Source organism: Coregonus lavaretus, assembly GCF_964263955.1.
Source record: "Coregonus lavaretus genome assembly, chromosome: 23".
Lineage (NCBI taxonomy): Eukaryota > Metazoa > Chordata > Actinopteri > Salmoniformes > Salmonidae > Coregonus > Coregonus lavaretus.
This window is the reverse complement of record NC_140010.1, coordinates 26,153,835-26,216,133: the sequence shown is the minus strand read 5'-3', so window position 1 is coordinate 26,216,133 and position 62,299 is coordinate 26,153,835. Positions and strand designations below refer to the sequence as shown.

The 62,299-nt window shown below is 44.9% G+C and overlaps 3 protein-coding genes across 3 annotated transcripts; 1 reads left to right on the top strand and 2 right to left on the bottom strand.

Annotated features, from left to right (window-relative positions):
* Positions 1-43,735: 43,735 nt before the first annotated feature.
* LOC311150747 (corticoliberin-1-like) lies at positions 43,736-44,251 on the top strand (the record flags this gene model as incomplete). The annotated part of the gene is made up of 1 exon (XM_084188271.1): positions 43,736-44,251. One exon carries the CDS (start codon positions 43,736-43,738, stop codon positions 44,249-44,251), a length of 516 nt encoding a protein of 171 aa, XP_084044397.1.
* Positions 44,252-44,967: 716 nt separating this feature from the next.
* Positions 44,968-54,218, bottom strand: trim55a (tripartite motif containing 55a; the record flags this gene model as incomplete). Its single annotated transcript, XM_084188202.1, has 9 exons — positions 44,968-45,063; positions 48,267-48,649; positions 49,878-50,002; positions 50,088-50,110; positions 50,506-50,739; positions 50,935-51,030; positions 51,364-51,544; positions 53,510-53,685; positions 54,051-54,218. The coding sequence occupies 9 exons, from the start codon at positions 54,216-54,218 to the stop codon at positions 44,968-44,970; spliced, it is 1,482 nt and encodes a 493-aa protein (XP_084044328.1).
* A 1,187-nt stretch (positions 54,219-55,405) lies between these two features.
* LOC311150672 (dnaJ homolog subfamily C member 5-like) lies at positions 55,406-61,728 on the bottom strand (the record flags this gene model as incomplete). The annotated part of the gene is made up of 4 exons (XM_084188175.1): positions 55,406-55,527; positions 56,289-56,460; positions 56,671-56,884; positions 61,622-61,728. The coding sequence occupies 4 exons, from the start codon at positions 61,726-61,728 to the stop codon at positions 55,442-55,444; spliced, it is 579 nt and encodes a 192-aa protein (XP_084044301.1). The 3' UTR covers positions 55,406-55,441.
* Positions 61,729-62,299: the final 571 nt, after the last annotated feature.

The window sequence follows — 62,299 nt, the reverse complement described above, 5'->3', positions numbered from 1 at the left end:
CCCCTCGCACCAAGCCTGTGGTGCGCGTCGCCAGCCCGGTCCGGCCTGTTCCTGACCCTCGCACCAAGACTGGGGTGCGCGTCGCCAGCCCGGCCCGGCCTGTTCCTGCCCCTCGCACCAAGCCTGTGGTGCGCGTCGCCAGCCCGGCCGGCCTGTTCCTGCTCCTCGCACCAAGCCTGTGGTGCGCGTCGCCAGCCCGGCCCGGCCTGTTCCTGCCCCTCGCACCAAGCCTGTGGTGCGCGTCGCCTGCCCGGCCTGTTCCTGCCCCTCGCACCAAGCCTGTGGTGCGCGTCGCCAGCCCGGCCCGGCCTGTTCCTGCCCCTCGCACCAAGCCTGTGGTGCGCGTCGCCAGCCCGGTCCGGCCTGTTCCTGCTCCCCGCACCAAGCCAGTGGTGCGCGTCGCCAGCCCGGCCCGGCCTGTTCCTGCCCCTCGCACCAAGACTGGGGTGCGCGTCGCCAGCCCGGCCCGGCCTGTTCCTGCCCCTCGCACCAAGCCTGTGGTGCGCGTCGCCAGCCCGGCCGGCCTGTTCCTGCTCCTCGCACCAAGCCTGTGGTGCGCGTCGCCAGCCCGGCCCGGCCTGTTCCTGCCCCTCGCACCAAGCCTGTGGTGCGCGTCGCCTGCCCGGCCTGTTCCTGCCCCTCGCACCAAGCTTGTGGTGTGCGTCGCCAGCCCGGTCCGGCCCATTCCTGCTCCCCGCACCAAACCTGTGGTGCGCGTTGTCAGTCCGGCACAGCCCGTGCCTGTTTCACCGGTGCCCAGTTCAGCTCCGGTCAGCTGCTCCACACCGGAGCCTAAGCAATCCGCTCCACCGATGTCCAGTCCAGCTCCAGCCAGCGGGGCCAGACCAGACCAGGGGCGCTACGGGGGGTTAGTTAGAGGGTGGTGGTCACGCCCGGAGCCGGATCTGCCTCCGAGGTGGAATGCCCACCCGGCCCCTCCCCTGTTGGGTTTAGTTTGCGCGGTCGCAGTCCGCGGGTACTTTCACGCCCTGGCTCTGGGGACTTTTATATGTTGAGCCAGGGTGGTAGTTTCTATGTGTTAGTTTCTGGGTGTTAGGTTCTATGTTTCGTTTTCTATGTTCTTGTTCTAGTTTATGTGTTTCTATGTTGGCCGTTGTGGCTCGTTGTCTCTGATTGGGAACCATACTTAGGCAGCCTGTTGTGCACTTGTCTTTTGTGGGATCTTGTTCCGTGTAGGTTTGTGTTTTATGACCGAGGACTTCACGTTTCGTTTTGTTGTTTTGTATTTGTATCAAGTACTCATTAAAAGATGTACGCATTTCACGCTGCGCCTTGGTCCACTCATTACGACGATCGTGACAGAAGATCCCACCATAACAGGACCAAGCAGCGTGTCCAGGAGCAGACAGCCTGGACTTGGGAGGAGATCTTGGACGGGCAGGGATCCTGAACTTGGGAGGAAATCCAGGCCGGAATGGATCGCCGTCCGTGGGAGGAGACGGTGGAGGCGCGCCCTAGAGAGGAGCAGCGGCGCCAACCGTGCCCGACGTCGGACACGCAAGAGGCAACCCCAATAAAAAAAATGTGGGGGGCATACGGCATTGACGACGGGGCTGCTGGAGGCAGCTACAGGGCGAGTTTGTGGATTAGGAGTGGAGGCCACCGGGTTTGGGGGGCTGGAAGGGAGGTTGGCGGAGCCTAAAGGTAGAGCAGAGCCAACTCCCCGTACTCAGGCTAGGCAGCGTGAGACTGGGCAGGTTCCGAGGTATGCGGAGCTGCGTACTGTGCCGCGAGTGGTCCGGCACAGTCCTGTACGTCCTGTGCTAGCACCACGCACGTGTCGTGCTAAGGTGGGCATGCAGCCAGGACGGAGTGTGCCGGCTCAACGCTCGTGGCCTCCAGTGCCCCTCCTCGGTCCCGGATATCCTGCGCCAGTGCCACGTGCTGTAGTGCCAGTACGAGTACACAGCCCTGTACGTCCTGTGCTGATGCCTCACACAGAGTGTGTAAAAATAGGCATTCAGCCAGGACGGGTTGTGTCAGCTCTTCGCTCCAGACCTCCAGTCCGTCTCCACAGCCCGGTCCGGCCTGTTCCTGTTCCCCGCACCAAGCCTGTGGTGCGCGTCGCCAGCCCGGCCCGGCCTGTTCCTGCTCCCCGCACCAAGCCTGTGGTGCGCGTCGCCAGCCCGGCCCGGCCTGTTCCTGCTCCCCGCACCAAGCCTGTGGTGCGCGTCGCCAGCCCGGCCCGGCCTGTTCCTGCCCCTCGCACCAAGCCTGTGGTGCGCGTCGCCAGCCCGGCCCGGCCTGTTCCTGCCCCTCGCACCAAGCCTGTGGTGTGCGTCGCCAGCCCGGCCCGCCCTGTTCCTGCTCCCCGCACCAAGCCTGTGGTGCGCGTCGCCAGCCCGGCCCGGCCTGTTCCTGCCCCTCGCACCAAGCCTGTGGTGCGCGTCGCCAGCCCGGCCCGGCCTGTTCCTGCTCCCCGCACCAAGCCTGTGGTGCGCGTCGCCAGCCCGGCCCGGCCTGTTCCTGCTCCCCGCACCAAGCCTGTGGTGCGCGTCGTCAGCCCGGTTCGGCCTGTTCCTGCTCCCCGCACCAAGCCAGTGGTGCGCGACGTCAGCCCGGTCCGGCCCGTTCCTGCTCCCCGCACCAAGCCTGTGGTGCGCGTCGTCAGCCCGGTTCGGCCCGTTCCTGCTCCCCGCACCAAGCCAGTGGTGCGCGACGTCAGCCCGGTCCGGCCCGTTCCTGCTCCCCGCACCAAGCCAGTGGTGCGCGTCGTCACCCCGGTCCGGCCCGTTCCTGCTCCCCGCACCAAGCCAGTGGTGCGCGTCGCCAGCCCGGTCCAGCCCATCCCTGCTCCCCGCACCAAGCCTGTGGTGCGCGTCGTCAGTTCGGCACAGCCCGTGCCTGTTTCACCGGTGCCTGGTCAGGTACCGGTCAGCTGCTCCACACCGGAGTCTAAGCAATCCGCTCCACCGATGTCCAGTCCAGCTCCAGCCAGCGGGGCCAGACCAGACCAGGGGCGCTACAGGGGGTAGTTAGAGGGTGGTGGTCACGCCCGGAGCTGGATCCGCCTCCGAGGCGGAATGCCCACCCGGCCCCTCCCCTGTTGGGTTTAGTTGGCGCTGTCGCAGTCCGCGCCTTTGGGGGGGGGTACTGTCACACCCTGGCTCTGGGGACTCTTATATGTTGAGCCATGGTGTTAGTTTATATGTGTAGTGTCTATGTTTTGTTTTCTATGTGTTCTTTTCTAGATCGTGTGTTTCTGTGTTGGCCGGGGTGGTTCCCAATCGGAGGCAGCTGTGTCTTGTTGACTCTGATTGGGGACCATACTTAGGCAGCCTGTTGTGCACTTGTCATTTGTGGGATCTTGTTCCGTGTAGGTTTGTGTTTGTTAACCGAGGACTTCACGTTTCGTTTTGTTGTTTTGTTGTATCGTGTATTAAGTACTATTAAAAGTATGTACGCATATCACGCTGCGCCTTGGTCTGCTTGTTATGACGATCGTGACACAAGGGTTTTGCCACCAAGTACTAAGTCATGTTTTGCAGAGGGGTCAAATACTTATTTCCCTCATTAAAATGCAAATCAATTCATAACATTTTCGACATGCGTTTTTCTGGATTTTTTTGTTGTTATTCTGTCTCTCACTGTTCAAATAAACCTACCATTAAAATTATAGACTGATCATGTCTTTGTCAGTGGGCAAACGTACAAAATCAGCAGGGGATCAAATACTTTTTTCCCTCACTGTAGTGAATAAACTAAAGAATTTGATTAGTCTGACACTCTCATGTTTCCTTATGTAGTGGATGGTCACTCTTGGCGTTGATGGTGGTATTGACGGTAGTCAATTGACAGTGATCTTGATGGTGATTTTTGAGTGCTTCTTGAGTACCTTGTGTTTCAGTGTGGAGGGTTGTGTCCCTGTCGTTGCAAAATTTCCCCTCTGTGTCACAGTGGTGCACATGAGAATCAGGAGGTCAAAGGGAGATGGATGTAGCGGATGAATCTCTACCTAGAAGTAGACCTACAAGACTTCACTCTGGAAATGTTTTCCCATAGAGACTGTTTAGTCCAAAACAGTGTGATGACCACTGGCAACGATGACGCATGCAGGGGCCTTTCTGTGAACGCCGTGAGCAAGGCAGAGCTTTGCCTTTAATAGTCCCTACGTCATGACAACCTCTAACAAGCTGAAATGTGACAAGATTTTCCTGTATGTGAGTTGCAATTACAATAAGATCAGGTCAGCAGGAAGAATTCAGATTAATTTGAGATTGAATTCTGTGTGGCGAATGATGATTCAAAAAGGAAGAGAGGTCCCTACTTGATTTGAGGAGATCAGATGCCTCCATTCCACCACCTGAGACTTAATAGTGTATTACTCAGAGGTTGCATCCCAAATGTCACCCTATTCCCTATTTAGTGCACTACTTTTGACCAGGACCTATATGGCTCTGGTCAAAAGTAGTGCACTTAGGGAATAGTATTCAATTTGGGATGCAGACAGACTCTTCACCAAGTAATCCCACAACAGACACTCATCAACTCATATCATGAACTTCAGAGAGTCCTGATGGTTTTATAAATAGATAACTAAATAAATATATTCACGAATATCACTCTCGAATGAAGAAGTGACCCATGTTTATGTAGGCCTACGTGAGTTCATTTGGGTTTATAGGAATACACGTGTGCCAGTGTGACTGAGTAATCTAGACAAACCAACCTTTTCCTCGCCCCTATGTAACTACCATGTAAATAGGTTTTATCATGGCACTTAATGTAAAGTTGGAGGATCCTGAGGATCCAGAGTGGATTTTATGCAAGACAATAAGAGGTAAAAGCATTTATGTTGATTTGTTTTCTGATAAGCTTTCACTTTCCTTATAACTCATTATGTTAATTCCCAGCTCTTAAAACAAGCCTCTAATGGACAACTGGACACAATAAGTGTTTTCCACTACTCCTTTAATTGAAGAAGAAAGTTATTCACCCACCAGGTAATTGATGCGATATAATTAAAATATTGTGTTTAAATGGAACATTCCATGGGATATACAGTACGTAATAATAAAACAAAATGAGTGTAAGTCCCAAATGGCACCCTATTTGTGATGGGTGATTTGAAGGAGTCAGGCGCAGGAGGGTAAATCACAGAATACAGAGTTTATTCCGGAATACAGAGTTACGCAGAAATGCATCAAACAGTCCGGGGGGGGGGGGGGGGGGTAAATGTTTTTATTTATTTTGCATCTTCAAAGTGGTAGGCATGTTGTGTAAATCAAATGATACAAACCCCCCAAAAATCCATTTTAATTCCAGGTTGTAAGGCAACAAAATAGGAAAAATGCCAAGGGGGGTGAATAGTTTCGCAAGCCACTGTATTTAGCAGTCTTATGGCTTGTGTTTGGAAGCTGTTCAGGTTCCTGTTGTTTACAGACTTGGTGCGTCGATACTGCTTGCTGTACAGTAGCAGAGAGAACAGTCTATGACTTGGGTGGCTGGAGTGTTTGACAATTGTTAGGGCTTTCCTCTGACACTGCCTGGTATACAGGTCCTGGATGGCAGGGAGCTCGGCCCCAGTGATGTACTGGGCCGTACGCACTACCCTCTGTAGCGAATAGGGTGCCATTTGGGACACATACTGAGCCTGTTAGACATGACCCCACGAACAGAGTGACAATGTCAGCGAGGTCAACATCAGCATTCCCACTGATCAATAGAGTGATGCACAACATGTGACCATCCATGTCACTCAGTGTCTGTGTGTGTGTGTGTGTGTGTGTGCGTGCATGCGTGTGTATACCAGAACATCGCCAGGAGGTCAGTGACAGAGAAATGAGCAGTCTTCTCTCACTACTAACCTTAACTGTCAGGGTGCCTCCTGGCTACATCGTTAGCTGGTTCCACACTTAGGATTTGGCCCGGAGGGCACCAATCCCTGGTGATGACGTGCACATCTATTTTTATGGCCCTGGTCAAAAGCAGTGCAGATATAGGGAATAGGGTGCCATTCGGGACTCAACCTATGTTTCCCCTGACATTGCCACCACCACCTTTGGAACTGCAATTATGAGCAACAAATAAATAAGAAAAAAGTATGAAACAAATATGAGCCATAATCACAGCAATGGCTGGGCTTTGCAATTATCTTACATTTTGAGACATGTCACTTGACATAGGTAATATTAAAGAATGTTCAGGATAAATGATTGTTTGTTATTACCCAACGTGTTGATGTGCTGGTGGCGATGTCTTATGAGGGGAACTTGTTAATTGGGTTTTTCCGATGAGGGACCTTAGGAAAACTGTGCATCAATTTACCAACATCATGAACCTGTGGTTGTGTGCATCTGAATTAGACTCCAGACTTAAAGGTCAAAGTAGGTTGTACGACAAGGGGTTTGGTTTAATACACCTTTCTGAGTCCTCATTTATCCATTGAAAAAAATAAACTTGTTTGAATGCAGAAAGAATGAATGTCTTAGATTGTTAAAACATTTAGGATGCTCAGCACAGTACGGTACTGTTTAGCATTATTTTACATATTGCCGTAGCCTACACTGAGAATACCAAACATTAGGAACACCTTCCTAATGTTGAGTTGCACCCCCTTTTGCCCTCAGAACAGCCTCAATTTGTCGAGCCATGGACTCTACAAGGTGTCAAAAGCGTTCCACAGGGTCACTGGCCATGTTGACGCCAATGCTTCCCACAGTTGTGTCACGTTGACTGGATGTCCTTTGGACCATTCTTGATACACACAGGAAACTTATGAGTATGAAAAACCTAGCAGCGTTGCAGTTCTTGACACAAACCGGTGAGCCTGGCACCTACTACCATACCCCATTCAAAGGTACTTCAATATTTTGGCTTGCCCATTCACCCTCTGAATGGCATACATACACAATCCATGTCTCAATTGTCTAAAAGCTTAAAAATCCTTTAACCTGTCTCCTCCCCTTCATTTACACCAGGGATTCCCAAACCTTTTTGGCCCGCAACCCCATTTTGATATCTGAAAATTCTCGCGACCCCAACCATGTGAAAAATAAATAAATAATTAACAGCCAATGCTTACTTTTTTAATTGGGGCTATGGCAGTCAATTGCAAAACATTCTAACAGTATTTCTGATTGTATTCTCAACTCACCATCATATACTTTTAGTGTGGGGCTATGACAGTCAATTGCAAATTAGTCTGACAGATTTTCTCTTATCTCACCACCACTAATGAGATGGGTGTGCTTGATGCATGTCGCATCAGAACTTCTCAAAGTCAGGGGGCATGGTCGACAGCGCGCACCTCATCTCTCCTGTCACATCCAACCTGGATCGATATTTGTTTTTTATGCAGACGAGAGCACTGTATCAGTGTACCATGAGTTTTAATGCTCGGAGGGAGACAGCACAGTATTCCCTTTGAGTCATTATAGCTATATTTGGTAAAAGACCAAGTCCATATTATGGCAAGAACAGCTCAAATAAGCAAAGAGAAACGACAGTCCATCATTACTTTAAGACATGAATGTCAGTCAATACAGAAAATGTCAAGAACTAAAGTTTCTTCAAGTCAGTCGCAAAAACCATCAAGCGCTATGATGAAACTGGCTCTCATGAGGACCGTCACAGGAATGGAAGACCCAGAGTTACCTCTGCTGCAGAGGATAACTTCATTAGAGTTATCAGCCTCAGAAATTGCAGCCCAAATAAATGCTTCACAGAGTTCAAGTAACAGACACATCTCAACATCAACTGTTCAGAGGGGATTGTGTGAATCAGGCCTTCATGGTCGAATTGCTGCAAAGAAACCACTACTAAAGGACACCAATAAGAAGAAGAGACCTGCTTGGGCCAAGAAACACGAGCAATGGACATTAGACCGGTGGAAATTTGTCCTTTGGTCTGGAGACCAAATTGGAGATTTTTGGTTCCAACTGCTGTGTCTTTGTGAGACGCGGTGTGGGTGAACGGATGATCTCTGCATGTGTAGTTCCCACCGTAAAGCATGGAGAAGGAGGTGTTATGGTGTTGGGGTGGTTTACTGGTGACACTGTCTGTGATGTATTTAGAATTTAAGGCACACTTAACCAGCATGGCTACCAAAGCATTCTGCAGCAATACCCCATCCCATCTGTTTTGGGCATACTGGGACTATAATTTGTTTTTCAACAGAACAATAACCCAACACACCTCCAGGCTGTGTAAGGGATGAGTCGGACGGCAGAGTGAAGGAAAAGCAGCCAACAAGTGCTCAGCATACACTTTTTTGGTTACTACATGATTCCATATGTGTTATTTCATAGTTATGATGTCTTCACTATTATTCTACAATGTAGAAAATAGTAAAAATAAAGGAAAAACCCTGGAATGAGTAGGTGTTCCCACACTTTTGACTGGAACTGTATTTACAGTATACAGTTGAAGTCGGAAGTTTACATACACTTAGGTTGGAGTCATTAACATTTGTTTTTCAAACACTCCACAAATTTCTTGTTAACAAACTATAGTTTTAGCAAGTAAGTTAGGACATCTATTTTGTGCATGACACAAGTAATTTTTCCAACAATTGTTTACAGACAGATTATTTCACTTATAATTCACTGTATCACAATTCCAGTGGGTCAGAAGTTTACATACACTAAGTTGACTGTGTCTTTAAACAGCTTGGAAAATTCCAGAAAATGATGTCATGGCTTTAGAAGCTTCTGATAGACTAATTGACATCATTTGAGTCAATTGGAGGTGTACCGTCATGGTCAAAAGTTTTGAGAATGACACAAATACTAATTTTCACAAAGTCTACTGCCTCAGTTTTGAGGATAGCAATTTGCATATATTCCAGAATGTCATGAAGAGTGATCAGATGAATTGCAATTCATTGCAAAGTCCCTCTTTGCCATGAAAATGAGCTCCCCGGGACCACCCATATGTGTAAATGTATGCACACATGACTGTAAGTTGCTTTGGATAAAAGCGTCTGCTAAATGGCATATTATATTATATTATTAATCCCCAAAAAACATTTCCACTGCATTTCAGCCCTGCCACAAAAGGACCAGCTGACATCATGTCAGTGATTCTCTCGTTAACACAGGTGAGAGTGTTGATGAGGACAAGGCTGGAGATCACTCTGTCATGCTGATTGAGTTAGAATAACAGACTGGAAGCTTTAAAAGGAGGGTTGTGCTGGAAATCATTGTTCTTCCTCTGTTAACCATGGTTACCTGCAAGGAAACATGTGCTGTCATCATTGCTTTGCACAAAAAGGACTTCACAGGCAAGGATATTGCTGCTAGTAAGATTGCACCTAAATCAACCATTTATCAGATCATCAAGAACTTCAAGGAGAGAGGTTCAATTGTTGTGAAGAAGGTGTCAGGGCGCCCAAGAAAGTCCAGCAAGTGCCAGGACTGTCTCCTAAAGTTGATTCAGCTGCAGGATTGGGGCACCACCAGTGCAGAGCTTGCTCAGGAATGGCAGCAGGCAGGTGTGAGTGCATCTGCACGCACAGTGAGGCGAAGACTTTTGGAGGATGCCCTGTTGTCAAGAAGGGCAGCAAAGAAGCCACTTCTCTCCAGGAACAACTTCAGGGACAGACTGATATTCTGCAAAAGGTACAGGGATTGAACTGCTGAGGACTGGGGTAAAGTCATTTTCTCTTTGCTTGACATCATGGGAAAATCAAAAGAAATCAGACAAGACCTCAGAAAGAAAATTGTAGACCTCCACAAGTCTGGTTTATCCTTCGGAGCAATTTCCAAACGCATGAAGGTACCACGTTCATCTGTACAAACAATAGTACGCAACTATAAACACCATGGGACCACACAGTCGTCATACCGCTCAAGAAGGAGATGCGTTCTGTCTCTCAGAGATGAACGTACTTTGGTGCGAAAAGCGCAAATCAATCCCAGAACAACAGCAAAGGACCTTGTGAAGATGCTGGAGGAAACAGGTACAAAAGTATCTATATCCACAGTAAAACGAGTCCTACATTGACATAACCTGAAAGGCCGCTCAGCAAGGTAGAAGCCACTGCTCCAAAACCGCCATAAAAAAAGCCAGACTACGGTTTGCAACTTCACATGGGGACAAAGATCGTACATTTTGAAGAAATTTCCTCTGGTCTGATGAAACAGAAATAGAACTGTTTGGCCATAATGACCATTGTTATGTTTGGAGAAAAAAGGGGGGTGCTTGCAAGCCGAAGAACACCATCCAACCGAGAAGCACGGGGTGGCAGCATCATGCTGTGGGGGTGCTTTCCTGCAGGAGGGACTGGAGTACTTCACAAAATAGATGGCATCATGAGGAAGGAAAATTATGTGGGTATATTGAAGCAACATCTCAAGACATCAGTCAGGAAGTTAAAGCTTGGTCGCAAATGGGTCTTCGAAATGGACAAGCATCCTTCCAAAGTTGTGGCAAAATGGCTTAAGGAAAACAAAGTCAAGGTATTGGAGTGGCCATCACAAAGCCCTGACCTTAATCCTATAGAACATTTGTGGGAAGAACTGAATATATACAGTGGGGAGAACAAGTATTTGATACACTGCCGATTTTGCAGGTTTTCCTACTTACAAAGCATGTAGAGGTCTGTCATTTTTATCATAGGTACACTTCAACTGTGAGAGACGGAATCTAAACAAAAATCCAGAAAATCACATTGTATGATTTTTAAGTAATTCATTTGCATTTTATTGCATGACATAAGTATTTGATACATCAGAAAAGCAGAACTTAATATTTGGTACAGAAACCTTTGTTTGCAATTACAGAGATCATACGTTTCCTGTAGGTCTTGACCAGGTTTGCACACACTGCAGCAGGGATTTTGGCCCACTCCTCCATATAGACCTTCTCCAGATCCTTCAGGTTTCGGGGCTGTCGCTGGGCAATACGGACTTTCAGCTTCCTCCAAAGATTTTCTATTGGGTTCAGGTCTGGAGACTGGCTAGGCCACTCCAGGACCTTGAGATGCTTCTTATGGAGCCACTCCTTAGTTGCCCTGTCTCCAGAATGATGTTTCCACCTCCATACTTCACGGTTGGGATGGTGTTCTTGGGGATGTACTCATCCTTCTTCTTCCTCCAAACATGGCGAGTGGAGTTTAGACCAAAAAGCTATATTTTTGTCTCATCAGACCACATGACCTTCTCCCATTCCTCCTCTGGATCATCCAGATGGTCATTGGCAAACTTCAGACGGGCCTGGACATGCGCTGGCTTGAGCAGGGGGACCTTGCGTGCGCTGCAGGATTTTAATCCATGACGGCGTAATGTGTTACTAATGGTTTTCTTTGAGACTGTGGTCCCAGCTCTCTTCAGGTCATTAACCAGGTCCTGCTGTGTAGTTCTGGGCTGATCCCTCACCTTCCTCATGATCATTGATGCCCCACAAAGTGAGATCTTGCATGGAGCCCCAGACCGAGGGTGATTGACCGTCATCTTGAACTTCTTCCATTTTCTAATAATTGCGCCAACAGTTGTTGCCTTCTCACCAAGCTGCTTGCCTATTGTCCTGTAGCCCATCCCAGCCTTGTGCAGGTGTCACGGTTCTCTAAGACCGAACCGAGAAGCAGACCAGGACAAGGTGAGTTGAACGAATGTGAGTGTTTATTTACAGCTTCAAAAGATGCAGAATAATCCAGGAGACGGAGCGGGTGGCGGAGATGAGTAGGTGATGGTGAAGTGGCAGATTAACTGATGGCACGGCAGGGGTTGGGTGAAGGTTCCGGGAGAATGACTGTAGACAGAAAAAACGGAGGTAAGTACAAGGCAGGTCAACAAGTTGCAAAAAAACAACAAAACTAACGCTAGTACTCAGAGGCTGATACGCTGGCAAAACATACTGTTAATGGCTAACGATCCGGCAGGGAATGGATGTCAGGTCAGAGCTTATGAAGGGGTGATGATCAGGACCAGGTGTGCCGAAGCTGATGAGAAGCAGGTGCGGGTAATCGAGAGATCACCCGCCTAGCAACGTCGCCCGGCAACCAGACAGGGTGCATTCAGGCACCTTCGGGAAACAGGAGATTCAGAGCAGAAAAATGGCAACACAGGCAGGAACAGACTCAGGACGCAAGGTTCATGACAGTAACCCCCCTCCGACGAACGCCACCGGGCGGACTACCCGGAGCGCCAGGATGGAGGCGGTAGAAGTCACAAAGAAGGTCAGCATCAAGGATCTGACGCCAAGGAATCCAACTCCTCTCCTCAGGACCATACCCCTCCCAGTCCACGAGATACTGGAAACCCCGGCCCTGCCGTCTGGAATCCATGATGCGGCGCACCGTGTAGACAGGACCTCCTCCGATCATCCGAGGAGGAGGAGGAGGAGGTGGAGGGGGCAACAGAGGGCTGAGGAGAACAGGCTTGAGGCAGGAGACATGGAAGGTGGGATGGACTCTGAGCGTACTAGGCAACTTGAGTTGAACCACAACAGGATTAATCACTCTCTCCACCACAAACGGACCAATGAACCTCGGCGACAGTTTCCTTGACTCAGTCCGCAGAGGAATGTCCCGTCTCCAACCAGACCCTATCTCCGATTGCATAAGCGGGGGCTGGAATACGGCGACGATTCGCCTGGAGCTGATACCGGTCAGAAACTCTAAGGAGGGCCTTTCTGGCCCGATGCCAGGTCCGGTGGCAACGACGAATGTGGGCCTGGACAGAGGGAACCGAGAGATCTTTCTCCTGAGAAGGAAACAAGGGGGGTTGGTAGCCGTATAGGCACTGGAAGGGAGACATCCCAGTGGCAGAAGTAGGGAGAGTATTGTGAGCATACTCAACCCAAGGCAACTGAGAGGCCCAAGAGGTGGGGTTGGAGGAAACAAGGCAGCGCAGCGTGGATTCCATCTTCTGGTTGGCTCTCTCCGCCTGTCCATTAGATTGGGGGTGAAATCCAGATGTGAGACTGACTGTAGCTCCAATGGCCAAACAGAAGGATTTCCAGACAGCAGAGGTGAACTGAGGGCCACGGTCGGAAACTATGTCACTGGGCAATCCGTGGACCCTGAAAACCTCCCTAACCAGGATCTTGGACGTCTCAGAGGCAGAGGGAAGCTTGGAGATGGGCACAAAGTGGGCGAACTTGCTGAATCGGTCCACAATAGTCAGAATGACCGTGTTCCCCTCAGAAGAGGGCAACCCAGTGACAAAGTCCAGGGCCAGATGCGACCATGGTTGCCGGGGGATCGGTAGGGGGTGAAGAAGTCCAGAGCTGGGCCGATTGGCACTCTTGTTCTGCACACAAACTGGACAGGCAGCAACAAACCTCCGAGTATCTTCTCCCATGGCAGGCCACCAAAATCGTCTGCGTAGAAGCGCCATCGTCCGAGCCACGCCAGGGTGACAAGCCATCTTGCTGGCGTGGGACCATTGGAGGACAGCCGAACGAACCGACTCAGGCACAAACAACCGACCGGGTGGACCGTTACCGGGGCTGGGCTGCGTCCGAAGGGCCGCCATAATCTCCTCCTCAATCCTCCACATAACGGCTCCCACGACAAGGTTCCGGGGAAGAATCGTCTCAGTCTTGGCCCCACTCTCCTCCATCTTGGAGAACATCCGGGACAAGGCGTCCGCCTTGCCGTTCTTAGACCCCGGTCGGAACGTCAAGGAAAAATTCAAGCGTCCAAAAAACAACGACCACCTGGCCTGACGGGAGTTGAGACGTTTAGCCGATTGCACGTAAGCAAGATTCTTGTGGTCAGTCCAGACAACAAACGGTTGCTCCGCCCCCTCCAACCAGTGGCGCCACTCCTCCAAGGCAAGTTTCACCGCGAGGAGCTCCCGGTTACCCACATCGTAGTTCCTCTCCGCAGACGAAAGACGACGAGAGTAGTAGGCGCAGGGATGGAGTTTACCGTCAGTGGAGCATCGCTGGGACAGGATGGCGCCAACCCCCACATCAGACGCATCCACTTCAACGACAAACTGACGAGCAGTGTCAGGTTGAGAGAGAATCGGAGCGTTGGTGAATCGCCTCTTCAAATCCAGAAATGCTCGGTCCGCCTCAGGATTCCAACTGAAGGTTCTGGTACTAGAAGTCAGGGCAGTTAAAGGAGCGGCCACACGGCTGTAATCACGGATAAATCTACGATAGAAATTCGCAAACCACAGAAACCTCTGGAGCTGCAATCTCGTACCGGGCTGGGCCCAATCCAGAACTGCCCTAACCTTCTCTTGGTCCATCCTAATCTCTCCCCTGGAGATGATGTACCCGAGGAAGGATGTAGTGTGGGCGTGAAATTCACACTTCTCGGCCTTCACAAACAGGCGATTCTCCAACAATCGCTGCAGAACCTGCTTGACATGCTGGACGTGGCTGGAAAGCTCCTTAGAGAAGATTAGAATGTCATCCAGGTAAACGAACACAAAAAGACCGATCATATCTCTCAGGACGTCATTCACCATACTCTGGAACACTGCTGGGGCATTGGTCAGTCCAAACGGCATCACCTGATACTCGAAATGACCCATCGGTGTATTGAAACCAGTCAACCACTCGTCCCCCTCTCTGATCCGGACCAGATGATACACATTGCGTGGGTCCAGCTTGGTGAACACAGTAGCACCCTGTAAGGAGTCGAAAGCAGAGCTCATCAAGGGCAGGGGATACTTGTTCTTGACCGTGATATCATTCAACCCCCGATAATCAATACAAGGTCGAAGAGAGCCATCCTTTTTACTCACAAAGAAGAATTCTGCCCCCAGGGGTGATGACGAGGGACGAATGAGACCAGCAGCTAGGGACTCCTTTATGTAGGTCTCCAAAGCCTCACGTTCAGGTCGGGAGATGCTGTATAACCATCCCTTGGGATAGGCAGCTCCAGGGAACAGGTTTATGGCACAATCATATGGTCGGTGGGGAGGGAGTGACAGAGCCCTCTGCTTACTGAACACTTCCCCCAAATCGTGATATGTTTCGGGAACCAGGGACAAATCTGGGGGGTTAGCCTCAATAACCTGACTGGGAACAGAATGGGAACAGGCAGTCTTGAGGCAGTTAGCATGACAATCAATGCTCCAACTAGTTACCTTGCCAGTCACCCAATCGAACGTGGGATTGTGTTCTTTCAGCCAGGGGTATCCAAGGACCAGAGGAACATGGGAAGAAGGCAGAATGAAGAATGAGATAACCTCAGAATGATTCCCTGACAACAGCATCTTAACCGGTTCAGTCCTCATCGTGATACGTGCCAGACTACTGCCGTTCAGAGTGGTAGCTTCAATGGCTTCCGGTAATCGCTCCTTGGAAAGCCCCAGCTGTTCCACCACGTCGGCATCAATAAAGCTTCCATCGGCACCTGAATCGACGAAAGCGTTAATCGCTAAACTCTGATTCCTGTTCATGAGGGTAGCCGGGAAACGGGGTCTGACAGGGGTATTGAGAGGTTGAAACTGGCTCGCTTAAAGTCCTCCCAAACTTAGCGAGCCGAGCAGTTTAACTGCCGCTGTGAACAAGTGGAGATGTAATGTCCCGAACTACCACAGTAGAGGCAGCGGTTGGTCTTACGTCTATGTTGGCGCTCCTCCTTGGTTAACCCGTGCCACCCCACTTGCATGGGTTCAGAATCTGGAGGCAGGACCTCTCCACTAATCCCGTGTGGTGGACAATGATCGACGCATTCTGGTCCACCTCCTGACCCGACTGGGAACTGAGAAGCTGATTGATTGGACGGGCCACATTGCTTCTCCCTCCTTCTTTCTCGAACTCTGTTATCCACCCGAATAGACAAAGCTACCCAACTGTCCAGGTCACTAGGCTCCGGATAGGAGATCAACTCATCCTTGAGTTGCTCCGACAGCCCCTGGTAAAAGGCCGCTTGCAGTGACTCTTCATTCCACCCACTCTCCACAGCCAATGTCCTGAATTCGATTACGAAGTCGGCAACGCTGCGAGTTCCTTGGCGAAGAGAAAACAGGCGCTTAGCTGCGTCCTTACCTCGGACTGGATGGTCAAACAGCTTCCTCATCTCTGCCGTGAACTGCTGGTATGACGCCATGCAGGTGTCCTGTCGTTCCCATACGGCTGAAGCCCACTCCAGGGCTCTACCACGCAGCAACTTCACTCTGCGGTCTGACTCATCCCAAACCATCTCAATGGTTTACGCTCTGGATAAGAAAAATGGCGGACGGAAGACAGGGTGGTGTGGCAGGTGCCGCTTCTCATTCGAATGCTGTAATTTTAACTAAACCATCAGGTGTACGCCGACCCCAGCTAAGTAACTCATGCAAAGAGTTAAAGCGCAATTATGTGTTTTATCTCCAGTACTCTGCCATGATTGTCAGTTATGTAGCTGCTCTACTGATAATCTCAGTGCGTCCTTGCTGGGATGACACAATCAGTCTACTACCGGAGAATATTAACACCAAACACAAACACATTGGTTCACCGTTCCACGGGAGCGGACAGTACACAGCATACCATAATGTTCTGAATAATGGCCAAGTCTACCTCGCTCCTTATTCTACTGAACCGCTTAGGCGCAACAAACACAAGTCCAACATTTATCGGAAACTGTTAAACTACCTGTTCACTACCCTCCTGCTCTCCGGGGATGTTCAGCTCAATCCTGGGCCCAACATCGCCGAGCCAGCGATACGCACCGGAGTGGAGGGCGGTGGATGGCCTCGTCCACTGATCGTCGCCGCTGTGGAGGTGGGGTGAGTGCTATGGTCCTGTGGTTTCTCTCGACTCACCCGGCTCCAGGATGGATTTTGACTCTTCAAACATACCAAAGTCGCTATATGCGATCCCTGACTCTGCTTCTGGTATGCAAGCTGTTTTAATTAGTTTCCCGCATCCAGTGCAGGCGGGAGGGATTGTTAATTGCGCTACCGAACTGCCCCTAATCAAAACGAAACAAAACGGCCTAAACCCAGCCGTCAGAAAACACAGAAAATTAAAAAAATTTCAATGTGTCAATCACTCTCGAGTCATCTGGGACCCACGAGCTAAGCCCAAGGGACTACTAGGGGGGCACTTGAACATTCGTAGTGTCATTCCAAAAAGTGATCAAATTCAACATCTACTCACAGACTCCAACCTTGACTTTCTCTGCCTCTCAGAGACATGGCTCCATAGAAACTCTCCATCTGCTGCTTTGATTGTGCCTGGCTACAATGTTTTCAGGAGAGACAGGACTGAAGGAAGAGGAGGGGGTGTGATGATTTATATTAAAGAACATATCCGATGTAAACAAATTGAGTGGTCATGTGATAATGAACTAGAATGTATTGGCCTGAACATTACACTGTCTCCCCAAATGTATTTTACCCTCATTGGAATGTATAGGCCACCTTCCACCAAAAGTGTGTTTTTTGATCAGTTTAATAGCATGCTTAGGGAATGTGATTTTGGGAAAGAGGTCATCTTAATGGGAGATTTTAACATTAATTATGAAGACAAGTGTTGTAGGAAAACCCTCAAACGGATCACTAATACCTTTGACCTTACACAGCTAGTTAAAGGGCCAACCAGGGTGACTTGTTGCTCTAAAACACAGATTGATTTGGTGTTCAGTAATAAACCAGAGAGAGTGACTAAATCATTCAATATGGTTACTGGGCTATCTGATCATAATCTGACACTTATAGCCAGAAAGCTGTCTAAGAGCAGGTTTAACCTCTCTACTGTTAGAAAGCCTGATCAACTAAGAATACCTAAGAGTGAATTAAGCTATTTTGAAAATGCAATTAAGGGAATTAACTGGAATGATCTCTTGTCCTATGCAGACGTGGAAGCTGATAGTCAAGTTTTTCTATCCACAATCCAGACTACATTAAATGGTTTCCTAAAGAAAATCAAATCCAAACCTGGCCAAAAGAGCACTCTTCCTTGGCTAAATGGAGAAATCTGGAAATTGATGAAAGAACGAGATTATTATCTAAAAATAGCCCTAAGATCCAAATTAGAGCATGACAGACGTAGGTTTACCATGTTGAGAAATAAGGTGATGAAAGAAATCAGACAGGCCAAGGCAAACTTTTTTATTAACATAATTGGTGAAGCAAAGGGAAATTCTAAACTGATCTGGGAGAATCTAAAAAAGTTAACAGGGAAAGACCATAGTAACACTGCAAAAAGACTAGAAATCATGGTGAATAACAATCTAACACAGGATGCAGTCGAAATAGCAATAGCCTTCAATTCCTACTTTATTGACTCTGTCAGGGTACTGACACAGAACCCCTCCACTGGTTTCTTGGGCTCAGTGCTAGTAAATGATGCTCAACCTGTCTTCATCATAAGGGAGGTTTCTGAGTCAAAGGTAGACAAGGTGATTAGCTCACTAAAGAACTCTAAAGCCAAAGATGTGTTTGGGATGGACTCTACCTTTCTTAAAAACTACAAAGAGTCACTCATTGGCCCCATTACTAAGGTCACCAACACATCTATTGGTCTCGGGGTGTTTCCAAGGGTATGGAAGTCGGCCATAATAACGGCCATCTTTAAATCAGGCGACCCTGCTGATGTGAGTAACTACAGGCCCATTAGTATACTACCTGTGGTGTCAAAGATTGTTGAAAAGTGTGTAGCAGAACAACTGATTGCCCACCTCAACAACAGCCCCTTCACATTACATTCCATGCAGTTTGGCTTCAGAGCGAAACACTCCACAGAAATGGCCAACTGCTTTTTTCTGGAAAATGTGAAGTCCAAGATGGACAAAGGGGGCGTTGTTGGGGCTGTGTTTCTGGACCTAAGGAAGGCTTTTGATACTGTTAACCATGAGATTCTCATCACAAAATTGTCCAAGTTCAACTTTTCCCCCGATGCCTTGAGATGGATGAAATCATACCTTGAAGGCAGAACTCAGTGTGTCAGAGTGAGCAATGAGCTGTCGCCCACTCTTAGCTATGATGTGGGTGTGCCCCAAGGGTCAATACTGGGGCCCCTCCTGTTCAGCCTGTACATTAATGATCTGCCTTCTGTCTGTACTGGGTCTGAAGTTCAAATGTATGCAGATGATACAGTGATATATGTGCATGCAAAGAGCAAACAACAAGCTGCACAAGAACTCACTACTGTAATGGTCCAGGTTACAAAGTGGCTCAGTGACTCGTGTTTGCATCTCAATGTGAAAAAAACTGTTTGCATGTTCTTCACAAAGGGGGCAACAGATAATACTGAGCCAGAAGTCTATGTGTCAGGGGAGAAGCTCCAGGGGGTATCTGATTTTAAGTACCTTGGCATCATACTTGATTCCAACCTCTCTTTTAAAAAGCATGTGAAAAAGGTAATTCAAATAACCAAATTCAACCTAGCTAATTTCCGATTTATACGAAATTGTTTGACTACAGAGGTAGCAAAACTGTACTTCAAATCTATGATACTTGTCACGATCGTCATCTACAGAGGAGGACCAAGGCGCAGCGTGATGAACAAACATACTTTAATTAGTTAAAGTTTAAACATGAATACAAAACAAGAAACGACTCGTGACGTCCATGGTATCAATGACCGAACACGGAACAAAAACCCACAAACACAAAGGGAAAACAGACAGTTTAAATATGGCTCCCAATCAGAGACAACCAGCCAACAGCTGACACTCGTTGCCTCTGATTGGGAGTCACTCATGCAAACATAGAATTAAACACAACAGAATTACCAACATAGAAATACACACATAGAATGAACACACCCTGGCTCAACATAATGAGTCCCAGAGCCAGGGTGTGACAGTACCCCCCCCTAAAGGCGCGGACTGCGACCGCGCCTCAACTAAACAAAACAGGGGCGGGCTGAGCGGGCATACCTCCTCGGCGGCGGTTCTGGCTCCGGCCTTGACCACCACCCTCCAATACACCCCCCATAGCGCCCCTGGTCCAGTCTGGCCCCGCCGGCTGGAGCCGAACTGGACTTAGCAGGAGCGGTTAGCTTCAGCTCCATCGTGGAGCAGTTGACCGGTACCTTACCAGGCACCGGTGACCCAGGCACGGGTTGTGCTGGACTGACGACGCGCACCCCTGGCTTGGTGCGTGGAGGAGGAACGGGCCTTACCAGGCTGACGACGCGCACCCCTGACTTGGTGCGTGGAGGAGGGACGGGCCTTACCAGGCTGACGACTCGCACCCCTGGCTTGGTGCGTGGAGGAGGGACGGGCCTTACCAGGCTGACGACTCGCACCCCTGGCTTGGTGCGAGTGGCAGGAACAGGCCGGGCCGGGCTGGCGACGCGCACCGTAGACTTGGTGCGAGTGGCAGGAACAGGCCGGGCCGGGCTGGCGACGCGCACCGTATACTTGGTGCGAGTGGCAGGAACAGGCCGGGCCGGCGACGCGCACCGTAGACTTGGTGCGAGTGGCAGGAACAGGCCGGGCCGGGCTGGCGACGCGCACCGTATACTTGGTGCGAGTGGCAGGAACAGGCCGGGCCGGGCTGGCGACGCGCACCGTAGACTTGGTGCGTGGAGCAGGGACAGGCCGGACTGGGCTGGCGACGCACACCGTAGGCTTGGTGCGTGGAGCAGGGACAGGCCGGACCGGGCTGGCGACGCACACCGTAGGCTTGGTGCGTGGAGCAGGGACAGGCCGGGTTGGGCTGTCGACGCACACCGTAGGCTTGGTGCGTGGAGCAGGGACTGGCCGGACTGGGCTGGCGACGCACACCGTAGGCTTGGTGCGTGGAGCAGGGACAGGCCGGACCGGGCTGGCGACGCACACCGTAGGCTTGGTGCGTGGAGCAGGGACTGGCCGGACTGGGCTGGCGACGCACACCGTAGGCTTGGTGCGTGGAGCAGGGACAGGCCGAACCGGGCTGTGGAGACGGATAGGAGCCCTGGAGTGAAGAGCGGCCACAACCCGTCCTGGCTGAATGCCTACCCTCACACACTCTGTGTGAGGCATCCGCACAGGACGTACAAGGCGGTGTATCCGTAACCTGGTGGCCTCCAGAATCCGCCCCTCTTTTGCCTCCGTCAGCCCCGTCGTCCATGCCGTGTGCCCCCCCCTAAACATTTTCTGGGGTTGCCTCTCGACCGCCCGACGACGACCCTGATCACGCCGTTGCTCCTCTCTACGGCGCGCCTCCACCGTCTCTTCTCCCGGCGCTTCCTCCCATGTCCAGCCCAAGAGCTGCCCCTGGACACGCTGCTTGGTCGTTGCATGGTGGGTTTTTCTGTCACGATCGTCATCTACAGAGGAGGACCAAGGCGCAGCGTGATGAACAAACATACTTTAATTAGTTAAAGTTTAAACATGAATACAAAACAAGAAACGACTCGTGACGTCCATGGTATCAATGACCGAACACGGAACAAAAACCCACAAACACAAAGGGAAAACAGACAGTTTAAATATGGCTCCCAATCAGAGACAACCAGCCAACAGCTGACACTCGTTGCCTCTGATTGGGAGTCACTCAGGCAAACATAGAATTAAACACAACAGAATTACCAACATAGAAATACACACATAGAATGAACACACCCTGGCTCAACATAATGAGTCCCAGAGCCAGGGTGTGACAATACTCCCCCACTTAACATAATGCTTGACTAGTTGGGCCCAAGCTTGCTGTACAACAGTAAGACCTATTCAGTCTGTCTATAAACAGGCTCTCAAAGTGCTTGATAGGAAGCCCAATAGCCATCATCACTGTCACATCCTTAGAAAGCATGAGCTCCTGAGTTGGGAAAATCTTGTGCAATACACCGATGCATGTCTTGTATTCAAGATCCTAAATGGCTTGGCTCCCCCTCCACTCAGTATTTTTGTTAAACAGAAAACCCAAACATATGGCAGCAGATCCACAAGGTCTGCCATGAGAGGTGACTGTGTAGTTCCCCTAAGGAAAAGCACCTTTAGTAAATCCGCTTTTTCTGTGAGAGCTTCCCATGTCTGGAATACACTGCCATCAGACACACATAACTGCACCACATATCACACTTTCACAAAATGCTTGAAGACATGGCTAAAGGTCAATCAGATTTGTGAACATGGTCCCTAGCTGTGTGTTGCCGCTTTCCATGTCTGTTGTCTGTAACTTGTGAGGTGTGGAAACACTTTGTTGCTTTTATGAATTTTGTCTTGCTGCTTTTTGTTCTATGTTGCTCGGTCTGTATGCTACGTCTTGTTTGTCCTATGTTGCTATGTCTGTATGCTATGTCTTGTTCTATGTTGTTATTGTCTATATTGTAATTGTTTTTAATAACCTGCCCAGGGACTGCGGTTGAAAATTAGCCGGCTGGCTAAAACTGGCACTTTTACTGAAACGTTGATTAATGTGCACTGTCCCTGTAAAAATAAACTCAAACTCAACTCAAACTCAATTCAATAACAAAGGCTATCCTAGCCTTGTCTGTGGCGTACGAGTGGGGCTGTAGATCGAACACTAATCCACACTGCATAAGAAAGGAACGGCATCTTCCCAAATCCCCTTCATACTTATCAGGCGTCGGAACCTTGGGCTCACGGAAGGGCACAGCTCCAGAAGCGGCAGGCGAGAGAGGTGAAACCGGTGGTGGATTCTCCACCGGCAAACTGAGCTGAGCCTGGATCTTCGTCAGACTGGTAGAAAAGTTCCGAACCGACAACGCTATCTCCTGTAGCGCCGTGCTGTGTTGTTCCAACATAATTTCCTGATGGGTAATGGCATGGTGAACAGAGTCCAGGTCCGCTGGGTTCATTTCTGGCCGGATTGTTCTGTCACGGTTCTCTAAGACCGAACCCAGAAGCAGACCAGGACAAGGTGAGTTGAACGAATGTGAGTGTTTATTTACAGCTTCAAAAGATGGAGAATAATCCAGGAGACGGAGCGGGTGGCGGAGATGAGTAGGTGGTGGTGAAGTGGCAGATTAACTGATGGCACGGCAGGGGTTGGGTGAAGGTTCCGGGAGAATGACTGTAGACAGAAAAACGGAGGTAAGTACAAGGCAGGTGTAGTATCTGAAGAGTCTAGGATTGTGCTGACGTTTACAAAATTGTGTAACAGCTGAACTTTGCTCTACTTGGTTGTAACATCTGGAAAGCATTACTGATGTTCATGGAAAGAGGAGATGGGGAGTGAGGGAGAGAAGACTAGGGATTGGTTTTTTCGAATCACACCATAATACGTCATGCTCTGGCCATGTACGATATAATGCCATGTCTTGAACAGAGAGGGGGAATAGCGAATTATTGATTTGGCTGTTGCTATCTCCAGACATCTGCAGGTGTTTGTCAAAATTCGATGCTGTAAACTCTTTGTTATAATAAACCTTTGTGAACAGAGTACAGTGTCGGCGGATCTTCTTATCATCACAAGCATGGACCAGCAAAAGTGTTTCTTTTAGTAACCACATTTAATGGCGACGAGGGTTGGGGCGTCTTGCATATTTTCTCAGCGTTCCACTCATGGGCTACGAAGTGACTCCTGCTCAAGAGGCATGCTGAAACGGTGAGTTTTCTCACAAACTTTGGGCGCTGGCCGGTTCGTGTGGCTGTGTGTGTGTGCGCTGGGGGGGATGCACCGTCTAAGAACTTGTGTGTGCATTTTGCTGGTTCTTTTTGCTGTGTGATAGGAATTCCGTTCTAAATTTTCTAAATTAGTTTGCGTTGAGAACAACGCAAAAAGTGGGGAGTGTCTGTAGGGCACACCACAGGACACCGATGTTTTGGCTTGAATAAAAGTGCAAGGAGTGTCCAAGGAAAGGCTTAGAGGATAACGTTTGAAATGAGTTGACAGTATACTTTTAGGGCGCCGTTAATTTAAGGAAGCCCTCAAACGAGGCGATCATTAGAGATGGGCCATAAATCTTGATAGTTATTAGATTAACTCTCAAGTCAGTTCTCGGGACTGCTGGTTTAAGACAATATATTCAATTGTAAGTTTACCGCTCTGAATTTGTTTGACGAAACATCTGTCTGAAGTAATCCTCTCTTTTGAATGTCTAAAACCGGAAGGTAGCAGAAATTTAGCAAATGGAATATATAACGAAATAGGAACGGCGATAGATGGATCCAATTTCTCTCTGTGTGTGTGTCTGAAATGAGAAAAAGCGCATTTCTCTGTCAGCGTGTGTGTGCGAAACAAGAGTGAGTGTGGCTGCGTGCTTGATGACTTCCAGATGTGTGTCGACTAAGGCTTAGACCAGAGTTTTTTAGTCTCTTGTAAATAAATGTTTTAGGTATTTATGTTTTCAAATGTTAAGCCCCTAGAGTAAAAAGTTAAAACCCCTACAACACAGTTAAGGTTAAATATCTTATGAGTCTCTGTTTGTGAGAACGTTTGTAATTCTTAAACTATATAAACTATGAGCCCCCTGGAAGGACTATAAGTTTAAAGATCTTATGAGTCTCTATAAAAAGAGAACGTTTACTAACGAATCATGAGCCTACAGGGAGGACTTTCTAAGAGTGTATAGAGATGTTTTATATTTCATAACGTCATTACTATAAATCTGCAGATAAGTGATAACAAACTTCGAAGTTGGATATGTCTTGTATGTTCTATGTGTTCAGTTTGTGAGCTCTGTTAAAGTCTTCAGTGTTATTGTCTATGGGAGGAGAGACCGGAGCAACAGCGGGTCTGTTTATAGGTCCTTACACTCTGAAATCACATTGGTGACTGAACTGCGCACGCGTAGGATTTATGACTTTAGCCACTCCCCTGCACTGAACTGATTGGGAGAGTCAACTTCAGTGCAGCCAAAAAAGAAAACGGGAGGGGGAATTTTGCACACAAGTGAAATGTTCTTTTGAATTAACTATTGCTTGACTGTAAAACTGTTTGGTTGATAATCGATTGAGTTGGTGAATGAGAGATATATTGACGGATTTAAAATAATAATAATAAAATAAATGAATAAAATAAAATGTTATTGAGCTATTTATAATATTCCTGAGTTAAGCTGTTTGCTTATTTCTTAGCGTGAATGTGGAAAAAGTATAAACTAAACTCTTCTTTGTCCTGTTGTCCTTCTGTCATACGAGAGACGAGAAGGGGGAGACAGAGAGAGAGAGAGAGAGAGGAGGGGCTGACATCAACTGACATCAGAGACGGCAACCCAGTCCAAATTAAGGCCAGTGCTGTTATTATTCACAAATCTACTTTCCCTCACAGGATATAATTCATACATTGTGTTTACATAGAATATTTCATGTTGTGACCATTTCGCAAGAGCTTGGCAACAGACTGATGAATTTATGTAATTGATAATTGCACATTACAGTTTTTGTCAATGACTTGTTTTGATTAGAGTTGTGTTGGAATTCCAGCATTGAAATTATTCTGTAAAATTAAGGTAATTAATTGCTTATTAAGCAATTGGGTAGTGTTGCTGGTACAGGTATTTTATTTTTGAATTGCTCTGGAGTTGACTACTTTCCTTTACTCTTCCTCATCGGATGTGGTAAGATTGCCACTAATCAATAATTTGGTAAAATAAAATTCACAGAATAATTAGTAATTCATTATTTGATTGATTGATTTGATTAAGTTAGTTGATTGATTTATTGATTTGATTTGTTGATTGATTGACTTGATTGGATTACTTGGTTGATTGATTGATTTGATTAGGTTAGTTGATTGATTTATTGATTTGATTTGTTGATTGATTGACTTGATTGGATTACTTGGTTGATTGATTGATTTGATTAAGTTAGTTGATTGATTTATTGATTTGATTTGTTGATTGATTGACTTGATTGGATTACTTAGTTGATTGATTGATTTGATTGAGTTAGTTGATTGATTTATTGATTTGATTTGTTGATTGATTGACTTGATTGGATTACTTGGTTGATTGATTGATTTGATTAAGTTAGTTGATTGATTTATTGATTGATTGATTCATTTGATTAGTAATTGATTAGTTGATTGGTTGGATTGATTGATTGATTAAATTAGTTGATTGATTTATTGATTTGATTAGTTTATTGATTTGATTGGTTGCATTGATTGATTTGATTGATTAGTAATTCATTGATTGATTTGATTGATTGGTAATCCATTGATTGATTTGATTGGTTAGTTTGTTGATTGGATTAATTGATTGATTGATTTCATTGGTAATTGATTGATTGATTGATTGATTGGTTCATTAGTTGATTGATTGATTAATTTGATTTATTGATTGATTGATTTGGTTAGTTCATTGGTTGGATTAATTGATTGATTGATTTCATTAGTAATTGATTGACTGATTGATTTGATTTCATTGATTGATTGAATTTATTGATTGATTGATTGATTGATTGAATTGGTTGATTGATGTATTGATTTGAATTGGTTAATTGATTGATTGGATTAATTGATTAATTATTTTTTAATAAAAAAAAAAAAAAAAAAAAAAAAAAAAAAAAAAGGGGGAAAACTAGAGGGTAACACATAACAAGTGCATTACAATGGGAAAAAAGGACATCAAAACTACAAAAGCAATTACTCCTCTTCATGTAGTACAGAATAGTAATCCACTAGTTAATGGTATAGCAAAATTATCTGAAAAATGGAATAAACGTTGGCCTGACATTGAACAACCATGGCCATTGGAAGGCACACTTAATCCAGACGTCATCAAGATAATGCAAGTGCTTGTATCCACGTATAAGACAGATCAAAAGAAGGGGAAGAAAGGAAAACTTCGTCAAGAAAAAAGACAAAGAGAGCTGGGTGTTCTTAAGCTTTTTGAAAATGAAGGACAAAAACTGATAAAAGACACAAAAGATAAGAGAGACAGAGGTGCAGAGAAAATGGCAAAAGAGGTGAAGGTGACAGAAAAACTGATTGCAGAAGTTAATACACCTTTCTCATATATGGATTCAGCAAAAACACCCCCACCTTATGAGAAAGAAGCCAAGTTTAAGGACGTTTATCCTCAGCTTCCAGTGATCATTCAGGAAGGTGATTATTGCATCAGAGATAAGGATGATCAAATAATAGAGAGGGGACAAGCAGAAACGACCATAAAGATGAATCCAAACTCCAAAGGCAGGAAGACAACGAGATCTCTGGAGACTAAGGGTAGAGTGAGATCAAGGAGGATGGAACTTGGTGATGACGATGATGATGAGGATGATCAGAGTGATTCAGAAGAGATCATGGGTGGATATGACCCTGTCATCAGACAGAGGTTGGCCAGAGCGGAAAGAAGGGGTGATGGAAGTTGGAAGAAGAAGAATACAAGCGATTCAAGCCCTGGTGAAAATGAAGATGGAGACAGCGATGAAGATTTGGAGACTAAAGGTGCTTCATGTTCAAGAGGATTTTATCCTCCAATGACTAACACAGAAGAAATAGAAAGTGATATAGACCGATGCGTATCATACCTGTATAAGGCCAATGATTTAGAAGAAGTAAAAGAACTGGAAGACCGACTCAAGAAGCTGCTGAGAAAAGAATCCCAAGAATCTGAAAAGAGATATACATTGAGGCCAAGGAAAGATGGCACTAGTAAGAAAATTATGCCGGTGATCATTCGAGGACAAAACCTAGAATATAAGCCTTTGCAGAACACCGATATGTCAGATATACTTGAGAAGCTGCCTACTCTTCAAGATGGAGCATATCCTTGGATTTCAAAGTTGGAAGAAATTACGGTGGGGACACAGTCTGCCATAGGAGACATTAAGAGACTTTTGGCTAATCTCCTTGGGATTCCAGGCATGGAAGAAATTTTTCAGAGAGCTGGACTTCATAGATACGTGGGAACTGCTGTGAATGATCCTGAATTGTTGGCTGCAAGCAGGAATCGGCTGTGGAGAGCACTGAAGGATACGTTTCCAACAAATGTGCATCCTGACAACATTCTGATTGACCCACTAGGACAACAAGAAAATCCGAGAGCCTACGTGTCAAGAGTTCATCAAGTGTGGAGAAATATTACCGGAAATGATCCAGATGTGAGTCAAATTGAGCAGTCAATCTTGAGAGCTAAACTACAGATGGGACTGCCCTTACCGGTACGGAGCAAACTGGCAGAAGTGGTTGGACTTGGAAGCATGACAAAAGGCGTCTATACAGATCATATAGCCCATCAAGTGGATCTGTACCGGAAAAAGGAACACAACCAGAAAGAACAGGACCAAGAAACTCTCAGAAAACTCAATCAAATACAACTGGAGAAGAAGAAGGAGAAGAGAAGCTTTGGTTATGCAGAATCAGTGTAAACCAAATAATAATCACTGCTACAGCTTCAACTGAACAAGGTCAAATGCAATTATACCAGCCACAACTAGTGGTACAAGTTGTTTCATATCCATAGATAGTTTCTGGAAATAAATAATTTCAGAGGAAGATACAGGAGCAAGTGAAGATCATCTGGAGGATAGGTGAACCTTTAGGGGAAAGGAGCAAGAATTCTAGAGGTGCCCAGAAGATCCGAAAAGGAGGAGTTTCAGCTGATAGCACCGATTAGAGAAGAAGAGAAAAAGATCCAACAATTGAAGTGAAAATAAACAATGGACTATGGGAAGTGATGATGGATAGCAGAAAGGCTTTTATCTGTGTTCAGCCTGAAGAGGTTACACATCTCACGATGTCAAATCAATTAATTATGAGAAGAACTTGGAGTGAAGATCACGATTTCTGAAAATGATGATTTTGCCTCAAGGACAAGGAGAGTCATAAGCTGTACGGAAGACAAATTAATATATTTGAAGTGTGAAGATGAATTGAGAATCTATGAAAGAAGAGATGTTGAAAAAGGTTCAAGAATGTTTGAGATATTAAAGTAGTACTGATATTGGATTTGTGAAATCAGCTCAATTGAGATGAAAGTTGAGGAGGCAGACCTCCTTGGAAGAATCAGTATCCATTGAAAAATGAAGCAATCCAAGGAATTGAATCAGAAATTGAAGGACTTTCAAAAGCAAGTGTTTTGAAGACAATGAAAGAAAAATCCTTAGAGTAGCAATCAATTATTGTTTTGGAGAAACCATGATGATTTAGTAAGCTATGGGTTAGCTTATGTTGTAAATGGGAGATTAGGATAAAGATCACAAAGGAGTAGAGTTTTTGGGAACCATATTTTCTTGAATAGATTGACTATGTCATAGGCAGATGCACAATCTGTTTAAAAAATAATGTGTGACTGTTATTCTTGGTTACATTCATATACCAAGAGGTTCATAAGATGTTCAACTAAGCTAAAAGATGCTCAGTCGGTTGCAAAGTTGTTGTGTAAAGAAGTCATAAGCAGGTGGGAATTTCCCAATGTAATATCCTCAGAAAATGGGAAAGAGTTTTGTGAATAAATCAGTGAAATGGGTTTTCGAAAAATTAGAGAAAAATAAAAATTGGAAAAAGTTAGACTAAAATGTTATGAAAACTAGGGTTGAAATAACTCTAGGAAATTTGGAATATCTGATTGTGGGACGATTATATTATTGTGATGAATCAAAGGGGGGAAATGGAATGTGATTCATTTGATATATAATCTTAAATATACATTCTTATATTATTGCTGATATTGATATTTTAATTTGCATGTGTTGTTTTGCAAAAGATACTGTTTGGTATTTTCTTTTCTTCCAGAAGCATATGGGGGAATATGTAGAGGGACTCAAATACTCAAACATGGACAATACGAATGGACTGGAGGAAGTGGAACAAGGAAGGAGTGGAAATGTTCCGATTCCATCATCAACGTCGCATTGAAAGACGACACTGTGGAGGAGATGAAGTGTAGTGGACTACATTCCAGTGTTATATTCTTTCTGTATTAATTTTTGAACAATTATGTTTTCTGTGTTGGGTACATGTGGGGACCTCAGATGTTTTTGTTTATTTCGTTGAAGTTTAGGGATATGGGGTCTAGGCAAGGACAGAGAGAATCCACAGGAGGGTCCGATGGGTCGACCAGCCTGAATGTGGACATTTTGATTGTATTTTGTTTGCTGGGGTTTTCATATGTATTCAATTGCATCATAGCTTAGAATGTATTCATGAAGATGTGTGAATTGATCTGGAGTACTTAGGTGGTCGCCTAGGGCAGAGGGGCCGTGAGAGAATTTTCCTGTCTTGACTGACTGATGGATATTTGGAATGAAAGCTGCCAGACAGGTTTTTCGCTCTTACACTCCATGACAATTTATTTACACTCCATGACAATTCATTTACACTCCATGACAATTCATTTACACTCCATGACAATTTATTTACACTCCATGACAATTTATTTACACTCCATAATAATGTATTTACACTACATACAAAAATGTGTCTATATAAACATGTGTTTAATCTCCATAAATTTTGGTTTATTGTTAAAGTTACTCAAGAGCAAGAATTGTTATTTGTCATAATCCTATTCTTTTTGTTTTCGAGACTTAATTAGTCTCGAAGGGGGGAAATATGTAGTATCTGAAGAGTCTAGGATTGTGCTGACGTTTACAAAATTGTGTAACAGCTGAACTTTGCTCTACTTGGTTGTAACATCTGGAAAGCATTACTGATGTTCATGGAAAGAGGAGATGGGGAGTGAGGGAGAGAAGACTAGGGATTGGTTTTTTCGAATCACACCATAATACGTCATGCTCTGGCCATGTACGATATAATGCCATGTCTTGAACAGAGAGGGGGAATAGCGAATTATTGATTTGGCTGTTGCTATCTCCAGACATCTGCAGGTGTTTGTCAAAATTCGATGCTGTAAACTCTTTGTTATAATAAACCTTTGTGAACAGAGTACAGTGTCGGCGGATCTTCTTATCATCACAAGCATGGACCAGCAAAAGTGTTTCTTTTAGTAACCACACAGGTCAACAAGGTGCAAAAAAACAACAAAACTAACGCTAGTACTCAGAGGCTGATACGCTGGCAAAACATACTGTTAATGGCTAACGATCCGGCAGGGAATGGATGTCAGGTCAGAGCTTATGAAGGGGTGATGATCAGGACCAGGTGTGCCGAAGCTGATGAGAAGCAGGTGCGGGTAATCGAGAGATCACCCGCCTAGCAACGTCGCCCGGCAACCGGACAGGGTGCGTTCAGGCACCTTCGGGAAACAGGAGATTCAGAGCAGAAAAACGGCAACACAGGCAGGAACAGACTCAGGACGCAGGGTTCATGACAGCAGGTCTACAATTTTATCCCTGATGTCCTTACACAGCTCTCTGGTCTTGGCCATTGTGGAGAGGTTGGAGTCTGTTTGATTGAGTGTGTGGACAGGTGTCTTTTATACAGGAGTTCAAACAGGTGCAGTTAATACAGGTAATGAGTAGAGAACAGGAGGGCTTCTTAAAGAAAAACGAACAGGTCTGTGAGAGCCGGAATTCTTACTGGTTGGTAGGTGATCAAATACTTATGTCATGCAATAAAATGCAAATTAATTACTTAAAAATCATACAATGTGATTTTCTGGATTTTTGTTTTAGATTCCGTCTCTCACAGTTGAAGTGTACCTATGATAAAAATTACAGACCTCTACATGCTTTGTAAATAGGAAAACCTGCAAAATCGGCAGTGTATCAAATACTTGTTCTCCCCACTGTGTATATATATATATATATATATATATATATATATATATATATATATACACACAGTGCCTTGCAAGAGTATTCATCCCCCGTGGTGTTTTTCCTATTTTGTTGCATTACAACCTGTAATTTAAATGGATTTTCCTTTGGATTTCATGTAATGGACATACACAAAATAGTCCAAATTGGTGAAGTGAAATGAAAAAAAATAACTTGGTGCGTAAATTACAGACCTCTACATGCTCTGTAAGTAGGAAAACCTGCAAAATCGGCAGTGTATCAAATACTTGTTCTCCCCACTGTGTATATATATACATATATATATATATATATATATATATATATATATATATATATATATATATATATATATATAGATATAGATATAGATACATTTATGTATTATTATTTATTTTTTATCAGGATTTTGGAAATTCTCCCGTGACTGTCACGGTTTCGGCCGAGGCTGCCTCTCTTCCTTGCTCGGGCAGGCTTCGGCGTTCGTCGTCTCCGGAATACTAGCTGCCACCGTTGCATGTTTCTATGTTCGTTTGCTTTTGTCTGATTGTTGTTACACCTGTTATCGTTTAGTGTAATTAGTGTCCTATAAGTTCTCGTTGTGTTTGTCTAGTGTTGTTTGTTATTGTCTTACTGTCGTGCCGGTAGGCTGTTATTCTACTGTTTGCTCGGTTGAGCTATTTCTCCATATTGTTTGGAGTGTTTTGTCGCACCTGTTAGTGCGCCCTTTCTTTTCGCCTACGTGCGGAGTTTTCGCCTCAGGGCATTTATTCGTGATTGTTTTTGTGTGCATCTACTAAAGTCTGTTGGACTAACGTTCTGCGTCCTGCGCCTGATTCCACCACCACACCCACCTACATCTACCTTGACAGAATAACACACCACAAGAATGGAATCAGCAGGAGCCGCAGCAGCACAGGCGACGCTGGAGGACCGGGTCCGCGAGCAGAATGACCAGATCCTGCGGATGGGGTCCGCACTGCAGGAGGTGATCACCACCATCCGAGGCTGGGTGACCCGAGGGACACCTCCACCACCATCCTCCCTGCCCGCACCATCGGCAAGTCAGCCCATTCCCGCTCCGGAACCCAGAGGAGTTCGACTCTCGCTCCCGAGGGCCTACGATGGGACCGCTGCCGGGTGTCAGGGATTCCTTCTCCAGGTGGAGCTTTACCTGGCCACCGTGCACCCGGCGCCCTCGGGACACGAGAGCGTGTCCGCCCTGATCTCCTGCCTTTCCGGTAAGGCGTTGGAATGGGCCAACGCAGAGTGGAGGAGAATCGACGCTACCACCATCACCTACGACGAGTTCTCCCGCCGCTTCAGGGCGGTGTTTGACCATCCCCCGGAGGGGAAAGCGGCGGGGGAGCGTCTGTTCTGCCTCCGGCAGGGGAAGAGGAGTGCCCAGGAGTTCGCCTTAGAATTCCGTACTCTAGCGGCGGATGCAGGGTGGAATGAGCGGGCCCTCATCGATCACTACCGATGTAGTCTACGTGAGGACGTCCGTAGGGAGCTGGCCTGTAGGGACACCAGCCTCTCGTTCGACCAGTTGGTCGACATGTCCATCAGGCTGGATACCCTGCTAGCTACCCGCGGACGTCCCGAGGGGGGTCCGTCCATTTCACCCTCCAGCGCCTCCGAGCCGTGCCCCATGGAGCTCGGGGGCGCTGGAGCTAGAGAGAGGAGGGGTCGGATGATGAGGGGGTCCATCTCCTGCACCAACTGTGGTCGGGGAGGACACACCGCGGCTAGGTGCTGGGGATGGCCTCCTAGGGGAGAAGACGACAGGTCCCGCACTGGGGAGTCCTTCCAGGTGAGTAGGCGCCCCACTCACCCAGAGCTCTCTGTTGCACACTTCTTTATGCCTGTGCGTTTTCCACAGGTAGCACCTCATTCCCAGCATAAGGCGCTGGTAGATTCAGGCGCGGCTGGGAATTTTGTTGATAAGAAATTTTGTTTAGCCTTAGGGATTCCCCTTCTCCCTGTTGACGTTCCCTTCCCCGTTCATGCCCTAGATAGCCGTCCGTTGGGTGCGGGCTTGAACAGGGAGGTCACGGCGCCACTTAGGATGTGTGCGCAGGGGGGTCATCAGGAGATGATCCAGCTATTTCTGATCGACTCGCCTGCGTATCCGGTGGTGCTGGGCATGCCCTGGTTGAGTACCCATAACCCATCTATTTCGTGGCAGGAGAGGGCTCTGATGGAGTGGTCTGCCCAGTGTGTGGGTCGATGTTTAGGCGTTTCCGTAGGGGCTACCTCGGTGGAGAGTCCAAACCAGGTGCCCGCATTGCACGTTCCCCCTGAGTATGGGGATTTGGCTATTGTGTTCAGTAAGTCGAGGGCGACGCAGTTGCCTCCCCATAGGCAGGGAGATTGTGCGATAGACCTCCAGGCAGGAGTTGCGCTCCCACGGAGCCATGTGTATCCTCTGTCTCAGGAGGAGAAGAGAGCTATGGAGACTTACATAGAAAAATCTCTGAGACAAGGATACATACGGCCCTCCACTTCCCCTGCGTCCTCGAGTTTCTTTTTTGTGAAGAAAAAGGATGGGGGGTTACGCCCGTGCATTGACTACCGTGGTCTCAATCAGATCACGGTGAAGTACAGTTATCCACTCCCGCTGATTGCGACCATGACGGAGTCATTGCACGGGGCGCGTTTCTTCACTAAATTAGATCTCAGGAGCGCGTACAACTTGGTGCGCATTAGGGGGGGCGATGAATGGAAGACAGCCTTTAGTACCACCTCGGGCCATTACGAGTATCTTGTCATGCCATACGGGTTGATGAACGCTCCTTCAGTTTTCCAATCATTCGTGGATGAGATCTTCAGGGACATGCAGGGGCAGGGGGTGGTCGTGTACATAGATGACATTCTCGTGTACTCGCCTACCCGAGTCGAGCATGTGGCCCTGGTGCGCCGAGTGTTGCGGAGGCTGTTGGAGCACGACCTGTATGTCAAGGCAGAGAAGTGTCTGTTCTTCCAGGAGTCGGTCTCCTTTTTGGGTTATCAGTTGTCTGCGTCAGGGGTGAAGATGGAGGTAGACCGGGTGTCAGCCGTGCGTAATTGGCAAACGCCAACCACTGTGAAGGAGGTGCAGCAGTTTTTGGGGTTTGCGAATTACTACCGGAGGTTTATCCGGGGTTTTGGACAGGTGGCAGCTCCCATAACGTCTCTTTTGAAGGGGGGTCCGGTGCGTCTGCAGTGGTCAGCCGAGGCGGACAGGGCGTTTGGGAGGCTGAAGGACCTGTTTACCTCGGCCCCGGTGCTGGCGCATCCGGATCCCTCTTTGCCATTTCAGGTAGAGGTGGACGCGTCAGAGGCCGGTGTAGGAGCCGTGCTTTCGCAACGGTCCGGCGCGCCACCTAAACTCCGCCCCTGTGCTTTTTATTCCAAGAAGCTCAGTCCGGCGGAGCGAAACTATGACGTAGGGGACAGGGAGCTGTTAGCCGTGGTACAGGCCCTAAAGGTGTGGAGGCACTGGCTTGAGGGGGCTCAACACCCTTTCCTCATTTTGACGGACCACCGTAACCTGGAGTACATCCGGGCAGCGAGGAGGCTGAACCCTCGCCAGGCGAGGTGGAATATGTTTTTGACCCGGTTCACATTTAAGATCACGTACATCCCTGGGTCACAGAACGGTAAGGCAGACGCACTGTCTCGGCAGTATGACACGGAGGAGAGGTCCGTGGAGCCCACTCCCATACTGCCGGAGTCTTGTCTGGTGGCACCGGTAGTGTGGGAGGTCGATGCTGAACTCGAGCGGGCGTTACGCACCGACCCTAGTCCACCTCAATGCCCGGAGGGTCGGAAGTACGTTCCGCTCGAGGTTCGGGATCGATTGATCTATTGGGCTCACACGTCACCCTCCTCTGGACACCCTGGTATCGGCCGGACAGTGCACTGTCTTAGTGCCAAGTACTGGTGGCCCACGTTGGCGAGGGATGTGAGGGTTTATGTTTCCTCCTGCTCGGTGTGCGCCCAGTGTAAGGCGCCTAGACATCTGCCTAGGGGTAAGTTACTACCCCTGCCCGTTCCACAACGACCATGGTCTCACCTCTCAGTGGATTTCCTCACTGACCTTCCTCCTTCACAGGGGAATACCACTATACTGGTCGTTGTGGACCGGTTTTCTAAGGCCTGTCGTTTGCTCCCTATGCCGGGCCTTCCTACTGCCCTGCAAACCGCCGAAGCACTATTCACCCATGTGTTCCGGCACTACGGGGTACCCGAGGATATTGTGTCTGATCGAGGTCCCCAATTTACCTCCAGAGTCTGGAGAGCTTTTATGGAGCGGTTGGGGGTCTCGGTGAGCCTCACCTCGGGTTACCACCCGGAGGGTAATGGGCAGGTGGAACGTGTGAACCAGGATGTGGGTAGGTTTCTTAGAACATACTGCCAGGACCGGCCGGAGGAGTGGGCCAGGTACGTTCCCTGGGCCGAAATGGCCCAGAATTCCCTACGCCATTCCTCCACTAACCTAACCCCTTTCCAATGTGTGTTGGGTTACCAGCCGGTTCTGGCACCTTGGCAGCAGAGCCAGATCGAGGCTCCTGCGGTGGATGAGTGGGTGCGGCGCTCGGAGGAGACATGGAACGCTGCACACGTCCACCTGCAGCGGGCCCTCCGTCGTCATAAGGCGAGCGCCGATCTCCACCGCAGTGAGGGACCGGTGTACGCACCTGGTGATCGAGTCTGGCTCTCTACCAGAAACCTGCCCCTCCGCCTGCCCTGTCGGAAACTGGGTCGGCGGTTTGTAGGGCCATTTAAAGTCCTGAGAAGGTTGAACGAGGTGTGTTACAAATTACAACTACCTGTTGAGTATAAAAGTATTAACCCCTCGTTCCATGTGTCTCTTCTCAGGCCGGTGGTAGCTGGCCCACTCCAAGAAAGTGAGATCAGGGAGACTCCTCCGCCCCCATTGGACATCGAGGGGGCACCGGCGTACTCCGTGCGGTCCATCTTGGATTCGAGACGTCGGATGGGGGGTCTCCAATATCTAGTGGAGTGGGAGGGGTACGGCCCGGAGGAACGGTGCTGGGTGCCGAGGAGAGACATTTTGGACCCGTCTCTCCTGACGGAATTCCATCGTGGGCACCCGACGCACCCTGCTCCGCGTCCTCCTGGTCGTCCCCGAGGCCGGAGTCGGCGCACGTCTGGAGCCGCGCGTCAAGGGGGGGGTACTGTCACGGTTTCGGCCGAGGCTGCCTCTCTTCCTTGCTCGGGCAGGCTTCGGCGTTCGTCGTCTCCGGAATACTAGCTGCCACCGTTGCATGTTTCTATGTTCGTTTGCTTTTGTCTGATTGTTGTTACACCTGTTATCGTTTAGTGTAATTAGTGTCCTATAAGTTCTCGTTGTGTTTGTCTAGTGTTGTGTGTTATTGTTTTACTGTCGTGCCGGTAGGCTGTTATTCTACTGTTTGCTCGGTTTAGCTATTTCTCCATATTGTTTGGAGTGTTTTGTCGCACCTGTTAGTGCGCCCTTTCTTTTCGCCTACGTGCGGAGTTTTCGCCTCAGGGCATTTATTCGTGATTGTTTTTGTGTGCATCTACTAAAGTCTGTTGGACTAACGTTCTGCGTCCTGCGCCTGATTCAACCACCACACCCACCTACATCTACCTTGACAGTGACCCCATTTTCATATCAGGCGACCCCACATGGGGTCGCGACTCCTAGTTTGGGAACCGTTGATCTACTCTGATTGAATTTGATTTAACAAGTGACATCAATAAGGGATCATAGTTTTCACCTGGATTAATCTGGTCAGTCTATGTCATGGAAAGAGCAGGTGTTCTTAATGTTTTGTACATTCTGTACATCCATTTCCCATCAGTAGTTTTCAGATTCATTCTATATGTTGTTCTGGATACTCTAGTGTATATTATATGTATTCCATAGGGGAACTCTGTGCTAATACGTGTATGGTGTATTCTGCATGGTAAAGTCTGTCCACAGTTACAGTTAAGTGCACAAATGCCTGTATTGTATCTCAAGTGATGTCTTTGATCACCAAATCGTGGAGGTATTTAAGCTTGTGAGGACCATTACAATTGGAAATATTAAACCAATGAGAGCGAGCTTGTGTGTTTTGTCATCCTCAATCACTCATTGGCCGATAAAGGTCAAAGAGTGGCGGGGATCAGGCAGCACACCACACACAGCGTCAACAGACACAGGAGAGGAAAAGGCCAGAAAGCATGGATTTTTTTTTTTACCATCATTCAAATCTGATCATGAAACAAAAGGACAAATTATTCATAGGCCTATTCATAAAGGCCTATTCATGCAATCACTATACCTTGTTTACCCTAAATAGCTATATTTATGCACACATAGGATATGTCACACATGGCTATGGGCCCTGGTCAAAAGTAGTGCACTAAATAGGGAATATAAGGTGTCATTTGGGACGTAGTCCTGAACTTCACCATACAGATGAGCTCCTCTAATGACCTCTTCAGGGACTTAGGGGCTCATCCATTTTCCTACCAGCAGCTGTTGATGTATATGTACGTTTCGTCATTAACAACACAATTATGATTCCGACCGCATTTAAATTATTGATATTAATGCCATCGGATGACAAACATAAAGTCTTCAATAAAACATGATGTATACTGCTTGTGGATAAATCAAGCAACTGCAAAATGGATGAGGAACATACAAAAGATTAATTGACCGGAATGTTTTCTATATTCTGACCACGTCTGTAAACGTTGCATAAAATCAATATTTATTCACTCATTATAGCACAAAGAAAAAAAAGTACACATTTTCATATATTGTTGAATCTCACACTATCAAGCAGGTGCTTAAAAAGCTGTTTGTGAATGTAGTGAGAGCATCAGAGATACCCAAATACATGTCTTATCTTGTAATCATCACTAGGCTAGCTACACATACATATTGGAAAGCCTACAAATCCATATACCATCTATGCCTAGTGGTGGTCCAGCAACTAAGGATTGTGAGTGGGCAGCCTGGTTTCATAGACTAAACGTAACATAGTAAAAGTAAATCCTGGACACTCAAATTAGTATGATATGTTACGTTTGGCATGGTTACATAAGACAGAAGGTTACTTAAGGCAAAAACGAAAGGAGGATGGTTGGTCGGGGATGATGGGTGGGCGTATAACGCGAACATCTAGCAACCCATAAGTTGCATGTTCAAATCTCATCACGGACAACTTTAGCATTTTAGCTAATTAGCAACTTTTCAACTACAGTACTTACTACTTTTTAGCTACTTTGAAACAACTTAGCATGTTAGCTAACCCTTCCCCTAACCCTAACCCTTTTAGCTAACCCTACCCGTAACCCTAACCCTAACCTTAACCTTTTAACCTAACTCCTAACCTTAACCTTAACCTTAACCCTAACCCCTAACCCTAACCCCGAACCCTAACCGTTAGCCTAGCTAACGTTAGCCACAACAAATTGGAATTCGTAACGTATCATACGCTTTGCAAATTTGTAACATATTGTACATTTTGCAAATTCGTGACATATCATATGAAATGTAATTCGTAAAATATAATATGAAATGGATGATGGACATCCACAAATTAATACATACCATATGAAACGTAACTAAGTTATACTAAATGGAGAGTCACGGATTTACGTACAGAATAATACGACATACGAAAGTTGGAGGGAGGGAAGCGTTGTGTCTTTAAAGGCTGAGAGCGAGTGGCGGAGCTGACTGTTTCTCTGGCATAGATGCTAACGAAGCAACTTTAATTCATCCTTTTAAGCGACCTCTCAGAGGTATGTGTGCGTGCGTGCCTGTGTGCATCCTCCTCCCAGCCCTGTCCGACAGGAATGCACTTCAAAGACTATAACCTCCCTATACATATCTTATGCTGTCCCAATAGAAGTCCTCCCATCATGGTTCATTCATTGGATAATTCTGGGACTGTATAATGAGCTTGCTCAGGAGATGGCTTGGTAGAGCAACTTAACTCCATCTTGTATCTTTATGAGCTTTTGAAAACAGACCAATGATTTCTCCAAAATGTGAATGAAGCTGACAGCATTTTTGAAGTTATGAGGAAGTTCAAAGATCTCACTTAGATTATTCACTGTGGAACAAAGGTGTGACCCCCTAAAACTGTGGGAGTGTAACAGACAAATCCCAGGGAATGTGTCCTGCACTCCCTTAAGTTATTTCAAATACATGTACAATAGATACACATTTGATTCCAAGATCATATATTGGTGAATCATCATAATGCATCTTCTGTCTTTTTAGAGGCATTGAATTAAATTCAGATTTTGATGAATTGGCTGAGTGAAGAAAGCAGAGATGATGAATTAGAAACACTCATAGTCATTTACTGCCTTCATCAGACAGCCATCGGACTGCTGAACACCTGAGCCAACCACCTGCACGTCAACAGTGTAATTTCATTGAAATGACTTGGAAACAACGTTGATTCAAACAGTGTGTGCCCAGTGCGCTTGCACTGACTCTTCGTTCCTTAGCAAACATGCACTCGCTCACACATTCACTCACACATCCTCCTCCCCTCCCTGGCAAATGTGTAAATATCCTACTCTGCATTTATTTGAGTGACTTCCTTGTGTTTATATTCTGCTAAATGTACTCTATTTTTATTACATTGAGCTTATATATTTGTCCTTGTTATGTTGCATTGTTGAGAGGTGAACCTGCAAGTAAGCATTTCATTGTACTGTGTACCATGTGTATGCTATGCATATGACAAATAAACTTGACTTGACTAATGATATTCCTGTCTATTTCCATTCCTGGATCTAGTGGAACATTTTGTTTGAACAGCTGTTTGTATTTCTTGTCATTATTCCCAATTAAGCCTAATATGACTGTAACTGCTGAATCAATAGTTTATTGAACTCCATTGTTGGTTAAGTGCTTGTAAATAAGTATTTAACGGTAAGGTCTACACCTGTTGTATTCGGCGCATGTGACAAATAAAATGTGATTTTATTGATTTTGTTTTATTTGATACAACATGAATATTTGGAGTGCGTCCCAAATGGTGTCTATAAATATGCACTACCTTTGACCAGATCCTGATCAAAATAAGTATAGATAATAGGGTGTCATTTGGGACGCAACCTGACCTTATTTATTGTGGGAAGAGAAACATTCAACAGCTCTAATTATGATCTTAGTGAAACTTGGCCCTTGAAGGGATGCATGACCTAATTTTCTTATAACATAATTCTTAGTGAAAATATGTCTTACATAGCCTGAGCTCAAATAATGTTTCTCATGTAACCATGAAAAGTGTTTGCCATGCTCGCCCTCTTCTACAGTCCAGTGGACTGTTCATTGAAATGCCAACTTCACACACCTACACTTTGTGCATGAGTGGCATAATGCCAGGGTTTTAGGCTGACCTAAACCCATAACCAGGCATGTGCACAGAAAGCGCTAGGGGTGCTGGAGCACCTGCCCTTTTGCCCTCCTATTTAAAAAGTTCCCTTTTGAACTAATTAGGCTACTTTTCATTTTATTTTTAGTCTCAATTCTCTCTTGTAACTTTAAATGCAACTAATTGCCTATCAAACTAGATAATTTCTCAAGAACTCATTAATCTTGAAAAACGTCCCGTCCTCCGCCCTTCTTCCACTGCTTCCAGTGCGCAGTCGCATGCACAAACTTCCTACCTGCTCGAGGCGGTGAGTTGGAAATGAATACCGCCAGTAGGTTACTTTGGAATTGCTAGCATGTTTTGTCTCACAGTCAGGGACAGGGAAGGGGGCAACTGCAGTTTGACTGTTTGTCAGTAACAGAGTAAATACTATAGTAGTTAGCCTGCTAGCCTATTTTGACAGCATAGCCTAGCTAACTCGCTGTTTCATCTAGCCTACATTAGCAATGATCAGCTGATATAGCTTAACCCCAGTAGCTGTTCTTCTAGCAAAGAAGTAGGCCTAGTGCTTCTTTCTAACTCCCTTTTATCTGTGGTTCTAGCTTTCTTAGCTGGGTTTTTTGCCGTTTTTTGCAGAAAAAAACAAGGGTGAATTTGGCTATAGGAGCGGCCCAGCCCATACCTTTATAATGCCTTGGATGTTGTTCATCTCTCCTCTGTGTATGTGCAGTCAGGGAAACATACAGACATGTGAACAGATTGAGACCTAGGTTATAAGGTCATATCTTTCATTATATATTATATACTGTATGAATGAACTATATGCATAACCTACTCTTTAATAGGTGATAATATGATTCAGTGAAATACTTTATTTTCTCCCTCAAATGCAACTTCTACCTCGTAATCTGTTCTGATATTTCAGGTTGTCCTGTGTGAAATGTTAATGATTCAATCCAAATAATTTCAGTTGGAAAAGGTCACAAGTGTCTTTCCTGTATTCTATAAGTGCAGGCCACCCACCTCTCTTGCCAGTTTGGCAGGCTGGTAGGTGTACCTGGACCTTTGCCATTGCGTTGACCCTTGCCATATCGAATCACCTGTTGTTTAAATATACTGAAGAAAAATATAAGCGCAACATGCAACAATTTTAACAAATGTATTGAGCTACAGTTCATATAAGGAAATCAGTCAATTGAAATAAGTTCATTAGGCCCTAATCTATGGATTTCACATGACTGGGCATAGGCCCACCCACTGGAGAGCCAGGCCCAGCCAATCAGAATGAGTTTTTCCCCACAAAAGGGCTTTATTACAGACAGAAATACTCCTCAGTTTCAACAGCTGTCCGGGTGGCTGGTCTCAGACGATCCCGCAGGTGAAGAAGCCGGATATGGATGTCCTGGGCTGGCGAGGTTACATGTGGTCTGCGGTTGTAAGGCCGGTTGGACGTACTGCCAAATTCTCTAAAATGATGTTGGAGGCGGCTTATGGTAGAGAAATGAACACTAAATTCTCTGGCAACAGCTCTGGTGGACATTCCTGCAGTCAGAATGCCAATTGCACGTCCCTCAAAACTTTAGACATCTGTAGCATTGTGTTGTGTGATAAAACTGCACATTTTAGAGTGGCCTTTTATTGTCCCCAGCACAAAGTGCACCTGTGTAATGATCATGCTGTTTAATCAGCTTCTTGATATGCCACACCTGTCAGGTAGATGGATTATCTTGGCAAATTAGAAATGCTCACTAACAGGGATGTAAACAAATGTTTGCACATAATTGCTGAGAAATCAGCTTTTTATGCATATGGAACATTTCTGGGATCTTTTATTTCTGCTCATGAAACATGGGACCAACACATTTACACGTTTTTTACACGTCATTTAGCAGACGCTCTTATCCAGAGCGACTTACAGTTAGTGCATACATTATTCTTTTTTATTTTTCATACTGGCCCAACACTTTACATGTTGTGTTTATATTTTTGTTCAGTATATAATACTTTGCATCCACTTTGGAACAAACAATATTGAGTCATTCAAAACCAATTCCTTACTTTATTGTGGGTAAAAATCTGTATCATAATGATGATGATGGTGGTGGTGATGATAATGAAGATTGCATTTTACTATTAACCCTGTACCACTGTCCATATAATTAATGAATGAATGAATTAATTCATTCATTCATTCAGGAGCAAGGCCACATCCATAGTTAGTTGAACAATGGCACTCTAGAAAACAACACATTCCAATTACTGTATGACTCATCTGATATTAACCCCATTGTGGGACCATTGTGGCCTGAGGAATGCTCCCCATTCATATTCAGGTTTGCCTTGTCTTCTTTACATTAGCGCTTGCGCAGACCATCATGATTCATGTCAGAGCGCGATGATGGCCTCAGGTCTATGATATATAAGTCTTGTTTCAATGCTTTTTTGAAAACGCACTGTTGCAGGTTCATTGGAAGGCAAAATTATTGTAGAAGAGGATATCCTTTTCATAGCAACTTCAAAGAAAAATCTTCTGTCACAGTTAAACTCAGGTATTTGACAACAACTTGAATTGTTTGTTTATTTATTTTAGGGAAATAGTTGTGGTGTTGTTTGCAGAGAATTAAATTATTGATAGAAATGTAGCCCATTTACCATAAATTGCAGTACTTAACTGTTGACTTTTATACAGTATTAAATACTATTATTCGATGAGGTGGACATAGTTAACATAAAAGCAATTAAATAATAACATATTATAGTTATACTGCTTTTATTTTGTTTTCAATGCAAATAAAATACAGATAAAATACAAAATCAGTCTTTGTAGCATATGAAAATACAACTTTTTGTCAAAGGGACACTCCCAGCCTAGGCTACTTAACATGCATCTTCACTTTAGTTAATTTGATTGTGATTATGCATATGATAAAAATGTGCCTATATTTTATTCTCAGAATCCTCCCAATCTCCTGAGATGAAGTTGAATGTCTTCGTTTCCGCCGTGGCTCTACTTGGTGCCTTCCAACCTCGCTATGAATGTAGAGCTATTGAAAACCCCGGGGCGGTCCATCCATCCCACAATCTACAGGCAGAGCTGCAACAGCAACTCCCTGTTCTTCTGCGACTAGGAGAGGAGTATTTCATTCGGCTTGACAACTCCAATACAAATTCACTCCAGTCGTCCTCGCCGAACACATCTCCTGAAGCTGCTGCGCCCTCAACAACGGTCAACAGGGCTTTACAACTTCAGCTCACGCAGCGCCTTCTGCAAGGTAAAGTCGGTGACATCAATCGGTTTCTGAACAGCTACGCTAACCAGATGGGTGATTCCATGGAGAGAGGAAAGAGGTCCGGGTTGGGCGAAGAGCCACCGATCTCTTTGGACCTGACATTCCACCTGCTGAGGGAAGTTCTAGAAATGGCTCGAGCCGAGCAATTAGCACAGCAGGCAAATAGTAACCGGAAAATGATGGACATATTCGGGAAATGAAAGGGTTAGAAATACATTTGCCAAATAATTTGTTTACATCTTGCACAAAGTGTACGGTACTATTCCATTTCTGTATTACTCTTTAACGTTCGTTATTTTATGTATCATTTGTATGTATTTAAACGAGAGCTGTAAAATCGAGTTGTAATTCGCTGTATAGTTATTACACTGTTTGATGAGAAGCACATTGAAATGCTGAAACTGAACAAATATCCTTTAATTGTATTAATTTATATTCAAGCATAACATATTTTGTATATATTGTTAGTCACACATTCATCATCTCTTTCTGAAATTCCTTCTCATTGTACAACTGGTTAAAGTTTGATAATAAAATACAATATGAGCAACCAATCACATTTGTTGTGCAAGAGAATGTCTAATATTTATATTTGTAATAAACAAGTTTAAAAGTTACATTTATTGCTTGCTGTGTAGCCTAAATTGAGTGTCTAAATACATTTCGACCGTAAATCTATTGCACGAAGGTGTGCCAAATTACGCCAGCTTTCTCAAATCAAATATCTGCCCAATGACGTTTGTTTTCACAGTATGACGAATATACTGTAAGTGCTAGAGAGCATTTACAGATAAATTACAGTTATTCAACGGTAACAGAGTACTTATTTAAACCGTTCCTGCAGCAGGATGCTGACTCAATCAAAACAATGTAGTATTACAACAATTTCATTATAGTCTTGAGGTAAGATGATAATCTACTTCTGGTTGTTCAGCCAAGAAAAGGAGAAGACATGTTTAGGTCCATCTTTGTCATCTGTGTTTTGCTGACTTGATGCGGTATCAGAGGACATCTGTGAAAAACATAGAGCAAAACCATTAGATGTCCCTTATGTCACTGAACTATTGCGAAGCTACTCGAAGTATAAATAGTAAATTGTTCAGAATGGGGTTTGTAAATGCGATCAAAATAAAAACTCGCAATGCATACTGAACAAGTAAAGTCTTATTTAGACAGAATACTTATAAATATTTCTGAAATCTATAAAATTTCGATATGACCATGCAAATTAACTAAAACGATGATAACATTTGACATTCAGAGTGGAATATATATTGTATTTTCATATTCCAAATCACTAATTTAACACAATTTTCATGAAGGAAATCAAGTATTTAGTAGTCTTAAGAGCTACTTTGAGATACGAGATTCAAAATTACTCTAAAATATATAGATGCCCACATGATTTCCTGTATCAATCAACATGATGTCCTGAATTACCACATCCATACCCATACAATAACTTCAGAGTATACAATAGCAGACAGCAATTTGATCTGATAAAATAAAATTGCACTGAATTTAAGCTTCTCATGTTTTCAATTTAAAGGTAACCTTTTAAGTGTTATAGACTGACTGCTTAAGTATTAGTCAGTGCACAAATGAAGAAATAAACATATCCTACCCAAAAGTTCAATAATGGTAGACTTTATCAGACTCCAAAGCTGATGCAGTACAATAAACAAAGCCACAACTGTGACACAGAAAGCTACTTCCTGTGAAGAAACAAAACAACCCAGCTTTATTTCTTCAGGATTATTAGAGTTCTTGTATGCAACATGAAGTGATGATTTTAGGTTATGCGCGCGCACACACACACACACACACACACACACACACACACACACACACACACACACACACACACACACACACACACACACACACACACACACACACACACACACACACACACACACACACACACACACACACACACACACACACACACACACACACACACACACACACACACACACAAACACACTTTTACCACACAAAGACACTTTATGATAATCGCCTCTATGAATCAGTAAGCTCTCCAAGCCATTTTTCCCCTCTGGAATGAATACAAACTGTTCCAGGTGGCTTTTCACTTTTAATTTGAATCCACCTGATTATGTTGGTGTGAACTCTATGCTCATTCAAATTAGCACTTCACATGTAAATTAACTCAATGGTGATGACATGTAACAGAGTGGCTGATAATTATCCCAATGAAAACAGCAGTGTCCCCCTCCTTGCTTCACCCCTCACACGCAGGACCCCGGCAACCAGAGAGCAGGCAGGTGTCTCATCATTAAAGCCTCCTGCTGAGGTGAAAGCCACTTCTGTAACCCTGGCCAGGTTCCATGCAGGCTAACTCGGAGCTGGATATTGACTGGTTTTAACAACCATTTTTTCCTCATACAGAGAGCAGGAGATTAAAGTCAAGCAAAATTAAATGTAAATGTTACAATAAATATATATATACAGTACCAGTGAAAAGTTTGGACACACCTACTCATTCAAGGGTTTTTCTTTATTTTTACTATTTTCTACATTGCAGAATAATAGTGAAGACATCAAACTATTATATTTGAGATTCTTCAAACTAGCCACCCGTTGCCTTGATGACAGCTTTGCACACGCTTGGTATTCTCTAAACCAGCTTAATGAGGAATGCTTTTCCAACAGTCTTGAAGGAGTTCCCACAAATACTGAGCACTTGTTGGCTACTTTTCCTTTACTCTGCGGTCCAACTCATCCCAAACCATCTCAATTGGGTTGAGGTCGGGTGATTGTGGAGGCCAGGTTATCTGATGCAGCACTCCATCACTCTCCTTCTTGGTCAAATAGCCCTTACACAGCCTGGAGGTGTGTTGGGTCATTGTCCTGTTAAAAAAATGATTGTCCCACTAAGGGCAAACCAGATGGGATGGTGTATCGCTGCAGAATGCTGCGGTAGCCATGCTGGTTAAGTGTGCCTTGAATTCTAAATAAATCACAGACAGTGTCACCAGCAAACCACCCCCACACCATAACACCTCCTCCTCCATGCTTCACGGTGGGCACCACACATGCGGAGATCATCCGTTCACCTACTCTGCGTCTCACAAAGACACAGTGGTTGGAACCAAAAATCTCAAATTTGGACTCATCAGACCAAAGAACATATTTCCACCGGTCTAATGTCCATTGCTCGTGTTTCTTTGCCCAAGCAAGTTTCTTCTTATTATTGGTGTCCTTTAGTAGTGGTTTCTTTGCAGCAATTCGACCAAGAAGGCCTGATTCACGCAGTCTCCTCTGAACAGTTGATGTTGAGATGTGACTGTTACTTGAACTCTGTGAAGCATTTATTTGGGCTGCAATCTGAGGTGCAGTTAACTCTAATGAACTTATCCTCTGCAGCAGAGGTAAATCTGGGTCTTCCTTTCCTGTGGCGGTCCTCATGAGAGCCAGTTTCATTATAGCGCTTGATGGTTTTTGCGACTGCACTTGAAGAAACGTTCAAAGTTCTTGACATTTTCCGGATTGATTGACCTTCACGTCTTAAAGTAATGATGGACTGCTGGACAGAGTGTGGTCCTCTGTAGCTCAATTAGTAGAGCATGGCGCTTGTAACGCCAGGGTAGTGGGTTCGATCCCCGGGACCACCCATACGTAAAAATGTATGCACACATGACTGTAAGTCGCTTTGGATAAAAGCGTCTGCTAAATGGCATATTATTATTATATTATTACTGTCGTTTCTCTTTGCTTATTTGAGCTGTTCTTGCCATAATATGGACTTGGTCTTGGACTGGTGCTGTATATATATATATATATATATTGTAAAAAATGTTGTCATTTAGCAGACAGTCTTATCCAGAGCGACTTACAGGAGCAATTAGGGTTAAGTGCCTTGCTCAAGGACACATCAACAGATTTTTTTACCTACTTGGCTCTGGGATTCAAACCAGCGACCTTTCGGTTACTTACCCAATTCTCTTAACCACTAGGCTACCTGCCGCCCATAATCCATACGGTTAGTGAACTCAAATATGACCTCGACTGTCACTGCACTTGGGGTTTACTTGAGAAATACACACTCTCTTTAAAGGCCCTTACAAGACGGCTGCTGGAATGGTGTTAGCCAGGGCTCATGTATTATTGTTATTATATAATTTATTATGCAGAGACATTTACAGTAAGTCTCCTGGCTAGGCTGTAGTGTGTCACAGATGTTTCTCTCACCTGTGTCGGTGGCTCTGCTGATGGGAAGTTGACCGGGGTTGTGTTTGGGAACTGAACCGGGGTTGTGGTTGGGAAGTGGACTGGGCTTGTGGCGCAGGCCTGTGCGCTGGCAGTTGGGGTTGGGTTTAAGGATGGGAATTGTACTGGGGTTGTTGCATGGGTGGGAGCCTGTGGGGTGGCCAGGGTAGCGGTGGCGCCTAGGGTTTCAGTAGGTCTCTGAGGCAGGGGTGGGTGTGATGTCTGCTGGGGCTTTGGAGGATTGGCCCCAACCGTTCCCGCCACTGTGGCAGCAGGAGAGACCTCTGTACGGGTCACCCCTGTCACCCCACTAACTTCTACTTCCTCTTCTCCATCTTCAAACTCATCATCATCATCTTCATCATCTGAACAACAATTAGAGTTCAAAATAAGAGTTGTTTTTATTGTATAATTGGAAAGTGCTTCTGAGTTTTTCTTTTATCTTGTTCTTGTTATTTACAGTGCCTTCGGAAAGTACTCAGACCCCTTGACTTTTTCCACATTTTGTTACGTTACAGCCTTACTCTAAAATTGATTGAATAAATAAAAATCCTAAGCAATCTACACACAATATCCCATAATGACAAAGCGAAAACAGGATTTTAGATTTTTTTGGCTAATGTATAAAACTACGATTTTTTAATTTCTAGGATTCATATAATGTTCAGTAATTACCTCGCATCCAATTTGGACCAAACTTTTTTCTAACAATGAGCAAGACATGAGGAATCCAAAGAAATGGTCAAAAGCCATCCACTGACCCCCACGCCAATCCCACCCCAACAACGAGTATATAGTATCTGTTCTCTATGTTTGAGAAGTAGTATGGAGCTGCGGCTTAGAGTATATGTTACTTCATCCTAGCTAATGTATTCTCAGTGAATTTGGTGATGTCCCAGATCCTTGATGAAAATCTGCTCCAGAGTGCTCAGGTCCTCAGACTTGGGCGAAGGTTCACCTTCAAACAGGACAACGACCCTAAGCACACAGCCAAGACAACGCAGGAGTGGCTTTGGGACAAGTCTCTGAATGTTCTTGAGTGGCCCAGGCAGAGCCCAGACTTGAACCCGATCTAACATCTCTGGAGAGACCTGAAAATAGCTGTACAGCAACGCTCCACATCCAACCTGACAGAGCTTGAGAGGATCTACAGAGAAGAATGGGAGAAACTCCCCAAATACAGATGTGCCACACTTGTAGGGTAATCGCTGCCAAAGGTGCTTCAACAAAGTACTGAGTAAAGGGTCTGAATACTTAAGTAAATGTGATATATATATATATATATTTTAATAAATTAGCAAAAAATTCTAAAAACCTGTTTTTGCTTTGTCATTATAGGGTATTGTGTGTAGATTGGTGAGGAATTTCTTTTTTGGAATCAATTTTAGAATAAGGCTGTAACGTAACAAAATGTGGAAAAAGTCTAGGGGTCTGAATACTTTCCGAAGGCACTGTATATCATTAGTTTAAACAGTCTCTATGGCAGTGGAAGAAGTGATTTTGGACACATCGTGAAAGAACATTGAAATGCCAAGGGAAGTGAAGAGGGTATACTGGCACTGGTATACTCATAATACTCATTATACTCCCTACCTTTCACAAAGTCTATGGTGAGCAGTGACCTCCTCTCCCGCTCAAAGTTGGCTGTGTAGTGATCCATGTTGTCATAGCCCCGCTCCACTTTGTCCAGGTGGGAGATGATAGTGCCTGCAAGGAGCCTGGTGGACAGGGAGAGATCAGAGGTACACTGTTCTACAGATCAGCACTACAGACTAAAACTGGCGAACGGGTATGTGTACTCACTTTTGTAGAAGAGGCTTTGCAGTCTGTGGGAGCAAAGATGAGAAAGGAATTATTTCTCAGAAAGCTCTGATGTGAAACATTAGAAGACGTTGCACAACATGTCTTCTGGGAAGACATCTCAGAAGACATATCAGAAGACAACATGTTTGTAATAGCATGTTAACACTTTTTATTTAGACATGGTACATTTACATTTACATTTTAGTCATTTAGCAGACGCTCTTATCCAGAGCGACTTACAGTTAGTTAGTGAGTGCATACATTTTTCATACATAACTTAATAACTTAATAACTTAATATAATATTGATATATCACTGATGCAGAATTTCAGATGCCTATATTATGCTGTGGTTATTTGTTATTTTTTAGATAAAATACATTCTTGTCCCTCCTGGACAAAAAAAAGTGTATCATCACCTGCAGGAAAGTAGCCATCTCTGACTCCTCCATTGTCTGTATCCCTGTCTCCACGATCTTTGCCATGTTCTCCAGGTGCTCTCTATACTTCCCCATGAGGCCGTTTATATAGTCCAGTTTCTCCTGTTGCTCTGCGTTGATTTTCAGGGTCATGTCCCCTTTCTTCTCCTCCAGGATGGCATAAAGGTGATCAAAACTTTCACACACCTTGGATTTCTGCCTCCTGCCATTCTCCTGTAAGACAACCATGATTGTACTGTACGGTCGAGCTGACAGATAACTGGGTCATAGATATTGTCAGAAGTCAAAATTAGGGTGCATAAAAATTAATAATAATTTTTTTACCATGAATATTATTGCAGTTTTATACAATGTGGAAATGCTGTTATAGATGGAACATAGGAAAGGAGAAAAGGTTGAATGCTTCACCTCAACGGTCTTACAGGTCTCATCCAGTTGACTCATAATGCCTTGAATCCTGTCATTGTTCCCCACTAGCATGGCTATACAGTCAGTCAACTCAGTCTGGAACACACACACAGAGGAGTTTTTTTTACAAAGAAGGACATTTTATGTACCAACTCTGATAGTCGGTTCATTTATTTCTATCTAGAACCTAAAAGGGTTAATCAGCTGTCCTTATTGCAGAAGAACCCTTTTTGGTTCCAGGTAGAACTATTTTGGCTTCCATGTAGAACCCTCTGTGTAAAGGGTTCTACATGGAACCAAAAAAGGTTCTTCAAAGGGTTCTCCCTTTTAGGTTCTAGATAGAAAAAAAGGTGCAAAGAGTGTATACCTGTAAAGCATCATAATGAAAAAGGAGATAGACAGATATAAATGTAAAATAAATGAGTTAACCTTTTGCTTATTGAACACTGTGTTGAGTGGTGCCACATCACAGTCTTTGTGGGCTCCGAACACCTTACAAAGAGAGCAGGTGGGCACGCCACACGTCACACAGTAGATGTTGATCTTCTCATCCTCATGCTCCTCACACATGGGCTGGTCACACTTGGCAGGCTCAGGCTCAGGCTTGCTGCTGCAGATTGAACCAGAGGGCTACAGTACAGGTTACAGTCATACTTTGGGGATCCCGTTTAATACACTCTTAGAAAAATGGTACTATCTAGAACCTAAAAGGGTTCTTCGGCTGTCCACATAGGAGAACCCTTTGAAGAACCCCTTTTGGTTCCAGGTAGAACACTTTTGGATCCAGGTAGAACACTTTTAAACAAGCTCAGTAACGTCTGTCACACTGGAAAGTCACAAAAACGATCTTTGAGACTAAAATAGTAAGTGTCTCTCTTTAAGCCATAATAATGTCACTTAAAAGTCAATAAAATAATGTAGTACAGACAGACTTTCTCCTAATGGATAGTTGGCAAGTCAGAATAGCCATTACTTTGTAATTTATGTTTATTTGGCAACCAAGAGTATGTTAACATTTGGAATAACTGTTTTTAATAGGCCACTTGTGTATGTAAACCATGGTTGATTGATTATCACACTGTTGTGGCCAAAATGCTGGTATTCGGTACCCAGAGCTGTGCTTTTCACACCAATTCAAACAACGTGTCCATGTGAAAATGGTATTTGTCTTGTCGCTGCAATCTACTCAATAACATTACATTGATTATGCTAAAATAGCAGGATCAGATTATGTCTTTCCAGAGACTACCATGAATGTAGTTACAGTAAGTGAATTACATGAAGCTACTGTAGATACGTATTCAGTAGGGAATCTACAGTGTATAGTTAGTGACAGAAGTATTTTGAAAACATATTATGTTTTTGTCAACTACTTGTGTGTCTATCCCTCCTAAAAGCAGAATATATACTATATTGATGTCTAGAGAATGTAGTAAGGCTCAAAGTGCAATAAAAATAGGCCTCTCTTAACTGACTGCTGCCTCATTGGCCTACCTTATAAAAATAGATCAAACTAACAGGCTACTTGTCCAGCCACCCATGAGTCAAACCCTGATTTCACAATGTTGCTCTACAAAAACAAATATACACTGAGTGTACAAAACATTAAGAACACCTTCCTAATATTGAGTTGCACCCCCTTTTGCCCTCAGAACAGCTTCAATTCGTAGGGACATGGACTCTACAAGGTGTTGAAAGCGTTCCACAGGGATGCTGGCGCATGTTGACTCCAATGCTTCCCACAGTTGTGTCAAGTTGGCTGGATGTCCTTTGGGTGGTGGACCATTCTTGGTACACCAGCAACGTTGCAGTTCTTGACACAAACTGTTGCGCCTGGCACCTACTACCATACCCTATTCAAAGGCACTTCAAACTTTTGTGTTGCCCATTCACTCTCTGAATGGCACACATACACAATCCATGTCTCAATTGTCTCAAGGCTTAAAATTCCTTCTTTAACCTGGCTCCTCCCCTTCATCTACACTGATTGAAGTGGATTTAACAAGTGACATCAATAAGGGATCATAGCTTTCACCTGGATTCACCTGGTCAGTCTATGTCATAGCAGGTGTTCTTAATGTTTTGTACATTCTGTATATTCTCCTTTAATTTTCAATTTCCCATCAGTAGTTTTCAGATTCATTCTATATGTTGTTCTGGATAGTATGTAGTCTTCTTGATGTCCAGATTTGTTGGTGTGGGGGTTTGCTGTATGTCTAATGGGCCAGACATACATGGGACTGCTACTGAGTGCCTCCGACTAGATTGTCTGCCGCAATCTTTTTAAATAGGCCTGTAGTGTCTCACCTTGGGGACTCCAATTTGTATATATCAATGATATTCTGCCTGTCTTAGGCCCATTGTCTTAGACCCATTGTCTTATACCTATTGTCTTAGACCCATTGTCTTAGGCCTATTGTCTTAGACCCATTGTCTTATACCTATTGTCTTAGACCCATTGTCTTAGGCCTATTGTCTTAGACCCATTGTCTTATACCTATTGTCTTAGACCCATTGTCTTAGGCCTATTGTCTTAGACCCATCGTCTTATCTTATTAGGCCTTTATTTCCTCACCTTGAGGACTCCTGTTCCTGTTTGTACATATCAATTATATTCTCCACCAGCAGGTTCCTCTGGAGGCCATAGACACCATGCCTGTCCAGGACCACCTCATGTCTGCAGGACGGGCAGCGGAAACGCCCCCCTGAAGTCACCGTGGTTCCTCTGGTTGATAGATAAGGGTTTGAGGCCTACACAGATCAGGACAGCAGTGTATCAGTAATGGCGTTAGATAAACCCGGTCATGGAATTTTTAAAATATAGGCCTACTGTTAGTAGTATTTGCATTGGTTACTGAACATGTGTGTTAGATGGCATGTGTCAAGAGGTATACATGATGACAAAACACTTTTTATTTATTTTCAACATTACCAAACAAGTGGTAATTGAACAGTGACAATTGAAGGATGAGCAATACCTTCACTACAATTTCAGAATGCTGTACATGTATATGAATGGTTTTTGACAGAGATAAACCTTTAACTTTAAGTAGCCCATCAAGAGACAGCAGTAAAGGTTAAAAGGTAAAAGTTCAGCTGTAAAATAACCAACCTACCTGGAAAATATCTTGGGCACATTTTCGACAAAGATTGTGTTGACAAGGGAGAATGACCACCGGTTTGGTAAACATCTCCAAACAGATAGGGCAAATGAGCTGTTTCTCCAAGCTGTCCATGGTGCTGTCTTGCTTTGTGGAATGTGAATACCCCAGAGAGATACTCATTGCACAGTGGAAAAACAAAAACACTACTGGTCTTTAGGGATACCAACAAATGGTCCCCCAACGGTCCCCCAATCCCTGAAGAACTGACTTGGCAAATATCAAAGACGTCTACTTCTTTAGAACAATGCAGAGTCACTGGGCCTGCTCAGGCGCTCGTTGCTGTCCTCAAAGTTTCTTCTAACGGATCACATTGCTCCCTAGCTGGCAATCCACTGAGTGTCACAGGCTGTTTTTAGAAACCCCCACGTCAAGGGTTGCCATGCTTACTTGCCCATATATGAAAATGTCACGAGAAGGGTTAGGGTGTTCAGCTGTTACCACCTCTGAAACAGGAAGGGGTAGGCCCATACCGCTACTAAACAGAGTAGGCTGAAGTTGCCGCTAGATGCTGATCTTGGGTCAGTTTTGCATTTCCCCCACTAATGGTTAAGGTTAGGATTGGGGGAGGGGGAAATGATCCTAGAGCTGTACCTAGACTTCACCCCGGATGGAGCCTTTCAAACAAACACAGGCAAGTTCCTGCTTTGACTGTTGAATAGTGGGCTATAACTTATGTTTAGAGTTGTCAATCAGTAAAAATTGCACTATAATGCAAGAATGCTTTTGTAGAAAATATGCAAGTTAGCCTACATCTGCGAAATGATTGAGATCAATGTTAAAAGACTCCAGTCCACCTCCCAATGACAAACATGATCTATTGCGAAACAGTGGTCACCTAATTTTTTTAACGAATTAATGAATGATACTGTAAGCAATACCCCAGTCCCACATTGACTCAAAACCTGTCCTCAGGCTATAGACTTTAAAAATATATATACCACACTCTTACCAATAAATCAGATACCCTTTCATGTTGACTGTATAGATAGATAAAATCATACATTTAATTTCGACAAAATGCTTTAGTTGTATTTTATACATACACGTAATCTTTACACACTGAGCTATTTGCAGTGTAGGTGACAAGCAAAACCAATGCACTCCAGAGTGTTTAGTTAAGTGAATGGAGATGATGGATTGGTTTTGCAGGGGAACAATGACATCAGCTACATCCAATGAAAACCAAAAAACTGAAATCAAGAAAAGTGAGAGAAGAAAAAAAAAAGCACTGATTTCCAGAGAATGTAATGGGGTTTGAGTGTGGGAACAGACGTTGACATAGAAATGGGCTGTGTAGTGTTTAAGTAGTCAAGTGCCTCTCTACTGTTTGTAGACATCCAAGTTCAGGTGTAGCTTCGGTACCCATCCCCGATCAACTGTGTCTTCTCACTGGCATTAGTTGGCTGGTGCACAACTGGAGTGTCCACATCTAGGATTACACAACAATGTGAATAATGACACAAAAAATCCCTACAATATCAAATGATCAGCATAGATATATTTGTCCTTCTTATTGTGGTATTTTCTCTCATTCTGTTCAGGGATACATTGATGTTAAACTTTAAGCTATTTAACGGTATGTTTCGTTTGTTTGTTGTTTGCAGAAGATATAAAGGTATGTTTAGAAATGATTTGTTCATCTATTATTTTCCCATGATGTTATAGGAAATGATTCTGACTGGCACAAGAATGATGTATCACATCAACACAAATCCAGCACACCTACACATTGTACATAATTGCTCCTTAACTTCCCATAATTGATGAGTTGGCAGAAATAATTAGCTATTTATCTGGCTACGCTGCTTCCCATACATTTTAAACATGTAATAAAACTAACATTCACAGTGATAATTAGTCTGGTCATACATTGTTGTGTATGTGGGCAGTAGTCATGAACTTTCACCTCCCTCCATGTTTGTGTAAAGTAAGCTCACCTTACCATGTGGGCATTGGTCATCAGTTCCTTCTTGTGAAGTGTGTTAGTGGTGTGACGGGACCATCTGTCTACTGGTGCTTGCAAGCCGCACACTTTAACTATATCAGTTGTTGTTCCCTTTGCCTCTTGCCCTCCTCAAGTGTGAAATGCTTGTGTGTGAGCCTGTGTGAGTTTATGTGTGTGTGTGTGTGTGCGTGTGCGTGTGTGTGTCTCTGTATATGTGTCTGCCCTCACTGAGTGTGTCCCCTCACCAGTCTCCATGTTGTGCTGGATCTCCTCCTCCAGGTCTTCAGGGGAGACATAGCTATCTGTTCCCTCTCCAGGGTGCATGGGCTTCAGCTTCCCACAGCAGCAGTTACAGCAGCAGCACAGGCAGCAGCAGCAGTAGCACCCCGTTATCACGCCACACAGGGCAAAGAGACCCTGACAGGAGAGAGATATATAGGTTAACACAACACAAACAAACCAACATGCAATCATGAACTAATGCACACACACACACACACACACACACACACACACACACACACACATACACACAGACACACACGCACACATGCAGTGACTCACAGCACTCTTTCCCCTCTATGCACAATCAAATCATCCAGGGACTGTATGATTGTGAAGGCTCACCTTAGCCCACCAGGTAGAGAGCATGAAGTAGGTGTTGACATTCTCCTCTCCAAACTGCTGGGCAACGTAAAGGCCAAGGGAGCCGTAGCTGTCATAGATGTTTCTCTTTGTGATGTCTGACAGAATGGAATTAGCGCTGTTGAGCTCCTTGAATTTATCTGCCGTCTCTGGGTTGTCAGGGTTCTTGTCCGGGTGGTATCTCAGAGCTAATTTTCTGAAAGGCATTCAAAAGTAAATTAATGAACACTCAATAATATTGATTTAATTGGATAAAAATCAGGGTAGAAAATGGACAGCAGAATTGGTGAACCTCTCATTTGTGGTTTCAGAAACTGGAGGAGAGATGGTGTGTAAAGCTAGAGGTTGTATTGTCTGTTTAGTGTTTACCCTACAGCTCTATGCTCGCTCTCTAGCTTGTATTTCATTGACATATCTAGACACACACTTGTTTGTATAGGTTAGTTAATGAACGATTTGATTAGCCCTGCTGGAGCTAAGCCCACCACCCCATCTAGTGTCTGGCAGAAGACAACACAGGGGAGATGTGGCGTCTGATGAGGTGAGTGAACATGAAAATGTATTTTTTACTATTATAAACTACTTCAGAGTTAGTGATGTTCATAAAAATGGCTAACGCAGGATCAAAATTCGGAATGAATACAGTTCAGAGAATATAAAACATGAATATGATTAAGGGTTATTCGTGTCTGCATTTAATAATAGCATGTCAGCTACCATTTCCGACAAAATAGGTCATAGGGGCATAACACATACACTCCCCTACATACAGTGGGGAGAACAAGTATTTGATACACTGCCGATTTTGCAGGTTTTCTTACTTACAAAGCATGTAGAGGTCTGTAATTTTTATCATAGGTACACTTCAACTGTGAGAGACTGAATCTAAAACAAAAATCCAGAAAATCACATTGTATGATTTTTAAGTAATTAATTTGCATTTTATTGTATGACATAAGTATTTGATCACCTACCAACCAGTAAGAATTCCGGCTCTCACAGACCTGTTCGTTTTTCTTTAAGAAGCCCTCCTGTTCTCCACTCATTACCTGTATTAACTGCACCTGTTTGAACTCGTTACCTGTATAAAAGACACCTGTCCACACACTCAATCAAACAGACTCCAACCTCTCCACAATGGCCAATACCATAAAGCTGTGTAAGGACTTCAGGGATAAAATTGTAGACCTGCACAAAGCTGGGATGGGCTACAGGACAATAGGCAAGCAGCTTGGTGAGAAGGCAACAACTGTTGGGGCAATTATTAGAAAATGGAAGAAGTTCAAGATGACGGTCAATCACCCTCGGTCTGGGGCTCCATGCAAGATCTCACCTCGTGGGGCATCAATGATCATGAGGAAGGTGAGGGATCAGCCCAGAACTACACGGCAGGACCTGGTCAATGACCTGAAGAGAGCTGGGACCACAGTCTCAAAGAAAACCATTAGTAACACACTACGCCGTCATGGATTAAAATCCTGCAGCAAACGCAAGGCCCCCCTGTTCAAGCCAGCGCATGTCCAGGCCCGTCTGAAGTTTGCCAATGACCATCTGGATGATCCAGAGGAGGAATGGGAGAAGGTCATGTGGTCTGATGAGACAAAAATATAGCTTTTTGGTCTAAACTCCACTCGCCGTGTTTGGAGGAAGAAGAAGGATGAGTACAACCCCAAGAACACCATCCCAACCGTGAAGCATGGAGGTGGAAACATCATTCTTTGGGGATGCTTTTCTGCAAAGGGGACAGGACGACTGCACCGTATTGAGGGGAGGATGGATGGGGCCATGTATCGCGAGATCTTGGCCAACAACCTCCTTCCTTCAGTAAGAGCATTGAAGATGGGTCGTGGCTGGGTCTTCCAGCATGACAACGACCCGAAACACACAGCCAGGGCAACTAAGGAGTGGCTCCGTAAGAAGCATCTCAAGGTCCTGGAGTGGCCTAGCCAGTCTCCAGACCTGAACCCAATAGATAATCTTTGGAGGGAGCTGAAAGTCTGTATTGCCCAGCGACAGCCCCGAAACCTGAAGAATCTGGAGAAGGTCTGTATGGAGGAGTGGGCCAAAATCCCTGCTGCAGTGTGTGCAAACCTGGTCAAGACCTACAGGAAACGTATGATCTCTGTAATTGCAAACAATGGTTTCTGTACCAAATATTAAGTTCTGCTTTTCTGATGTATCAAATACTTATGTCATGCAATAAAATGCAGATTAATTACTTAAAAATCATACACTGTGATTTTCTGGATTTTTGTTTTAGATTCCGTCTCTCACAGTTGAAGTGTACCTATGATAAAAATTACAGACCTCTACATGCTTTGTAAGTAGGAAAACCTGCAAAATCGGCAGTGTATCAAATACTTGTTCTCCCCACTGTATTTACAGTTGAAGTCGGAAGTTTACATACACCTTAGCCAAATACATTTCAACTCAGTTTTTCACAATTCCTGACATTTAATCCTAGTAAAAATTCCCTGTCTTAGGTCAGTTAGGATCACCACTTTATTTTAAGAATGTGAAATGTCAGAATAATAGTAGAGAGAATGATTTATTTCAGCTTTTATTTCTTTCATTACATTCCCAGTGGGTCAGAAGTTTTCATACACTCAATTAGTATTTGGTAGCATTGCCTTTTAAATTGTTTAACTTGAATCAAACGTTTCGGGTAGCCTTCCACAAGTTTCCCACAATAAGTTGGGTGAATTTTGGCCCATTCCTCCTGACAGAGCTGGTGTAACTGAGTCAGGTTTGTAGGCCTCCTTGCTCGCACACGCTTTTTCAGTTCTGCCCACACATTTTCTATAGGATTGAGGTCAAGGCTTTGTGATGGCCACTCCAATACCTTGACTTTGTTGTCCTTAAGCCATTTTGCCACGACTTTGGAAGTATGCTTGGGGTCATTGTCCATTTGGAAGACCCATTTGCGACCAAGCTTTAACTTCCTGACTGATGTCTTGAGATGTTGCTTCAATATATCCACATAATTTTCCTTCCTCATGATGCCATCTATTTTGTGAAGTACACCAGTCCCTCCTGCAGCAAAGCACCCCCACAGCATGATGCTGCCACCCCCGTGCTTCACGGTTGGGATGGTGTTCTTCGGCTTGCAAGCCTTTCCCTTTTTCCTCCAAACATAACGATGGTCATTATGGCCTCCAACCTAAGTGTATGTAAACTTCCGACAACTGCTGTGGGGATGTTTTTCATCGGCAGGGACTGGGAAACTGGTCAGAATTGAAGGAATGATGGATGGCGCTAAATACAGGGAAATTCTTGAAGGAAACCTGTTTCAGTCTTCCAGAGATTTGAGACTGGGACGGAGGTTCACCTTCCAGCAGGACAATGACCCTAAGCGTACTGCTAAATTAACACTTGAGTGGTTTAAGGGGAAACATTTAAATGTCTTGGAATGGCCTAGTCAAAGCCCAGACCTCAATCCAATTGAGAATCTGTGGTATGACTTAAAGATTGCTGTACACTAGCGGAACCCATCCAACTTGAAGGAGCTGGAGCAGTTTTGCCTTGAAGAATGGGCAAAATTCCCAGTGGCTAGATGTGCCAAGCTTATAGAGACATACCCCAAGAGATTCTTGATACACACAGGAAACTGTTGAGCATGAAAAACCCAGCAGCGTTGCAGTTATTGACACAAACCGGTGCGCCTGGCACCTACTAACATACCCCATTCAAAGGCACTTACATATTTTTGTCTACGCCCATTCACCCTCTGAATGGCACACATACACAATCCATGTCTCAATTGACTCAAGGCTTAAAAATCCTTCTTTAAGTGTTGGTGATCGCGTGCCCACTGGAGACGCTTCTTCTTGTTTTCATCTGATAGGAGTGGAACCAGGTGTGGTCATTTACTGCAATAGCCCATCTTTGACAAGGACCGACAAGTTGTGCGTTTCGAGATGACGTTCGGCACACCACTGTTGTACTGCGCTGTTATTTGTCTGTTTGTGGCCTGCCTGTTAGCTTGCACAATTTTTGCCATTCTTCTTCGACCTCTCATCTACAAGCGGTTTTCGACCACAGGACTGCCGCTGACTGGATGTTTTTTGTTTGTCGCACCATTCTCGGTAAACCCTATACACTGTCATGAGTAAAAAGCCCAGGAGGCCGGCCGTTTCTGAGATACTGGAACAGACGATCATACCATTATCATATAGATGTGATAAATGTGATAGTGATAGATATAGATGTGGACTCTACAAGGTGTTTAAAGCGTTCCACAGTGATGCTGGCCCATGTTGACTCCAATGCTTCCCACAGTTGGGTCAAGTTGGCCGACACTTAAATATTTTATCTTGCCCATTACATTTTAGTCATTTAGCAGACACTCTTATCAAGAGCGACTTACAGTTAGTGAGTGCATATATTTTTCATACTGGTCCCCCGTGGGATTCGAATCCACAACCCTGGCGTTGCAAGCACCATGCTCTACCAACTGAGCTACAGGAGGCCCTCTGAATGGCACACATACACAATCCATGTCTCAATTGTCTCAAGACTTTAAAATCCTTCTTTAACCTGTCTCCTCCACTTCAACTACACTGATTGAAGTGGATTTAACATGTAACATAAATAATAGATCATAGATTTTACCTGGATTCACCTGGTTGGTCTATGTCATGGAAAGTGCAGGTGTTCTTAATATTTTGTTCACTCAGTGTAGCCAGATAGATAGATAGATAGATAGATAGATAGATAGATAGATAGATAGATAGATAGATAGATAGATAGATAGATAGATAGATAGATAGATAGATAGATAGATAGATAGATAGATAGATAGATAGATAGATAGATAGATAGATAGATAGATAGATAGATAGATAGATAGATAGATAGATAGATAGATAGATAGATAGATAGATAGATAGATAGATCGATGTGAACTGCTGGTGCCTTTGTTGTCAATTCCCACCTGTAGGACTTCTTGATGTCATCATGGTTACAGCCTTTCTCTAGCCCCAGAACTTGATACAGAGACTCTCCCGAGGTGGACAGAGAGCGCTGCCTTGGTTCAGACATCCTACAACCATTACCTGCTGGAGAAAGAGGGGGGACAATGGTAAATTAGATTCAAACCAATACAACCATTCAAAAAATACACTCAGTCAAACCATGTAACTCTTATTTGACAGCAAATAAATGCACAATCAAGAAATTATAATCCAAAGGTACAAAATAGATACCTGGCTTCCTTGTTCTAATTTTACGCTGCAGTAGCCATCGTATTTCTTTACAGTATTTAAGTACTCTCTACCTGGTGTATGGTAATGATGGAGTTGCAGTGGACTGCTAGCTACTGTTTGTCAGACTAAACCTGAGACGCGGTTAAATGAAACATTCATAAACTAGAGGGCTTGAGTTTCACAGGCCACCAATGGGCCTGCTATACACTCCTGTGTAGGCTTGATCAGGTTTCAGCCAAGACGGTCTGCTGCTTGAATTGTGTGTGACTGAATGTAGGCACGACAACTCCTGGGTAGGGGTCTGAGAGAACAGAGGGGAAGATGCTGGAGATGAACCACACTCAGACTACTGAGAGGGCTCTTCTTTATAATCACTATGACTAGGGACTGGGGGTCGAGAATCAATA